Source organism: Mauremys mutica, chromosome 16, assembly GCF_020497125.1.
Source record: "Mauremys mutica isolate MM-2020 ecotype Southern chromosome 16, ASM2049712v1, whole genome shotgun sequence".
Lineage (NCBI taxonomy): Eukaryota > Metazoa > Chordata > Testudines > Geoemydidae > Mauremys > Mauremys mutica.
The window spans coordinates 12,204-83,426 of NC_059087.1; the positions used below are offsets into that span (position 1 = coordinate 12,204).

Consider the following 71,223-nt stretch of genomic DNA (forward strand, 5'->3'; position numbering starts at 1 on the left):
GACCATGGACTCTGACGATGGGACAGTGTCGACGGCCAGTTCCTCGGCGATGTTCGCGGACGGGGAAGATGAGGAAGGGTTTGTGGAGGATGAGGCAGGCGACAGCGCTTACAACGCTGGTTTCCCCGACAGCCAGGATCTCTTCATCACCCTCACGGAGATCCCCTACCAACCCTCCCCGGCCATTAACCCGGACCCTGAATCAGGGGAAGGAGCAGTCGGTAAGTGCTTTAACCATGTAAACTTTTATTCTTAATATAACAGGAATCTGAAGTATGTGAAAAGGAGGTCTCTCTATATATGGGGATAGAACAGAAATCCTCCTGGGAGATCTCCACGAAGCTCTCCTGGAGGTAATCGAAAAGCCTCCGCAGGAGGTTCCTGGGGAGAGCTGCCTTATTGGGTGCTCCATGGTAGCACACTTTTCCACGCCAGGCTTTCATGAGGTACTCAGGGAGCATTGCCTCCCCGAGCACGGCTGCATAGGGCCCTGGTTTGTGCTGGCTTTCACGCAGCATGCGCTCTCTATCTCCTTCAGTGACCGTCCTCAGGGTGATCTCGCTCAGAGACTCCTGCATCTAATTAGGGGAATTACTGTAATGTTACGCCTGGTCCAAAGTATTTAAAAAAAATCTCTGGACAGACGGCATAGCAGAGACTCAGCACGCTGCTGCGTGACAAGCGTAACGGAAAGCCAAAGAATCAAATGGATGCTCATGGAAGGAGGGGGGACTGAGGATGCAAGGTATCCCACAGTTCCTGCTGTCTCCGAAAAGCATTTGCATTCTTGGCTGAGCTCCAAATGCTTCTAGGGTCAAACACAGTGTCCGCGGTGGGTCAGGGCATAGCTCGGCAATTTACGCACCCCCCCCCACCCCCAGAAGTGAAAGGGAAAACAATCCTCTGTTGACTCTTTTACATGTCACCGTATCTTTACTGAATGCTGCAGATAGATGCGATGCTGCAGCACTCAACACCAACATCCTTGCTCCCACCTCCCCCGCTATGGGTGGCTGAGGGTGCAATATGACTGGTATCCGTCCTCATCATCATGAGCTTTTTGGCACGTGGTGCAGTGCAAAAGGACTGGTAACCATGCCAACTAGCATCTGTCAGGTCCCCCAATGTCAGGTGCACCTAATTTTTCATGGTAGATGGTGCAGTATGGTTGATAACCGTCTTCATCATAGCAACAGGGGGGCTGAGCTTCATCAGCCCCCACCCTTCATGTGTAAAGACTAGAAGCAGGATGCTGGGCTCCTCTTCTCCACACTCCTCAATGTCCTATCTGGACTATCATAGCAACTGGAGGCTGCCTTCCACTCATTTCTCACTAACAAGTCACTGTGTCTTATTCCTGCATTCTTTATTACTTCATCACACAAGTGGGGGGACAATGCTATGGTAACCCAGGAAGGCTGGGGGAAGAATGGAATGAACAGGTGGGGTTGCTGCAGGAGCACCCCCTGTGAATAGCATACAGCTCATAATCTATGCAGGATCTGACACAGAGCAGCTGTGCTCTCTGGTTCTCTGATACAGTGGTTCTCTAGTACAGTTGCCCATATTCTAGGCAGGACTGATTCTATTTTTAGATACCAAAAAGGAGGGATTGACTCAGGGAGTCATTCCCAATTTTGGCTTTTGCGCCCCTGGCTAAGAGCAGCCAGGGGCACTTATGACAGCAGCAAATGGTGCAGTGCAAAAGGACTGGTAACCATGACCATCTTATTACCAATTTATGGTATGGTAGATGGTACAGTATGGCTGGTAACCATCTCTGCTGTCATGCAAAAGCAAAAGCATGCTGCTGTGTACCGCTGCTGGACCGCCTCTGTCAGCGGCATCTAGTACACATACGGTGACAGGCACAAAAGGCAAAACAGGCTCCATGGTTTCCATGCTGTGGCGTCTGCCAGGGCAATCCAGGGAAAACGGGCTTGAAATGATTGTCTGCTGTAGCTTTCCCGGAGGAAGGGATGACTGACAACATTTACCCAGAACCACCCGCGAAAATGGTTTTTGCCCCATCAGGCACTGGGATCTCAACCCAGAATTCACAGAGACAGACTAGACTGTGTTCATTGTTCGCAAAAATGTATCTTTGCAAGGAATTCACTCCCTTTTTCCCATCACACAGCTTCGACTGTCTCCAGACCTGCCACAGCATCCCCCTCACAGAGGCTGGCAAAGATTAGGCGCCGAAAGAAAAAGACACGGGACGAGATGTTCGCTGAACTTATGGGGTGCTCCCGAGACGAGGCGGACCAGCAGAGCCAGTGGAGGGAGACCCTCTCTGTGTACCAGCGCTCACACAGCGAACGGGAGGAGAGGTGGCGTGAGGAAGACAAGCAGGCGACTCAAACGCTGCTTGGACTAATGAGGGAGCAAACGGACATGCTCCGGCGCCTTGTGCATGTTCTGCAGGACCTCAGGCAGGAGGACAGAGCCCCCCTGCAGTGTATCTGCAACCGCCCTCCCCCGCCACAAAGTCCCATACCCCCCTCACCCAAAATAACCGGAAGGAGGGGCACCAGAGGCCGTGAAAACTGTCACTGCACCCCAGCAGAGTGCTCAAGTACCCAAAAGCTCTCATACCCTACATTTTGAGAAGTCCTTTCCTTCCCGCCTCACCCAAGCCCCCATCCCAGTTTCATCCCCTAACTGTCTAGTTGATAATAAAAAATACTTTTCTGTTAAATTTTTTTTCCTTTTTATCTCTTTAACCACGATGCATCTTTACCTGGTCCGGACCAATACCATGAGGCGGTATGACAACCCCTCTTGAGGCGGTAAAAACCCCTCAGCACCGGTGCATTCTAATGCATTTACCTATGCATTTACCTTATGCATTACCTTATGCATTTCCTTGGCCAACTCAGCAGTTCCCAGTACTGATATAAACTAACCTTATTGGGGCCTCTCCCCAATACCACTTGCATCTGATCCTGCTGCACAGTCAATAAGTTCAGATGGCGTGAGCCCAACAGAGACAGACGTCCTCACGGAAAGTCCTCCTCCGATACCCCAATAGAGATTTCAAAAGGTCTCATACCTCTCATGTGGCGCCATGGGGTTCGAAGGGGAATGATCCGTAGTAGCCGTCTGTGGGTCCGTGGGCGTTGCCATCCCGGACGAGCCCCCAAATTGTCGAAGAAAAACTCAGTTCTCGCTTTTTGTTTGGGTGCAGCAAAACCAAATACTTTATTATTTCTCCAGTAATTACCATGGAGGGAGAGAGTGCCATAGGACACAGGGTCCTGGACAGGTCTCTCAACTGGTAAACAATCACAGCAAGCCTTTATACCTTTTACAGACAATTTCTAACAATAATACAGACAGTAAAAAGCAACAAATACATTTTGTTTATACATAAGCTTCTCTGCTATCTCACTAGAAAAACAAGACTGCAAGACTGCATATTGCAAGGTCGTAATAACTTTCACACAATTCCCTCTGTCTTACATTATCTTGCTTCCTCACGTCACCAGGGTCACAGTTAACCTAACTCATGTTAACTAACATTCATTAAGATCTCTTTAAAACCTTGTTAATTATTTACTGGCTTCCACAACTGTTTCCGTCATGTTCTTTTAGAGGAGACTGTGTTTGAATGGGGGGAAGGGGGTTGGTAATTGGACAGGACAATCACCTTTACCAGGGTACAGACAAGGGGGCAGGATCAGCAGCAGGTCACACACACACTGCAGTCAGTAGGCACCCTGGTCGGTATGGGAGGTGGTTTGCAGGTTCTGTGTGGGTGGGGGGGTACGTGACTTTGTAGCGGGGGAGGGGGGTTACAGATCTCATGCAACGGTCCCTGTCCTGCACCACAGAGCCACGCAGCAGAGGAATCTGTATCCGTCCTCCCCCGCCAAAAGGCCACATAGCCCCCGCACACAGAGTCCCAAAAAGGAGGGATGGCAGGCTCCGTTGAAACAACCAGTACGGCACTGCAGACCGCTCTGGGAGCAGGAGCCTGTCATTCCTCGAGTTTACAGGTGGTCTTTACATCATTGCACACCCTACCCAGCACAGTCCGTGTCCCAGTTTCAACCCTGTAACGCAAAGTCATCAATAAAGAAATCTTTGTAAAGTTACAGTGGAACATGTATTTTATTTTTAAACGTGTGTTGGAAGTTGGGGAAGCGGTGTGGGCGGGGTATGTAACTGCAGATGCTAGTCAACAGTAACTTGGTAAAGAAACAGGGGCAGGTTCAGCTTCTCTGTAAAGAAACTGAACAGTCACAGGTCACGCTGCTCGCTGCTCGCTGGTACTTGAAGAGTTCCTTGTCGCTGTGCAAGGTGCCTGCACAGAGCTTCACGAAGCCAGGGCATTAGCGGGTAGGCTGGGTCCCCGACGATCACTATAGGCATCTGCACATCCCCAAGAGTTATTTTGTGGTCCGGGAAGAAACTACCTTTCTGCAGGCATCTAAACAGACCAGAGTTCCTGAAAACACGCACGTCATGAACTTTGCCTGGCCACCCGACGTTGATGTTGGTAAAACGTCCCCCATGGTCCACCAGTGCTCGCAGCACCATTGAAAAGTAGCCCTATTCCTCAGCAGCTGACTGTGGAAGAGGTGGACGATAAGGTGCGAGGAGTTGACAACGGCCATAACTGCAGCGGGATCCGTGCTCAAAGTGCTGTGGCGCCCGCGCTGTCACTGAGCAGAAAAGTGCACGAACAGATTGCCCGCAGGCGCTTTCAGGGAGGGAGGGAGGGAGGGAGGGAGGGCGTGATTGATGGTTCAATGATGACAGTTACCCAAAACCACCCTCGACACATTTTTCCCCCCAGCATGCATTGGGGGGAAATCCCAGAATTCCAATGGGCAGCGGGGAGTGCGGGAACTGTGGGATAGCTTCCCACAGTGCACCGCTTCCAAAGTCAACGCTGGCCCCGTTACTGTGGACTCACACAGTCGAACTAGTGTATTTAGTGTGGATACACAACTTCGACTTCATAAGGTCGATTCCACAAATTCGAATTAAGTTGATTCGAAATAGTCTTGTAGTGTAGACATACCCTTTTAGACTTTAAGGTCAGAAGGGACCATCTTGATCATCTAGTCTGACCTGCACATTACAGGTCACAGAATCTCACCCACCCATTCCTGTAATAGACCCATAACCTCTGGCTGAGTTACTGGAGTTCTCAAATCATGATTTAAAGACTTCAAGTTACAGAGAATCCACCATTTATACTACAGACGCCCCCTGGGTTATGCAAACCTGACTTATGCAAATCTGCACTTACGGGAAAAGTTCTGTAAGCTAGAAATAGTTCTGTTTGTTTGTTTGTTTTGTTTTTTGCGTAACAGTTGGGTATACATTTCCGACTTATGCAAAATTTGAGTTACACAAGGCGTTCTGGAATGGAACGCTTGCGTAAGTGGGGAGCATCTGTAGTTTAAACCAGCAATTGACCCATGACTCATGCTACAGAGGAAGGGGGGGAAAAACGGTCTCTGCCAGTCTGTCCCAGGAAAATATTTCCCTATCCCAAATATGGTGACAAGTTAGCCCCTGAGCATGTGGGCAAGACCCACCAGCCAGACACCTGGGAAAGAATTCTCTATAGAACTCAGAGCCCTCCCCACCTAGTGTCCCATCACCAGCCATTGGAGATATTTGCTGCTAGCAGTCGCCGATGGGCTACATGCCATTCTAGACAGTCTCATCATAGCATCCCCTCCATAAACTTATCAAGCTCAGTCTTGAAGCCAGTTAGGTTTTTTGCTCCCACTGCTTCCCTTGGGAGGCTGCTCCAAAACTTCACTCCTCTGATGGTTAGAGATCTTTGTCTAATTTCAAGGCTAATCTTGTTGATGCCCAGTTTTTATCCATTTGTTCTGGCATCCACATTGGTATTTAACTTAAATAACGTTCCCTCTCCCTGGTATTTATCCCTCTGATGTATTTATAGAGAGAGAGCAATCATATCTCCCCTCAGCCATTGTTTGGTTAGGCTAAACAGGCCAAGCTCTTTGAGTCTCCTCTCATAAGGTCGGTTTCTCCATTCCTCAGATCATCCTAGTAGCTAAGGGTAGCATAAAATCCCTCCTTTACCTGTAAAGGGTTAAGAAGCTCAAATAACTGGTTGACACCTGACCAAAAGGACCAATAAGGGGAGAAGATACTTTCAAATCTGTGATGGAAGGTTTTTGCTTTAAAGAAAAGAAAGGTAAAAGAAAAAAAACTTCTGGGAAAGCCTACCGGGAAACTGCCGCTGAAGACCTGGAGCGAGTGAAGGACCCGCCGCCGAAGACTCGGCTCACCACCCAGTGAGTACAAGCCCCATGTGTTTTTTTACATTTTTTTTTTTAGTCATCCCTGCCGGGGCCCCGTCAAAACTTCGAATTGGGCCCCGCACTTCCTAAAGCCGGCCCTGTTTGTGATGCTTGCTCATCCAGCTTGGTCTGCAACCCTTCCCTATGCATTTATTCCCCTTGCTTGGGATGCAGGCTTCAGATAATTTCTGCAACTTTGACTTAAAGTAATTCCCAGTCTCCTCCACATTAAGATCCTTGAGTTCTTCAGTCCAGTCCATGTCCCTCACCAATTCCCTTCTTTTTTTCAAGTTTTCCCTTTTGAAATCAAGGACCCTAATTGCAGATCAATTTTTGTTTGTCCTTCCATTTAGTTTAAACTGAATTAACTCATGATCACTCGAACCAAGGTCGCCCCCTACAACCAGTGATGAGCGTCTAAAATCTTAACAACCGGTTCCCTATAAAAAGTTCTGATTTAAGGGATGTGCCACAGCATGTATTTTTTGTACCTATAAGGTTACCATACATCCGTATTTTCCTGGGAGGAATTTTTAAGAACTGAAAAGCGATTTAAGAACTGAAAAGCCTGACATGTCCAGGAAAATACAGATGTATGTTAACCCTACCTAAAGTTCTTTTTTAAAAAGATGGGGCTGAACTAGAAATGAGCTCCGTTTCACATGTGTGGGTCCCCACCACTCCCTTGGGGTGTGCTAGGGTGACCAGATGTCCTAATTTTATAGGGACAGTCTCAATTTTTGGGTCTTTTTCTTATATAGGCTCCTATTACCCCTCACCCCCATCCCGATTTTTCACACTTGCTGTCTGGTCACCCTAGGGTGTGCACATGTGTGGGTCCCAGCTGCTCCCTGCCCCCCCTCATTGAAACAGGTGTGCAGGGTTACTTTCCTGGGAACTGCAGGGCACCAGTAGACATGGGGCTGGCTGCAGACAGGGGCGTGGGGCAGGGCTAGCTGGAGGCAGGGAGTGTGACACGGGCTGGCTGCAACAGGGGCTGGCTGTGGGCAGGTGATGCAGATGGGCTGGCTGCGGGTGACTGCGGGCAGGGGGTGGCTACGGGCGGCTGTGGGCAGGGGGTGACTGTGGCAGGAGGCGGCTGTGGGTAGGGGGTGGCTGCGGGCAGGGGGTGTGGCAGGGGCTGGCTGCTGTGGGCAGGGGGTGGGTGCGGGCGGCTGTGGGCAGGGGGTGGCTGCGGGTGGCTGCAGACGGGGTGGCTGTGGGCAGGGGCTGTGGGCAGGAGGTGGCTGTGGGCAGGGGGTGGCTGCGGGTAGGGGATGTGGGCAGGGGGTGGCTGTGGGCAGGGGGTGGCTGCGGGCAGGGGATGTGGGCAGGGGGTGGCTGCGGGCAGGGGCTGCGGGCAGGGGCTGTGGGCAGGGGGTGGCTGCGGGCAGGGGCTGAGGGCAGGGGGTGGCTGCGGGCAGGGGCTGCGGGCAGGGGCTGTGGGCAGAGGGTGGCTGCGGGCAGGGGCTGCGGGCAGGGGCTGTGGGCAGAGGGTGGCTGCGGGCAGGGGCTGTGGGCAGGGGGTGGCTGTGGGCAGGGGATGCGGGAAGGGGCTGTGGGCAGGGGGTGGCTGCGGGCAGGGGCTATGGGCAGGGGGTGGCTGCGGGTGGCTGCAGACGGGGTGGCTGCGGGCAGGGGCTGTGGGCAGGGGGTGGCTGTGGGCAGGGGCTGGCTGCGGGTGGCTGCAGACGGGGTGGCTGTGGGCAGGGGCTGTGGGCAGGGGGTGGCTGCGGGCAGGGGCTGTGGGAAGGGGGTGGCTGTGGATAGGGGCTGTGGGCAGGGGGTGGCTGCGGGCAGGGGCTGTGGGCAGGGGCTGTCTGTCTGTTTCCCCTTCTGCCTGCTGAGCTTGCCCCTGGCTCCTGCCTCAGTCTTGGGACCAACCCTGCCCCTAACCCCGCTGTGCTCTCACCGCCAGCCCCTGCCTTGCTTCGGGGACTGATCCGGGCAGCCCCCGGCTAGCCCAGTCCTGCCAGTGCCCCTCATTCCTGACCTGCAGCGCCCTGCCAGCCCAGCCATGTGTCCCTCCTCCCCCCTCCCAGAAATTAAGGACTAGTGATAGATGAAGGCAACCCCCCCACACAAAAAAACCCACCCAAACAAAAAAGCCCCACCCTCCTCAGCGCAGTGAGAAGAGCATTAGACATTACTTTTCTATTGTAACTGGAAGTTTGTGATTTTATCCTCTGTGCACATATTGAAATTTCAAGGATTTTAATTCTAATCCTATTCTGGTAGATATATATAATATAGAGTTTTGTTGTATAATGTTACTATTATGTAGAACTTGTTACCATGACCAGAAATCTTTGATTTTTGGATGTCAAAGAAATTAAACACTAGTCTTATTTATCAGATTAAGACATTATTTAATAATAAATGTACTTAAGGTCTGGCTTTAGAAAGAGCCATGCACTGAGTGATCAAAAATTGTATAGGGTTATGAAAGACCAAACTACACTCATTTATGGGGAAAGTTTCATGTAAGTTTCTGCTTGTATTTCTTGGGAGTGGATTGCTGGTCCACAGGATTAAGTTTTCTTGTTTGTCAGAAAGGAAGTACATGGACATACAAAGGCAAAGCACACGGTGACTTCATTCATTTTGCTTAAATCCCTGGCTGGGGGGAAGGTGGAAAGATAAAGCGGATCAAGTGATGGGGAAGGGGGACCAGGGAGAGCAGCAAGCGGCGGGATGGGGGGTGTTTCCAGCACTCCTGCTGTAGTGTCTCATGGGGCCCACAAATAAATTTGGCACCGGGTGCACAAAAGGTTAATCTGGCCCTGATTAGGTACAGTCATTCTACTGCCAGTATTGCCTACCTGACTTCTAGCTTCATTGGTATCAGCACTATCTTTCCTCTTACTGTCCATTCTCCTATCCACTGCTGTTCCTTTCTCCATTGCTGTGTCCTTTCTTACTTGATTTTCTTCCCAGTCAATGTTAGAATCAGGTGTGGAGATTACATGAGCATCTCCCAATCGTCCCCCCAAATTCCTAGTTCAAAGCTCTTTTAACCAGTTGTGCCAACCCTCATGGCAGAAGTCTATTTCCCTCCCTCCTGCGGTGGAGTCCATCCCATGAGAACAGTTCTCTGTCCATCAATGCCTCCCAGTGGTCAAACATCCCAAAGCTGCCCTCATAGCACCACTGCTTGGGCCATCTGTTGATCATCATAATCATACTTCATCTTTGTTCTCCTCCTCTAGGGATCTCCCACTGAAGATCACCTGAGCTGCCATTTTTTTAAGCATCTTCCCTGGCCTGTCATAGTCTCCCTTGACACATTCCAGTGAGAATCTAGCTGTATCATTTCTTCCCACATCAGAGGCGCCAACTTCTACAGGCGCCAGTGGATGCTCGACCCCCCTCTGCCCTGGCCCTGCCCTGACTCCACCCCTGCCCCACCCTCTCCCATCCCCATTCCAACCCCTTCCCCAAAGTCCCCGCCCCCTCCCTGCCCCTATTCGACTCCTTCCCCAAATCCCTGCCCCGGCCCCACCTCTTCCCCGCCTTCTCCCCTGAGCGTGCCACGTTCCCACTCCTCCCGCCTCCCTCCCAGAGCTTGCTACAGCTGTTTGGCGGCAGCAAGTGCTGGGAGGAAGGGAGGAGCAGAAACGCGGCGCACTCGGGAGGAGGCAGAGGAGGAAGTGAAGTGAGGCGGGGGGGGGCAGGGTGGGAAGCTTGGCTGCCGATGGGTGCAGAGCACCCACTAATTTTTCCTCATGGGAACTCCAGCCCCAGAGCATCCACAGAGTCAGTGCCTGTGTCCCAAATGAAGGACAATTAGTGGATTCTTTCCTGCTCCCATTAAGCTCCTCTTCAGCCTCAGGTCCACAGACAAGGTCAAGATTCTCCTTCTTCCCTTTATTAAAGATGGGCACTACATTAGCCTTTTTCCAATCATCCAGGACCTCCCCTGATCACCACGAGTTTTCAAAGATAATGGCTCTGCAATCACATCAGCCAACTCCCTCAGATGCCCAGTGCAGCACAGTATGGGGAGGAGGTGAGCAGCCCTCAGTGGTGAAAGAACAGGTAAAGGACTATTTAGAAAAGCTGGACATTGGTCCAGATCTAATGCATCTGAGGGAGTTGGCTGATGTGATTGCAGAGCCATTATCTTTGAAAACTCGTGGTGATCAGGGGAGGTCCTGGATGATTGGAAAAAGGCTAATGTAGTGCCCATCTTTAAAAAAGGGAAGAAGGAGAATCTGGAGAGCTACAGACCTTACCTCAGTCCCCAGAAAAATCAAGGAGCAGGTCCTCAAGGAATCCATTTTGAAGCACTTGAAGGAGAGGAAGTTGATCAGGAACAGTCAACATGGATTCATCAAGGGCAAGTCATGCCTGACCAACCTGATTGCCAGGGGCGGCGCTAGGTATTTTGCCGCCCCAAGCACGGCAGGCAGGCTGCTTTCGGCGGCTTGCCTGCGGGAGGTCCCCGGTCCCGCGGATTCAGCAGCATGCCTGCGGGAGGTCTGCCGAAGCCACAGGACCAGCGGACCCTCCACAGGCACGCTGCCAAAGGCAGCCTGCCTGCTGCCCTTGTGGCGACCGGCAGAGCGCCCCCCGTGGCTTGCCGCCCCAGGCACACACTTGGCGTGCTGGTGCCTGGAGCTGCCCTGCTGATTGCCTTCTATGGCTCTGTGGATATGGGGAAAGTGGTGGACGTGATATACCATGACTTTAGCTTCGATACGGTCTCCCACAGTATTCTTTTGATACGGTCTCCCACAGTATTCTTGCCAGCAAGTTAAAGAAGTATGGATTGGATGAATGGATTATAAGGTGGATACAAAGCTGGCTAGATCGTCAAGCGTAATGGGTAGTGATCAACAGCTCGATGTCTAGTTGGCAGCTGGTATCAAGCAGAATACCCCAGCGGTCAGCCCTGGGTCTGGTTTTGTTCAATGTCTTCATTAATGATCTGGATGATGGGATGAATTGCACCCTCAGCAAGTTCACGGATGACACTAAGCTGGGGGGAGAGGTAGATAAGCTGGACAGTAGGGATAGGGTCCGGAGTAACCTACACAAATTGGAGGATTGGGCCAAAAGAAATCTGATGAGGTTCAACAAGGACAAGTGCAGAGTCCTGCACTTAGGACGGAATAATCCCATTCACTGCTACAGTCTGGGGATCGACTGGCTAAGCAGCAGTTCCACAGAAAAGGACCTGGGGATTCCAGTGGATGAAAAGCTGGATATGAGTCAGCAGTGTGCCCTTGTTGCCAAGGGTAAAGGCATATTGGGCTGCATTAGTAGGAGCATTGCCAGCAGATCGAGGGAAGTGATTATTCCTCTATTCGGCACTGGTGAGGCCACATCTGGAGTATTGCATCCAGTTTTGGGCCCCCCATTACGGAAAGGATGTGAACAAATTGGAGAGAGTCCAGCGGAGAGCAACAAAAATGATTAGGGGGCTGGAGCACATGACTTACGAGGAGAAGCTGAGGGAACTGGGCTTATTTAGTCTGCAGAAGAGAAGAGTGAGGGGGGATTTGATAACAGCCTTCAAAAACCTGAAAGGGGGCGGGGGGTTCCAAAGAGGATGGAGCTCGGCTGTTCTCAGTGGTGGCAGATGACAGAACAAGGAGCAATGGTCTCAAGTTGCAACGGGGGAGGTCTAGGTTGGATATTAGGAAAACCTAAAAGGATTGGTGAAGCACTGGAATGGGTTCCCTAGGGAGGTGGTGGAATCTCCATCCTTAGAGGTTTTTAAGGTCAGGCTTGACAAAGCCCTGGCTGGGATGATTTAGTTGGGGATTGGTCCTGCTTTGAGCAGGGGGATTGGACTAGATGACCTCCTGAGGTCCCTTCTGTCATGGTCTCACCCTCACTTGAAACTGGGGGGTTTCAAGTTGAGGACCAGCATGTATCCCCCCACCCTAAAATCTTAGGGTAGGTCTCCTTTTTGCTGCCACCACCCGGTCAATTTACGTGGGCCGGGACACCCCTGTTTTCCCCCTCCTCTTTCCAAAGACGTTCCCTGGGGAAACACAGATCAACTCACAGAGGGAGAAACCTCCCCGTCTCCTCCCTCCCCTCTCTGCCCGGAGATAAGCTTGTCTCACCACCGAGAGAGAGTTTCTTAGCCCCCTCCCCCTGTATCCACAGTAGACGGCTAAGAACAACACACACAAGAACAGAGAGAAAAAGTTCCCTCCTAGGAATTTTAAATTCTCTTCCCTGATTGGTCCTCAGGTCAGGTGTTCACCAGGTACTATGTGTTAACCCTTTACAGGTGGAAACTTAACCCTTAACTAACTATTTATGACACCTTCCAACCCTGATATTCTATGATTCTATGATCCCATATCTTCACTCCTGGCAGACAACACACCCTTCTGGTCTCCAGATCAGCTGTCGCCCACTTGCCCTTGACTCCCTTCCCTTTACTTTCTCTCCCCATTCCCCATTGTGCTCTCTGTGCTTCTCCTCTGCCAACCCTCCATTACCCCCAGTGCTGCTCTTGTGGAACTCACTGCTGCAGGAATGGGCAAGACAGGTTCGGAAAGCATTAGGTGTTTGTACAACTAAGACTAGCATCAGCACTCGCTGGGAAGAAATACAAGGGCTTTCAGGTCTTGCGCGATACAGCGTGAACAAATTGCTGATCAGGGACAGGGAGAAATCACTCACACACACCCACACCCCACACACAAGTAGCAGTAGACCAGATGTATTTTGGGGATTTTTCACATTTTTCTTAAATATCCAATATGTGCCCCTGTGGGAGGCTGGTATTGGAGTAGATAGAACATTGATTTGTCCCAGTGAAAGAGGCGGAGGGAATAGCAGGATAACCAAACCACTGAGCAGGAAGTGGTCACAGCAGACTAGCTGAGCCATCGGTTCTTTCCAATAGGACAATTTCTATTATTAGAGCTGCTGTGTTCACAGGGATTCGTATAGAGTCTGAGTGCAGAATTTCAGCAGCCAGCAGGTGGCAGCAAGGTTTAACGCGGCATGAGACATTGTTTAGGAAGAGATGTTGTTAATAATGAGGTTGTTTTTCTTAGCCATGAAGAGCTTCAAGGAAAGCGATTTGTTGATTAGATGGAGGACTTGCTAATCTGACCTTTTGCTGAGAGGATCATGTTAAAATAGGGTTAGGAATCGCCTTAGCTAAAGTCCTTAATTGGAACCAGCACTGATTTCCTTCTCTGTGGGGCAAGGCACAAACAGGGGCAAGATGGCAGCATGGTGTATGGGCTGGGGCCTGGCTTGGAAAATCAAATTGCCCAGGGTGAGTAGGAGTCTTTCCCAGGTGGGAACCAGCAACTTCTGCTTAATATGATCTCTAATTAAAACCAAGATTTTGCCCCTTGTGATCGCAAGGAAAAACATCTACATGTGAATTGACTGTATCCAATTCCCACCATCCCCTGAGTCCTCGGAGCATTCCCTACAGTGTCCAGACCCTTATCCACTGAACACTCCCAGAATTACCAGACCTGGCTGTTCCCAAGGGAGCAGCTTGTGAGATTCAGCTCAGGCCCAGCACTTTGCTTAACACCACAGTACTGAGACATATTTGTAGTCAAAACAAGGATATGCTAATTACCAAAGAGTAGAGCTATAAGTGAGCGAATGAGAATATTGGAAACAAATGGTTACATACAAAACAAAATCATTACATGCGTTCTAGAGACTAAACTTAACTAACAGGCTGATTTTCTGTCTAGAGAAGTTTATCTCACCCGGAATTCTGTTCAGAACTTTCAAACAAGCCCGACTGAGAGCCCCTTTGTCATGAAGCATAGCCTCAGTGATCTTCTCTGCTCCCCCCTTCAAATATAGTCAGGCAAACTAGGATCTTCCATCTCAGTTCTCGCAGATCGTCTTCCCCCCACTGTTTTGCTCTCTCTGTTAGTTCCTCTCCGAAGTTCTTATCATCCTTCATTTGCATTCCGTTCACACTGGTGATGAGAAACCTATTGTGAATTAGACAATACTCAATTTACATGTCAACAGATAGATGAAGAAACATCTCCTGTCTGACAGAAAACCTAGTTTTCACCTCTACTGGTGCCCAATCCCTACAGACTTTAAGAACATATGTTCAGTATGTAGACAGAACTCCTGACACAGGATCGTTACATACCTCTCACAATGATTTTGATGACCAGAGGGACACAGGTTTTATTCAAGACTTCACATGATACTCTTTAGTGAACTAGAAGCGACACACCAAACTCATGCGATGTCTGTGTCCCCGCTGCACTCTTTTGCCAGCTGGCATTAAGAGGTTCTTGGGTCTCACGTCCCTTCACTGTGCCTCAGTGTCCCCATCTGTGAAATGGGGCTGATGCTACTGACTCCCTTTGTAACACACTTTGAGAGCTCCTGGTGAAAAGAGCTGTGTAAGATCTGGGTGTTTTTATTATTATGAAATCAATTCTGCTTCTGTTCAGTGGGAGCAACTAGACCACCCTCAAGAGAGCCCCCTACATCCCATTACGTTCACAAGCCCTTTGAACTAGACACCTTGCCTCACTAAGGAGAGAAGGGAAACCTGGAAGTATGGGAACTGCGTCTCTGAGCCATGAGGCAAGGCCAAGTGAATGAGGCACAGCCGGTATCACTGAACCCTAAGCACCCAACAAAAACATAAATCACACAAAAAAACTAAAAGTGATGTCTTCAGAGTGGGAGGGTTCAGCCATGCCGGCTGTCTTCATTCTGGGTCTAATATTGCAGCATCCTGGATCCTCGTTTGTTCCTGACTCACAAACCCCAATTCTGTTGTAACGTCCAGTGGCCACATTCCCCTGAGGCACTCCAGAACACAGGGCTGTAACAGGGGAGAAGAAAATGGTGTGGCTGGGCTGGGAAAGCAGATTCAGGAAAGCTGCAGAGAAGTGGCTGGGCTCTTCTAGCTCAGTTCTCCCAGATCTTTGAGGCTTGCCAGCCTTACAAGAGACAGAGGGGAATTTCCTTGAACATGCTTAGATCACATGTAGAATCCCAGACACAGATTGCAAACTCCCTGGCAACTGAGCTGTGAGGGTCTCTAGTGGGAAAGCAGGACAGTGCCCAAGGCAGCCCCACATTGTGAAGGTCAGGTGAGATGAGTCCAAGCACCAAGAGCAAATAGTATTTAGATTCCCTTTCCTTTCCCCATTCTCACAGTCATAGCAATGGGGGACTGGGCAGGACCTCGAGAGAGATCATCTAGTCCAGTCCCCTGCACTGAGGCAGGACTAAGTATTATCTAGACCATCCCAGACAGGTGTTTGTCTAACCTGCTCTTAAAAAGCTCCAGTGACAGAGATTCTACAACCTCCCTAGGTATTTATTCCATTGCCCAACTACCCATATAGTTTAACCTAAATCTCCCTTGCTGCAAGTTAAGACCATGACTTTTTGTCTTGACCTCTGTGGATTAGGAAAACAATTTATCCCCTCCTCTTTATACCAACCTGTTACATGGTGACTGGTATCATGTGCCCCTCAATCTTCCCTTCTCCAGTCTAAACTAATCCAATTTTTCAATCTTTTCTTGTAGGTCATGTTTTCTAGACCTCTACTCATTTTTGTTGCTCTCCTCTGGACTGTCTCCAATTTGTCCATGTCTTTCCTGAAGTGTAGTGCCCAGAACTGGACCCAATACTCCACTTGAGGCCTTTTCAGTCCTGAGTAGCGTAGAAGAATTACGTCTCGTGTCTTGCTTACAACACTTCTGCTAATACAATCCAGAATGCTGTTCGCTTTTTTTGCAAGAGTGTTACATTGTCAACTCTCATTTAGTTTGTGATCCACTATAACCCCTGGAGCCTTTTCTGAAGTACTCCCTCCTAGGCAGTCATTGCCCATTTTGTATTTGTGCAATTGATTGTTCCTTCCTAAGTGTAGTATATTGCATTTCTCCTTATTGAATTTCATCCTATTTATTTCTGACCATTTCGCCAGTTTGTCAAGATCATTTTGAATTCTAATCCTGTCGTCCAAAGCTAGGAAACTTGCAACCCCTCCCAGCTTGCTAGTATTTGCAAAATTTATGGTTGTACCTGCTCTGCCATTATCCCATTCTATATGCCATTCCAGCTTAACTGTGAAACATTGATAACTAGTCTCTGAGTAACATTTTCCAGACATTTGTGCACCCAGCTTCTAGTAGGTTCATCTAGGTTGTATTTCCCTAGTTTGTTTATGAGACGGTGATGTAAGACAGTATCAAAAGCCGTACTAAAGTTGAGCTAACGCACATCTACTGCTTCCCTCCATCCGCAAGGCTTGTTACCCTGTCAAAAAAGGCTACTGGATTGGTTTGACATGATTTATTTCTGACAACTCCATGCTGACTGTTACTTAGCACCTTATTATCTTCTAGGTGCTTACAAATTGATTGTTTGATAATTTGCTCCATTAGCTTTCTGGGTACCAAAGAGAAGTCAACTGTCTATAATTCCCTGAGTTGTCCTTTTTATAGCTAGGTACGCTATTTGCCCTTTTCCAGTCCTCCCAGCCACCATGAGTTCTGAAAGATAAGTGCTGACAGCTCAGAGAGCTCTTCAGCCAGTTCCTTAAGTATTTTAGGATGTTATTTCATCAGGCCCTGCCAATGTGAAGACATCTAACTTGTCTAAGTAACTTTTTACTTGTTCTTTCCCTATTTTAGCCTCAGCTCTTACCCCATTTACACTGACGTTCACTATGTTAGTCATTTGATCACAGCTCTCCTTTTTGGTGAAAACTGAAACAAAAAAGGCATTAAACACTGCAGCCATTGTTGGGTTTTCTGTTATTGTCTTTCCCTCTGTTAGGAAAGGCCTATACTTTAAGAATGTAGGTGTATTCTTATCACTTAGCTAGTTATAGAGGTATAAAAGAAAGAATCAAATCACTGTCTGTCTGTGTAATGGCCTTCTCTTACTGTGACAGTCTGAGGCCCTGTTCTTAGGCTGAGGCCTTCAGCTAAGCAGCAGGGGCAGCCATAAGCTGGGAAGTGTATGGTGACATCCTCACATCCCAAACCAGTCACACTGAAATAAGGTGCTACTGGGCTGTTAGGAATACAACCCTGTCCTGATATTCCTGTCACCTCCAGAGAAAGGGAAGAGCCTAGACGATGTAAAAGGAAACTTAGTTTGATAGCATCCTGTCTGTCAAGAACTCACTTATCAATAGCTGGGATGTGAAATCCTGTGATTGTTTCTGTCTGCTGTATAATTAATTTTGTTGGGTGTAAACCAATTAAGGTGGTGGGATATAATTGGTTAAATAACCATGTTACAATATGTTAGGATTGGTTAGTTAAATTTCAGTAAAATGATTGGTTAAGGTATAGCTACGCAAAACTCAAGTTTTACTATATAATCTGCAGTCAATCAGGAAGTAAGGGGGGGGGCGGAATGGGAACAGGGACTGGGGTGGGGGAATTGGGATCATGTTTTGCTAAGGGGGGAATGGGAACAAGGACAGGGACACAGGCGAGGCTCTGTGGTGTCAGAGCTGGGAAGGGGGACACTGAGGAAGGAAACTGGAATCATGCTTGCTGGAAGTTCACCCCAATAAACATCTAATTGTTTGCACCTTTGGACTTTGGGTATTGTTGCTCTCTGTTCATGTGAGAAGGGCCAGGGAAGTGAGAGGGTGAAGGAATAAGCCCCCTAACACCCTCCTTGTTGAGTAATGGGCCTGCCCTGTCCTGGGCCTTCCTCTGGCTTCGAATGTATTTGTAAAATGTTTTCCTGTTACCCTGTATGTCCCTACCTAGTTTAATCTCATTTTTGTGGCTTAGCCTTTCTACTTTTGTCCCTACATGTGTATGGTGTTGTTTTTTAACATTCTTATATATAATTCCACTTTTTGTATGACTCTTTTTTTTTAGATTCAGGTGACTGAAGATCTCCTGGTTAAACCAGGGTGGTCTCTTACCATGCTTCCTTTCTTATGCATTGGGATCGTTTGCTCTTGTGCCCTTAGTGCTGTCTCTCTAAAATATTGCCAATAACCAACCAAACAAACAAACAAAAAAGAAACCTGCCAATGGCCAATAACATTGCACCATTTCCAGAGAAGTAAAATGAAAACCAAATCACACTTGCTCTCCCTTATTTCCCCTCTTATCTGCCAGCCAGGCCTCTTCCACTGAGCTGAAAGAATGTAACATTGGCCTGCAAGGTCAAACTGTCCTGGGAAGCGGGGCACTGAGAGCTGGGCTAGTTCCAGGCCAGGGGCGTGTGCTCAGCATAGCTGGTGAGTGACAGGCTGAGTTCTTTCTTACAGCCTGAAAGGCTGTGACTGAGGATGCGGGCCAGTGAGAGGCAGGCCCTTGGATTACAGAAATAGGCAAAGATCAGAGCGATGTATGATTGTGCTATGGAAACAATGTGCCCTGAGTCACAAGGGCTGGCATGAAAGCTATAAACACAGCTCCAGTGCTGCCAACCCCAAGCATTCAAAGAGTGGTGTGTCAGGCCCCCAAAAACATAGCTAGGACTAGAAAGCACAAGGGTTTTTTTAAAATAATAAATGTGTGGGTCTTTTAATGACTGCTGGGTTCTGAGCTCCCATGCTCCATTCAGGTCATGTTTTCAGGCTTTTTTCCAGCACCACGAGGGCTAGAAACTTACCATTTAAAAAAAAAAAAGAGCTGAGATTCTCACCTAATCCCGTGACTCCAAGAGCTGGGGCTTTAATATAAACGCACAAGAACTGGCAATGCTGCAACTGTTAGGAAAGCTCCTGAGAAGTGGGTTTTGCGGTGTGGAGCAACATGGTAATGTCTCCCACTGCCTGGTTGCCTGTTTGCTGCTAGCTGGCGCCTGTGTTTCCGTCAGATGGTGACTGGTCACCCCATTCTATCAACACATCCAGCACGAAAGAGCGCTTGATGGCATGAGATGAGGGAGGGGGATGTACAACATTCTGGGGCCCTGCAGCCTTGTTTAACGTGCCAATGCCTGAATGGTGGGACTCCTGGCTGATGAAAACTGTGTGAGCTGCAGATCTTTTTCAGAAGCTTCCGCAAGGCTGTTGGCCTGTCCCGACAGCAGAGGGGATTCAGCATTAACATGCTCACAGGTAATTAGCATTCAGGCCTGTAGGGGATCCAGAAATGTAACTGTCCAAGGCTGTCAAATGCCTAGTGTGGGGCATGGCGCTGTGCTGCTGTTCTCTCAGTCTGCACCTTTAAATGTGAGCTGTGTGCCTGCCTGCAGGCCAGGGCTGGGAGGATTTTTTACAGTGCAAGAGATGCACTGTGCATCTGTCTCAGGGGGAGTTTATATTTGTTCTTCCTCACTCTCACCTTGGGTGGCAGGTGTTTGGCTGGCTGTAGCTGACAGACACAGCACCTACCACAATGAGGCCCTAGCTTCAGAGGTGGATTTACCATGAAACAAATGACAGGGAGGCCCCCCAAAATGCAGGACAAATCTCATCTGACAACAGCAGGGCTCAGGCAGGCAGGCTGCCTGCATGCTGTGGCCAGTGGCCGCATGCCACTCCAGGAAGTGGCTGGCTGCTGGCACGCCTTCGGAAGAGAGAGAGTGTGTGTGTCGCCCCCCCGTCCGTCCACGTGTTGCTTCCGCCCCGAGCGCCAACTCCGCAGCTCCCATTGGCTGGCAACTGCAGCCAATGGGAGCTGTGGTGGCAGCACCTGTGGGTAGCAGTGCGCAGAGATCCCCTGCCCGTGCCCCTGCCTAGGAGCTGCTGCCAGAGGGGTGTGCTGGTCATTTTGGGAGCCGCACTGCCCAAGTTAAGCGCCAACCCTGACTCCCTTCCACACTCCAACCCCATGGCCCAGCCCAGAGCCCAAACCCTGCACCCAAACTCCCACCCAGAGCCTGCACCCCTCACCCCCTCCCACACCCCAACCTCCTGCCCCAGCCCGGAGCCTGCACTCAAAACTCCCTCCCAGAGCCTGCACTCCTCATCCCCTCCTGCACCTCAACCCCCTAGCCCAGCCCAGAGCTTGCACCCAAACTCCCTCCCAGACCCTGACCCCCCCACCTCCTTCCACACCCCAACCCCCTGCCCCAATCAAGGTACCTCACTTTATTTTCATTTATTTCCTATTACTTATAATATAGGAGGAAGATGAATGAAAAACCGGGTTGAGGGGGGAGAGAAGATAAGAGAATGTTCTTTCTTGGCTGGGTCCCCAGGAGCCCCCCCCCCAAAATGAAGCTGCGCCTAGGGCACCACTAACTCTAAATCCGCCACTGCCCAGCTTGTTAAAAATTAATAAATTGATAGAATGGGGCTAGGAGCCCAGGAGACCAGAGCAGCAGTTGCACCAGGCCCTGTATTTAGCAGCAAAAAAGGAGTGATTGCTCTGTGCCCTCCTCAAGCAGCACTGAGCTGGGAGCTAGGAATGGGCACCGCTACCCTTTGCCAGAAAAGCTCCTCAAGGATGAAGATGGCAGATGTTCCATCACTCCCCAGCAGGGAGAGCCAAGTTATCCCTGTCTGAGCAGTCATTTGTAGGCATCTGTAGGGCCACTCTGGATAATCCACAATCCACAGTGTACGGGTACATCCTTGTTGCTATCACCCAGGATGCCTGCTCTGCCCCCATGCTCCACATCTGCTTTTGCATAATACAACCCCAGCCCAAAGTAGCAAGAGCAGAAGCTTTCGGGGCATAGAGGGGATGGGTCAGAGCATCCTCAGCCCGCAAGAGGGGAGCCCTTGTGGTCCAGCTTCAGCAGAAATACTTCTCTTCCTAACCCTCCCATCACTCCCTCCTCACCCCTGCCAAGCACAGAGTTTAGGACTCTCTCTCAGGCTCCATAGGCGAGGTCTCACCCCTGGGCCAAACACTAACCCACATTATGGGCAGCCTCCTCTTGAATGGAGATGCCTCTCCCAGAGACTACGAGTCCCAGCATGCAATGCAGCATGGTTCAAAATGAGGGCCCTAGTGCCTGGCCCGTAGAGCTGCTCCTTTGATCATTTCCACCCTACAAGCTTCATGTTTTCAAAAATTTTAATTTTTAAAAAAGATGTTTTTCCCTCTCACCCCCTTTGTGCTACAGGAGAATGAGGGAAGTGGGGGCACCAAGCCGTTTGGATTTGAATTTCATAAAACAAAAAAAATCTAAAAAACTTGTAATTTTCCCCAAACGAATGCTCATTTTTGACAAAGAGTCCATTTTGTTCCCCCCTTACCTCCCCCAAAGTGTTTTTAAACTACCTCTAGGAGACACATTGCTGTACTCCTACCAAGCAGCATTGTATTAGCGGTCATCTGAACAAAAGGCCCACTCCTTGCAGGAGGGCGCGGCTACAGCAACCAGAACTATGGGGCAAAAACAGGAGCTAGGAAAATGGTTCATACAAAAAGCAGATTTAGGTCAACCAGAGTATTTTGCAAAGTTTTTTGAGATTTTTTGTGACCAAAAGAGTCTAAATATTTCAATTAATTTTTCAATTCAAATTTTATTTCAATTTCATTTTCCAAAGTCTTGCGTTTGGCCCAAAACAATTTTTTGTTTTTAATTTTTAGTTTGCTGAAAATTTCAAACATTTTTATTGCAGATCAAAAACCAATATAATTTTAGATTCGATTTTTTTGGTTTGGCCACTGAACTAATAAAAATAAAAAGTAAATCCACTTATTTCCACAGCTCTTAACAATGAAAAACGGGGACAGGAGTGTACGTGTTAGGGTCAAAACAAAGGACCCTCAGCAGAGAACTCTGGACAATGCTGAATCACCTGTAGAATCATCCTCTGGTAAGTTGCCCCTGAAGCTGGCAAAGACTGAACATTGCCCCCTACTGGAACAAATCCACACAACACTGCACATCTTGTCCTGTGTACTTTTTTTTTTTTTTTTTTTAATTCTTTTCACACCACACAAGTTTTTCTTCCTTCTCTTGGCAATTTTAATTTTTTTAAAAAATGAGTTAGTCTTTCAGACTTTGCGCTGTACACAGAGATGATTTTTTTCTAAGTTTATTTTCTTTCAAGTGTGGTCATGTAGCCACTTTAAAAACAGACAAATAAATAAAAAAACTATTAAATAGCTGCGTTTGGCTTTGGAAATGTGCCATGAGCCTCTAAAACATGCACTCTAGGGGAGGAGTTTGTTTTGTAAATGACATGTTTTTGTTTGTTTGTTTGTAATATGCTAAGACTAAAATTCAGTGCAACAGATGCAACTACAGTGCAGGTAAGTTAACTATACAAAAGTTCGTTCTATTGAACAAGCCTTTCGGTACAGTTGCTATAGAAACTATAAGTCTGTATCTGTACTTTGTTTACATTGTACAATGTGAATATAGTTCAAGAATATTTACAGTACTTTGCTTGTCAATCAGAAACACTATAACTTAATGTCTACTATTAACACCATTGAACAAATATATATATATATATATATATAAATATCTTCCAGTCTATACACAAAGCAGGAAATGTGTGTCTTCATTCAACTGATTAACTTCTGAGAGTCTTGGGCTTGCAAGGTAGTGACTGGGCTAGTGTTTGTATTGTCTCATCAGCCAGGTTATTTTGCCCCAAACTGGCTTTTGCAGCCTGTAAACATACCACTCCTGCTTCTCAGATATGCCTTCAACACAAGGGTTGCTTGTGGTGGGAGCAAAGCAAGACTGGATTTCAATTCTGGAGAGTTGGTTTGTTTTTAAACAATGAGCCAAGGGGGCAGGTTGCTGCTGACTTTTCAGTAGTGAGGCGTCCCTGCCCACATACACTGCAATTGACCTATAAGGCAAATATTGCCAGACTAAAAAAAAAAAAAACCAACCCACAGTAGTTTTTAACTCTTTCCCCACCCCAAAAAACCCAGCCCCCAAACAAAACCCTCACCCCACCCAAACTACCCATCTGACTCAGAGGAAATGATTCATTCAGGTGAGGGAAGTATATTTGGCTAGGGACAGGTTCTGAAGGACTGAGAAGCTGCCACTGGAGATTCTAAATCCTGGGAGATGTGGCGGTGACCCCAGAAGACAGGTCCCCCTAGGACTGTCCACGTATCACTACAGCACTACAGCCCTTTCAGAGCTTCTCTTGGGGCCCAGTTCAGGTGTAGCTACTGCTCAGAGTTGTAGAAGAACAGAATGAATCCAATAACATTACAATCCTTGCCCACTTCCCCCCTAGTCTCTGTGGGGTAGAATCCTGCTCCCCCAACCCACTGGGGGTTTGAAATTTTAGACAGTTTGAGACATTAAAAATCTGCTTTTTAAAATACGTAATAAAACAACAGGCTTTTTTCGGTGATGAAAACCCTTGAAAGTATTGACCTTTTAAAAACTTCTCGTTAAAAAACCCGTTGCTTCGTTAATAAGGGAGTTCCCTCCAGCTCACAAAACTGGAGTTGGTTGGTTGGTTGAAAACATTAATTGTTGTTTCTGAACCTATCATCTTTGAAATCCTGGACGTGAAACCAGCTACAATTGTTCCTAGCAAATGTGTGTCAGTATATTGCTGGCCAACCAGGTGGGGGACTCAGGAGACGGAACAAATGCACCCGACCGCCCCACCCCTCAAATCCTTCCTGCCTGGTTTCTGTACAAGCATTAAAACACTCTGGAGAGAAGTTCAGTGGTTGGAGCAGAGGGACAAGCTGCTGGCTTGTTAGACCTGGGAGTCTGCTCCCAAGCTGTGGAACTCATCGGGCGTCTTGTCGCTCTGGCTGGCACCGCCCTGGCGGAACCCGGAGGCGATCTCGTCAAAGGTCCGGCCCCTCGTCTCGGGCACCTTGAAGTAGGTGAAGATGAAGAAGAGGATCAGCAGCACTGTGAAGATGATGAAGACGTATGGGCCGCAGAGTTGCTGAAAAAGAACAGCCAGGGAAGCGGTGAGGTGCTGATGGGCATTGGCACAGGGCTTGCCCGGTGTGGGGTGCTCAGAGGCACCACAAAGCTTGCCAGGCACTAAGTTACAAAGTCTTGAGCAGCACCCACTGCCTCCTTATCTAGTAACTATTTCTAACCAGAGAGTGTAGAACACTCCTGAACCCGACCCCGGGCGAACTTTACAACCCGTCCCTCCCAATGCAGGGCAACAAACGGACCTGCCCCAGCTCTGCCTGTATGATGGAGCTAGGCAGCTTTGTACCTAGAGGGCCATGTACAGAGCTGATCCTGGGGTTAGAAAGGCACCAGCAGCAGCCTCAGCTCAGTCTCAGTCACTTCCTCATGAAGAGGAGCTGCAAACCTGCATTTCCTCTGCCCGAGTATCCTCATTCAGACCGAAGCCTCCTGCTCTCACAGGGCCCTGAGCAGCTGGGGAACCTGGTTGAACCCATTCGTGTGGAAAGCAGGAGATTCTCCTGGCTGAGCAATACTGAGCTGTTCGGGTTGGGTGTGCCCTTTCAGCAGGGCGGATCCTTACAAGGTGACCTGGCCTGTGTCTTTGTACCATTCACTGCGAGTGAAACTCAGCTCTGGGCATGGAGCCAGCACCACGGCTGAGGCATCACTGAACCTTTGAGGCACTGGGCTGAGGCAGAGCCGTGCCAGACTCCCGCTGGGGAAAATACACGTGGGTCTTTCTGGTTGGCTGACATAGGAGGAGGCAGCAGGGTGGTGTGATGGGTACTGCTGGGGGCTCTGAAGACCTGGGTGCTAGCTACAAGTCCTTTAGCCTCCCTGGGCCGTACTTTCTCCGCTGTACAACAGGGATAATGATACTGACTTTCCTTTGCACAGGGCTTGCAAGAGATCAATGGATGAGACAATCCTACTTCGCTAGCATCATCCAACACGCTGCTGCTCATTCAGTCTTTACAGAAAGCCAGGGAACCAAACTCAGCCAGGCTGTAATAGCTGGACGCACTCTGGAGCTCCCGGGGGGCAGAACCCACTGACACCAGGCTAAGTCTGAACTCTTGGATGCTAATCAGTCTCGGTCTTACTCGCTTACCCCTGCACTGCCCCAGCAGGTGTCTGCATCCATTAGAGCTTCCTTCTCTAACCATTTGCCAGCCTATCTGGCTGCAGAGCGAGATGGGCCCAAGCCCCAATGCAGATGTGGATGCCCAGTCCCAGCCCCTCTCAGGGCAGGGAAATCCTGCGGGTGGCTCACAGCACTCGCAGAGCTGGAGGAGAGGCAGGGCAGGGGAATTACCTCCACATACTGGAAGCCCATGCCCACAATGAAGTTGGAGGTCCAATTGGACAAGCCGGCGACGGCAAAGGCGGCAGGGCGAGGGCCTTGGCTGAACAGTTCTGCCACGATAAACCAAGGGATGGGGCCTGGGCCAATCTCAAAGAAAGCCACAAACCCAAAGATGGCAATGATGCTGACGTAGGACATCCAGGCCATTTGGTCCTAGCACAGGGAAAGAGAAAAGAGCGTTATTTCCTTCAAACATACGTGGACCCTGCATCTCTGGTACAACCGTATTCCAGGGGCACCGGAACGGGTGTGAGGGGCAGGGGGCCATGGCCCCACCACTTTTAGGAAGCTTCCGCCACTCCTGCTGTGTTCCATTGACAAATGACCTCAAGGCACTTCCAGTGGGCTGGTGATTAACTTTGGTGCTGGGCAAGCCTGGAGGCAGGTGTCTTGTGGGACCAGTGCCTCTGAAGCAATGAGCACTGCCATCCCAGGGACCAGCGTTCTCCAGAACTACGACCCCATGGAGGAAGGGTTTCTCGAAATGACATCAGGGATTCAGGCAGCGCTGATTGGCCAACAATGTGATATCATCCCTGCAAGGTCTCCCTTTCCACCAGCCCTCACAGAGTAACCACCCCTGGGGCTGAGGAGTGCTCAAGTGTCCCACCCCCTCCTTTCCTTGTGTTACTCAGTGGGTGTCTCCAGGTGGCACCCAACCCCAGAACCGATTACTCTGAACTCGGAGCACTCACTCACCAGCAGCACCAGGGCGATGGTCATGAGCACTGCGCAGCCAGCCATCCCAGCCAGGCCAATGAGGTGCAGAGTCCTGCGCCCGGCTCGCTCCACCACAAAGAGCTGTCAGACACAGGAAGCCAAACACTGTTCAGCACATCTACAGCCATGGGACAGACCCACGTCCTGCCCCACCAATACCCCTCCCTGGGGAACATGCTCATGCTTTCTAACCAGACTGCAGCCCCACCTTGTGAGTCCAACAAGGGGCAAAGTCAGTCACCCTATAAAAGGCACCCAAGCAACTTAATATGGTCTAGGTAAAAATTGGCCATGCGATGGCAATGCCAGGGGGCCTAGAATGTGATGGAGCCCAGGGTAGCAGGAAGCAGCTGGTCTGTTGGAGGGGGAGTAGCCGTGCTTCAGCAGGAGTCAGTGGAGATAGGAGGGAGGGCGCCTGCTCTGGGGAGGGAGGAGAGGAGATTGGCTGGATCAGAGTTGAGCACTAAGGACGTTTGCTTTTTATTGCTCTAAGCCACTCTTTAGCCAAGCAATGTCTAAGGCAGCGGTTCCCAAACTGTGGGTCAGGACCCCGTTTGAATGGGTCGCCAGGGCAGCCATTAGACTTGCTGAGGCCCGTGGCAGTGGGGTTTGGGCTTCAGCTTCGCCGCCACTGTGCCCCCCCGCCCCCACCAGCTGGGGCTCAGGCAGGCTCAGGCTTTGGTCGTGTAGTAATTTGTTGTCAGAAGGGAGCCGCAGTGCAATGAAGTCGGAGAACCCCTGATCTAAGACATTAAGCTGAGAGCCAGAGGCCAATGTTCTAATCTCAACGCTGCTGCTGTTTCATTCCATGGCCTTGGGTAAGTCACTTGTGGCCCTGTTTTCAGAGGCACTAATGCCAGTGGGACCTGCAGGGCTCGACACCTCTAACGAGGTTGGCATTAACTACATTGTGCCTCAGTTTCTCCAGCTGTGAAATGGGGGACGTTCCTCAGCACGTTTGGCAAAGTGCTCTGAGATCAATGGAGGAGTGCTAGAGCAGCGTGAAGGATCATCACATTTGGGTATGTGTTTATCTAATGGGGCCTTGCTCACAGCCATATAAACACACTAGCACTGGCCTCAATCCTGCAAGGACTTATGGACAGGCAAAGGGAAGGTAGACTATTCAGCAGACACTCACCGAGACAACCGTGAAAGCTGTGTTCACCACCCCGGCGCCTATGGTGGCGTAGACGGGCTGCTCCACACCCGACTTTTCAAAGATGCTGGTAGAATAGTAGAAGACCTACAACACAAAGCAACATGCCATGAACAAGCTTTGCTGATCCCAGCCTGAGGCATCTCTGAGCATCTACAGGCAGAGCATTACTCCAAACCGCCTGACCAATGCCATTCATGGGGCGGGGGGGGGGGGGTGTATATAGAACACCACAGGGCTTGGTTGTGATGTTCAGCACAGCCCTGCAAAGCTGCACCAACGGGAGGCATTGTGGCCAAGTGGGCCTGCCCTGCCCAAGGGTTCCATTCTGAGTGTGACCCTGGATGTGGCACTGGGGGTGAAGAGCTCACTGCCCTCCCCTCCTGGTACAGCCCTGTGAGAGCCACCCGCGGCCAGTACTCGGCAGCGCTGCACTCACCGCATTGATCCCCGAGAGCTGCTGAGACAGCTGCAGCACAATGGCAATGAGGATCGGCTGTTGATACAAAGGGGAGCGGAAGAGCTCCAGTATCGTGACCTTCTTCTCCCTCATCATCTGCCGGCTCTCTTCCTTCATCTCCTGCAGGTCGCTGCTGACGTCCGTCGTCCCTCTGAGCTTCTTCAGGACTGAGGGGAAGGAGGTGGAGAGGTGAGGAACGCTGAAGGGTGCAGGCCCCGCAGGGCCTTTCCCCAGGCGGGGGCGGCCAACTCACCACTCTTGGCTTTGTTCTCCTCGTTGCGATTGATAAGGAGGAACCGGGGGCTCTCGGGGGCAAAGGGCAGGATGATACATTGCAGCAAGGAAGGGATAAAGGTGAAGCCCAGCAGGAGCGGCCAGAGTGACTCATTCCCCATGATCAAGTCCATCCCAAACACCTGTGGAGAGACAGCGAGTTTAGCCCTTCCTGCAGTTGCAACAGTAACAGTCAGGGCATAAGGCCAGATTCTCTAGTCCAGCGTATCACAGGCCACCCAGCACCTGCACACTAAACCCAACAACCGATGGGCCCTAGTGGGGTCAGCGGCAGGGACTGAACCTGGCATGTCTGGATCTGAAACTGTGCGCCTCTTGCCTGAGCGAAAGGAGCAGGCCTAGGTTGGGAGGCAGCAGCAGATTCAAACCTCATTAGGTAGGCCAGTAGGGAGAGAAAGCCACACTGCGTTAAGAGACAATACGGCCCCAGCAGCTCCTGCTCCTCCCGCCTGAGCGATGCCATGAATGCAGGAACCAGAGACAATCAGACACGGGATAAGGCATGTCACATGTGACTGCAGGGCCAGCATGAGAACCTGGGAACTACAGCACCAGCACCACAGCCCTAGGCCTCGATCTCTCACCCTCCGTGTGTGCAGCCACTAGAGAACATCACAGGCCAAGCCAGCACACTGGGCAGTACCAGACCCCAGTCTCTCTAGAGGAGCCAGACCACACAGGATAATTGAGCATAGTCAGTCCCCATGGATACCACACCACAAGGAGATGACGTTTACCTCATGAGCACCAAACCTAGATCTGCCCATTATACAGGAGCACCTCAAGAATAGGGCCCCATTGTATTAGATGCTGCACAGACACCCCCCAGTGAGCGCACAGTCGAGTCATAGGGACAGTCATTATAACCATTCTACAGGTGAGGAACAAGCAGAGAGAGATTACAAGACTTTCCCAAGTCACAGAGCAACTCACTAGCAGAGCTCAAAACGGAACCCAGAGCTCCTGAATCCCTGGCCCCAGATCACCCTTTGTCGCTCAAAGCACCTCAAACAGCTCCAATCAGTGTTCATAAAAAACTCACCGACTGGTCAATGCAACATTAAAAACAAAGGCAGGAAACCAGATGAATTCTTGAGAAATGGACCATTTGTTAGCATACCAGTGCAGCAGCAGGTGCCTTGGAGAACAACTCACCTGTGCGATGAGGATGCCCACGACTATGCCGAGCTGGTGGAACGTTCCAAGAGCCCCTCTCAGCGCTGTTGGAGACACCTCACCCACATACATGGGCACGAAGCCAGTGGTGAGGCCAGAATACAACCCGACGACGAAGCGGCCCAGGATCAGCATCTCGAAGGAATAAGCCACCTTGGAGAAGCCCATCAGGATGGCTGCCAGGAAAGCAAGACTGTTTGACATCAGCATGGAGTTCCGTCTGGGGAGGCAAAGACAGGGAGGTCAGGGCCAGCGGCAGGGCAGCTGGACCAGTGCTGCATCCAAGGGGCACTGGGATAATCACATCAGCCCAAAGTTTAGTTCTTGGTAGAAAGAAGAGAGGAAGGTTTCCAAAGCCTAATCGTGGAAAGAGAATCAGTGACCCAGGCAACAGGTGCAGAACATATGAACAAGAAACCAAGTGGAATGAAGTCGTCGAAAATGAAACACACAAAGCCGTTTCCAGTGTCCAAGCTGCATGAAATACAAAAAAAAAATTTATAAACAAAGTAAGGATGGGTGAAAAACTCTACTTGGTTTTCAAATACTTTGTTGCAATGATCTGAGGCTAGGGTTGCCAACTTCCTACTCGCACAAAACTGAACACCCTTGCCCTGCCCCGCCCCTCCCCTGAGGCCCTGCCCGTGGCCCACCTCTTCTGAGGGCCCCCCTCCCCGTTGGTGCTTGCACTCCCCACCCTCGCTCACTGGGCTGGCTCAGGGGGCTGGGGTGCAGGGGGTGCGGGAGGGCTCTGGGGTGGGGCCAGAAATGAGTTCAGAGTGCGGGAGGGGGCCCCAAGCTGAGGCAGTGGGTTGGGATATGAGAGGGGGTGAGGGCTCTAGGGTGGGGTCAGGGATGAGAGGTTTGGAGTGCAGGAGGGGGATCAGGGCTGAGGGGTGGAGCCAAGGGATCCAAGTATGGGAGGGGGCTCCATGCTGAGATGGGGAGTTGGGGTGTGGGAGGAGGGTATAGGCTGTGGGCTGGGCCTGTGGGTTATAGGGTGGGGCCAAAAATGAGGGGTTCAGGGTGCAGGAGGGGGCTCTGGGCTGGGACAGGGGTGCGAGGGCTCTGGCTGGGGGTGCAGACTCTGGGGTGGGGATGGGGATGAGGGGTTTGGAGCGCAGGAGGGTACTCTGGGCTGGGACTGAGGGGTTCAGAGGGCAGGAGGGGGGGGATCAGAGCTGGGGCAGGAGTGGGAGCAGGAGGGGGTGCAGGCTCCAGGTGGTGCTTATCTCAAGCAGCTCCCAGAAGCAGCGGCATGTCCCGCCTCTGGCTCGTATGCTGAGGCACGGCCAGGAGGCTCCGCATGCTGCCCCATCCACAGGCGCTGCCCCTGCAGCTCCCATTAGCCGCAATTCCTGGCCAATGGGAGCTGCAGGGGCAGCGCTTGGGTGGAGCACCCTGGCTGCCCCTACGTGTAGGAGATGGAGAGGGGACATGCCGCTGCTTCCAGGAGCCACGTGGAGGCTAGCAGGGAGCCCACCAGGCCCGCTGTTCAGTGCCACCAACTGGACAGTCACTGGCCCAGCCAGCGGTGCTGACCAGAGCCGCCAGGATCGCTTTTCAACTGGGTGTTCAGTGAGAAAACCAGACACCTGGTCACCCTATCTGAGGCCAGAGCCGCACACCAAACAAGGCCTAACACCAGCGTGGGGTAATGATTAAGCTCATGAGCCTTCACAAAAAGTATGAGCAAAATGCTCCAAGTAGCTGTGATGAATGGAGACACTGGGTCTGGTCATGAAGGGAGAGATGAAGTTCTCCTTTGACAGCAAGCGGCAACCTTAGGACCCAAGCACAGTAAGAACATAAGAATGGCCCTACTGGGTCCATCTAGCCCAGTATCTTGTCTTCTGACAGTGGCCAGTGCCAGCTGCTCCAGAGGGAATGAACAGAACAGGGAATGATCCAGTGATCCATCCCGTCGCCCATTCCCAGCTTCTGGCAAACAGAGGCTAGGGACACCATCCCTGCCCAGCCTGGCTAAGAGCCATGAATTTATCTAGTTCTTTTTGGAACCCTGTTATGGTCTTGGCCTTCACAACATCCTCTGGCAAGGAGTTCCACAGGTTGTGTGTTGTGTGAAGAAATACTTCCTTTTATTTGTTTTAAACCTTCTGCCTATTAATTTCATTTGGTGACCCCTAGTTCTTGTGTTATGAGAAGTATCTACTTTCTCAACGCAGCTTTGTTTGACAGGAGTGTGCACGCAGAGCTGGAGAGGCCAACAGAGAAATTCTATGGGACATGGAGATTACACACATTTGGCCTGTGTGGAGGGGATTCTGCACTAAGCAGCCCCGGCTCCAGGTTCCCATCTTCTCAGAAGGCTGAGTGGGGTCGAGCTACCCGAGTGCAGCTTGGTGGTTTTATGGGCAAAGCCATGTCTTAGGACTCGAGAGCTCTGTGCTCTGTTCCTGCCTCTCTGAGGCTGTGGGTAAGTCAATGAACTCTGCTGTCCCTCAGGATCCGCTCTGTAGTGCCCACTGTCTGCCGGGCGTTTTCCAGACATTGAGAAGGACGGCCCTTGCTCTGGAGATAGAGGAAAGGGAACAGCCACAGGCAGCTGATACACAAATCATCTCAGTTCACGGTAGGCAGCACAGCTGAGGAGGGACTGAAACACAGCAGAGCAGGAGCCTTGTGGATGAGCTCATGGAGTTGGTACCATGCATGGTGGGGCATGACGGAAAAGGCAGAGGCGCCTGGGGGGGAGCTGACAGAGGTGAGCAAGCCTGGGAATGCTGGTGGAGTGCGGGGAGGGAGGATGAGGCGGCAGGGGCAGAGTTATGCAGTGACAAGAAGCTTAGATCTGATGAGGAGCCAGTGAAGGGATTTCAAGAGGATTCCGATGTGATGAAATTAACAGACAAGGAAGAGGATTTAAGAGGCTGCCTTTTATGGAGGTGATGGGTGTGCGCGCTTGGGAGGCTAGAGGACAACGGTATGGGAGGCAGGGTCGGGGGGATAATGGTATTGGCCTACCAGTTTGGGGAGCTGATTGAGATGTACCCAGATACTAAGGGCCCCCACCAGCCCCAGGATGGAAAGAGCAGTTCCAGCACGCATAGTACTTACCGGCCAAAGCGATTGACGAACAGCCCAACGGAGAAAGAGCCAACCATTCCTCCAATGGAGAATATGGCAACGGAGAGGGACCACAGGGTGGTGAGGGTGCCAGCAGTGATCGGCTCCTCATAGCGAGTTAGCCACGTCTGGTTGTAGAACTCTTCAATCACCTGCACCGGGAGTAGAGGAAAATCCAATCAGTTAGGGACAGACCCAGGTTCACCCTGCTCACAGGCCCCACACAAAGCCTAGAGTCTCACTCCTCACCCATTATCTGCACAGATCCACCCACACTTGGTGCTGTAACTTTCGAGATTGTTCATATTAAGCTCCTGCCCCAACCAGAGACTCCTTAATATGGGATAGTCCTGCTAGAATTAGCCAGATATTTATCTACCTATGGTTCTTATCCGGCTCTCCTCACTGTAGCAGCTGAGGATCTCACAATCCTTAATGTATTTATCCTCACACACCCCTGAGGCAGGGCAGCGCTATTATCTCCATTGATCAGTGGGGAAACTGAGGCACATAATACAAGCAACTTGCCCAAGGTCACACAGGAAGGCTGTGGCAGAGCAGAGAATTGAACTGGAGTCCCCCGAGTCCCAGGCTAATGTCCATAAGCACTCAACCATCCAGCCTCTCTCAAGCTCAGAGTTCCCAGACTTGGCAGCCAGACAGGGCCGTCCTTAGGCATATACAACTGCGTAGGGCACCCGAAATCAGTTTGGATAACAAAAATGAGGATCTACTTAGCAGACAAATCAGCACAAATAGTATCAACATTCAAGCTCCTGCTATCCAGAAGCTAAATTCACAGAAGGAGCAAATGCCGGGATGGGGTGAAGGAGATACATGAACGTTGTTAAAGGAGATGAGGTGGAGATTGGAGAGGGGGAACTTGATGGAGAGAGTAGAGAGGGAAGGTGAGTGAGCAGCTGTTTTGATGAGTAGGGCTGTTGATCCATGGGTCAGCATTGTTAGAGGTTATGGGGTTGGAAGAAACAGCAGGTTCCCAAAGATGGGGCTTTGTGCTCCAGCAGATCAAAGCAAGTTCAATATAACACGGTTTCACCTATAACGTGGTAAGATTTTTTGGCTCCCAAGGTCAGCATTATATCGGAGTAGAGGTGGATGTAGCAATCTGGAATGATTATTTTATGAAGGCTAAAGAGTACATTTAAAATATAAAATCAGCTTAGAAATACTGATTAAGAAAATGTAAAACAGAAGAGCTGTATCGTGTATTCCATAATATTTAATCTTGTATTCAGCAGGACAGCTGACTTGCCCTTAGTGTAAAGTTATTGCAAATAAATCTCTGACAAACTTCAGGACAGATCAAAAAACCTGTGACGGACATTTTTTATTCCCAAATTTCATGCTTTTAATTAGGTACCCTCTGCATGTTCAATCTTCACCATCTGGCATGCAGTGGAAAACATGTACCATTTTCTTTAGAAAGAAATTGCAGAAAAGTGTTTTTTTCAAATGTCATTTGCTTCATTTGGGTTCAGGGATTTGGCTGGAAGGGGGTGAGCAGGGAGGGGGAGGGAACAGAGGAGGGAGACAGGGGGAGAGGGCGGGGCCTGGGCAGAGTGGGACAGGGCCTGGGCAGAGCAGGGTGGAGTATGGGCAGGGTCACAGGCAGAAGAGGTGGGCTGGGGAGCTAGCCTCCCCAAGCGGCAGCTTCACCCTCTGCCCATGACAGCAGGTAAGAGAGGGTCGGCTACCATATGCCCAGCCCGTGCTGCAGTGTCCTTAGGCAGGGGCCATATTCACAGAGCCGAATGCGCCAGTGCCGTGGTGCAGTGCATTCTGCATGAGGGAGAGGATACAGGGGTCTCTGCCGGGAACTGTGACTCTCTGCCACCGTGAGGTGGCCATGGTATCCTTAGCTGCTTGGTCCCTCTCCTGGGCTGTAAGCCCGGGCTGCCGTCGGGCATAGGGGCACCAGTTTAAGAATACTGTGTAGGGCCCCATAAATCCTAAGGATGGCCCTGCAGCCAGACCCAGGAATATGCCAAAGCCAAGTGCAGTGCTTTCAAAATGGAGCAAATAACTTAGCTCCCTTGTTATCTCCAACACTGAATCGATACCCCAGCCCGTGCTGCATGTCAGATGAGACACATGGCAATTTTCACAAGAGCTGGGGCAGTGAACCTGGCAGCCCCTTTTTGGGTAACTGTCTTCTGCCTCTAAATTCCCCCTCCCATTTCAACTCGAGACAAGATTCTCCTTGCCATGTTGTGTTACTGGGCGCTGTTACCATGCTCCTCCCCACAAATGGCTGCATCTCAGTGGAGAGTGAAGCGACCACTGCATCCATAGTCTGTACAGATACTATGGTAATGTGTGCCAGTGCAGGAACCTCAGAGACACAGACCAGACACAATGTGCTGCGATCCTCTGGGAATACACTATAGCACTGCAAAGTATTATCACGGCCGTTACTTAGATGAACCACTGTGCCTACCCTTGAGCCTACTCCTGCTCAGTGACAGAAGCAAGGAGCTCTCCCGGGCTATTAATTTACTGTCCAGTCACTAGGGCTGTCCCTTTCCTCCCATCCCCATGGACACTCTGTTCCCGTTTGGATTTCATCTGCAGTGACAAATGCCACAAATTCCCAGGCCTCACCTACAGGCTACTTCACTTCCCCCTAGACTTGGGCCATATGCCAGTCACACGGCTTGGCTCCTGTCTTCCTCAGTCACAAGCTGCTGCGTCACAGAGCTCACCCCCTGCCGGTATGAGGCTGGAGTCTCTTTTGACACCAATGACACTTTTCCTCCACTAGATGGGACTCACCAAACCCATCCCCACAGGTCAGGCCGGCAGCAAGTTGATAACATTCCCATAGCTCACTGGGAGGAAACTGTCTGCAACGAAATGTGGCCAGACAAGTTGTGACCTCACCCTAGTGATAGTCGACAAAACCACAGGACCTCTGAAATTGCCTCCTTGCTGTGCCTGTGGAGAAGGAGAGGCTCCCCCCAGGCCAGAGCCACGCAGGAATGTGAATGCAGAGAAAGATGTTTACTAATGGGAAGGTGAATTGTGCAGGGGTCTGCATGGCAGAATGTGAAATCTCAGGGAGTCTCTTGGGTGGGTAGAGCTGGGACCCTCAGGAGGGGAGAGAAGGGCGAGCTGCCCAACACTTGGCAGAACGTTGATCAATTACATCCCTGATCCTGAGGAGAGTTAAGTGGCGCAGATGGTCACTGTGCTGGGAGAGGGTGGCATGGGCTCTCTAGGTTTGGCTAAACACCTTGAGTTGCTTTGCTGGTTCTCTCCATTTTATTTTTTAAATGTATGTTTGCCGTACCGAGGCTGGGGCCTTGCTTGCCTGGTTGATTTGATGGAGGGCAAAAACCATGATTTACAAAAAAAATTACAAGTTGATTTCTAAATCTAAATCCTGACAGCCCGGGTGCCCACTGCCAGTGCCTCTGCGATTACTACTTTTCACAGCTTTCCCCGCCCCACCCCAATCAGTTCCCCTAGGGAGTTTTCCACACTGCAACAGGGAAGAGAAAAAGTTTTAAAAAGAGGAAACTGTTTGTGGAACTACAAAGATTGCCAGCAGGACTCCAAGGCAGGCACAGCCAACGTAACTACTGGTCATTTTTGAAGTAGACTAGATTTCAAGTTGCCTGTGTCCAGGGGTGAGCTGGAGCCGGTTCGCACGGGTTCGCGCGAACCCGTTGTTAAATTTAGAAGCGGTTTTAGAACCACTTGTTAACTAGCTTCCCTGCAAGGGAAGCTTTGATGGGCTCTGCCTGGGAAGCCTGTAATTCCTCCTCCCGGCCACCGGGGAGCGCTGCGCTGTGCTGCGAGAGCCATGTGAGCTGCCTCCTGGCCCTGTTGCTGCTCCTGCTCTTTGGACCTCTGGCCCTGGGGCTCCGGCTGCTGCCCCGTGAGTCCCTGGCTGCGTCCTGCTGCTCCCAGCCCACCCCCCCGTGTGAGTATCTGCGCCCCTCCCCCGCCTTCCCTGCCCCCAGCCCCCCCTGCCCCACCCCCTGCCCCCCCCTCTGCCCACAGCCACCCCCAGCCAGCCCCTGCCCCCAGCCAGCCCCTCCCCCGCCTTCCCTGCCCGCAGCCGCCCCCTGCCCCCAGCCAGCCCCTGCCCCACCCCCTGGCCCGTGCCTGCACCTCCCCCGCCTTCCCTGCCCGCAGCCGCCCCCTGCCCCCAGCCAGCCCCAGCCCACCCCCTGCCCACAGCCGCCCGCAGCCCGCCCATCTGCATCACCTGCCCACAGCCAGCCCGTGTCACTCCCTGCCTCCAGCTAGCCCTGCCCCACACCCCTATCTGCAGCCAGCCCCACATCCACTGGTGCCCTGCAGTTCCCAGGGCAGTAACCCTGCACACCTGCTTTAATGAGGGGGGGGCAGGGAGCTTCTGGGACCCACACATGTGCACACCCTAGAGTGACCAGACAGCAAGTGTGAAAAATCGGGACGGGGGTGAGGGGTAATAGGAGCCTATATAAGAAAAAGACCCAAAAATTGAGACTGTCCCTGATCACCACCCACACATGTGAAACGGAGCTCATTTCTAGTTCAGCCCCATCTTTTTAAAAAAGAACTTTAGGTAGGGTTAAAATACATCTGGGGTGTTTGTCAGGCTTTTCAGTTCTTAATCACCTCCTGGGAAAATATGGACGTATGGTAACCCTATTGGTACAAAAAATACATGCTGTCGCACATCCCTTAAATCAGAACTTTTTATAGGGAACCCGTTGTTAAATCAGAACTTTTTATAGGGAACCCGTTGTTAAGATTTTGGCAGCTCATCACTGCCTGTGTCACTTTAAAAATCAGACTGAAAACATCAGAAACTGGATTTTATTGCTCTTCTCAGACAGAGGGAAAGAAAACACCCCCCAAAGGGACCAAATTTGATTCCAATAAGACAACACTGGATCCATCACTGGATTTCAGCCTACAAAAATATTTCTTCTGACAGTGCCATACCAGCTGAAAAACAGGGTTCTAAGGGAAGTACGGGTGCAGATTTATGTGCAAGAGCCTGTTTCATTATCACATGTTCACAATCTCCCCTTCCATGCATATAATTGTACTTATTCATTATGGACCTGATCCAATGCTCCCGTTGACTTCAATGGACTCTGTGTAATTGCAAATAGATTGCAAAAGGCCAGCTCAGAAATAGTTTCCTTCTCTCCCACCTCTGGCAAGGTCTGAGTTCAGGTTCTGTGCTTCGCCTCCTGCAACTGCCAAGGTAGCTAATCTGCAAACAGCTTAAGGCATGGGAGGAACGCATGTGCTGTTTCTAGTTCAGAGGGGCTGCTCAGATCTGGCAGAAGAGACATTATCAATACTTTGGAGAGAGAATTTAGAGGAAAACTGATGTAATCTGAAATCCCAGTGACCTCTGACCTGACTCAGAGCTTGGGCTATTCCAAACCCTGCTGTCATGTTAGGAGGAAGAGCAGAAGACACCAACTGACTGATCTATTAAAGAGTGCACGGTGATACTTCACACAAGGCATGGGGAAATGTACTGCAGTGGCAATCCGGCACTCGCTGCTGGGAGGTTGGGGGTGGGTTATGAACTGGTTGAAGTTTGGCAGAAAATAGTGCGGGATGTGGGGGTAGGGAGGGGATGGAGTTTGGTGCAGCAGGCAAGAACACAAGGGGTGTCCTTGCTGTGTCAAGGAAGGGAAAGGGGGACATGGAGCTTGCTGGGGGAAACAGGGAGGACTAAGCACAGGTACAGCTGGCTGGGAAGGTCTCCCCAGCCCTCACAAACATTTGTGACGGAAAATTTGTTTCTGAAATTTGGGGTGTTTGTAAAGAACCAGATTTTGTATAAAATCAAACTTTTCAATTGCCAATCTCATCCCCCACAGGATTTCCCCCCCACTGTGATACCCAAAACATTTTCAATAAAAATGGAGTTTCCCCCACAATGAGATTTTCTGTTTTGTTAAAAAGCCATTTTCCAAGCAGAAAAATGATTCAATGAGAAATGTTCTACCCCGGCCCTCACTGGCACGGCTTGTGAGAGCAGATCAGCCGCTTTGATTGTGCAACGGCGAGAGCAGAGACCTTCCCCATCATATTTGTCAAATACCTAGTCCAGCCTGTACTGACACTGCCCCCCCCCCCCCGCCCCAAGGAATTAAGTAGAAGCTGTTTCAGCAATGGGGGGGGGGGCAGGAGAGAGAGGAGGGGGATCTTAAAGTGACAGCACAGCAGCTATTCATCCCCTACTGTTTGCCCTGAAGATCTTCTGCAAGGATGGGTTTTTTTTGGCTCTCCTCCGGCACAACATAGGTTTTTGGAAGTCTGAGGGCCAGATCCTCTGCTGGGATAAGTCAACATCGCTCCATTTGTACCACTGAAGCTACCCCATGAAATCCAGCCAATTACAGCTGGTGGAGCAACACTGGCTTACACTAGCTGAATATCCCACTTAACTGTTCCGGGTATGAAGGGTGTCTGCTGCTGGAGCTCCATCACCACCTGACTTGTTCTCTAGATGTAGATCAGCAGCTCTCTGCTCCACCAGCTATTTTACTCCCTCATCCTCATTTTACTCGGACTATTAGCTACAATACCTGTCATCCCAGGCTGGGTTCCCTGGAGAGCAGAGACAATGCTTAGGTTTGCCAACCCTGCCAGCCCAAGTTCCCAGGCTGTCCTGAAATCGAGAGGGTCATTTTAAAAAGTAGCAGTTCGTTTAGCCTTCCTATTTCTAGTGCTCACCCTACCCTTGCAGGCTGCCTGGTGAGTCAGGTTCTGTAACCAGCTAAGCTTTGCTGCTGCAAGGCTGAAGCATGGGGGTGTCTTTATGGGCACAGCAGTGCCAGGAACCCAAATTGCTGCAGCCATTGTCATCTTGACCATTGTTCTATGGTCAAAACAAGCTCATCAGGAGCTTGGACAACACTGTGTGCAGGGCGTGACACAGGCCAGCAGCTCTCAAGGGTAGCCCAGAGGCTGAAATCTTTGAACACGGCTTGGTGAATAAGGAGCTGGTGGAAGGGGGCGGCCCAAGGGCCCTGCAGCCTAGAGGCCTGTTCACAGGGCCCATTAGTAGGGTTTGAAACCCAAGACCTTCAGCACTGATCTCCACCTCTTGAGCCAACAAAGCAACTCCATTGGTTGGCAGCTGTCATCAGCTATTGCCCTCTAGCAGCCCAGCCCCTGGGGCAGAAGGGTGGGCACGACCCACACTTTGCCAGTGAGTTACATAAGCTTGTGCCATGCTCTGTCCAGGGGGTTCAGCCCGTCTCCACAGCCCATTAAACTCTTGGCCAGCAATGATGCTGGGTGTGTCCTGGGGGGATCTGTCCAGGAGGGATTTGCTCATTCACTCCCCAGCCGTCACCAATAACAACGATCATACGCTAGCAGCTCCGGCAACATTCACACCGACTGGCTCCAGATCCCAACCCCAAACTGTCCAACAGCCTGACTGGGTCACTGATGGGGACTTGGGCTGGCCAGTTTACTGGTACTTTGCACACCCCCCTCCCCCCCCGGCTCACAGTAAACAGCATCAAGGCCGGCCGCGAGGAAGAAAAGTGACAAAGTTCCTGCCCCACCACCTCATCCCTGGAGGTGCCAAGTGCAATGGAACGGCCTGGCACAAAACACCCCCTTCCGTGCCCACCGAAGGGGGAGGGCAGTAGAGACCCTGTCCCATGCCTAGGGAAGAGGAGCGAGCCCAGCTGCACCTGGACCCCGTAGGCCAGAGCCAGGCTGCTCACAGGGAAACAGCTACTGAGAGCCCAAGCAGCTGGGAGGCCCCTCAGCAAACTGCTGCTGCTCCACATCCCCCCTCTCCCTGACACAGCCCCGACCTCTCCTCTCCCCATCCCCAGTGGTGCCCTAGCAACAGGAGATCACTCCCAGCTCCTTCTCCCCCAGCTCCACTTGCCAATCCCCCTCAGCGCTATCTCCCCGCCCCCTCCCACCCCCGGACCCCAGCATAATCCCTCCCAGCTAGCCTGCCTCCCCACACCCCAGCAGGCCTGTGAAGTCTCCTGCTCCAAGATGCACCCTCATGACTGAGCTGAGCCCAGCTAGCGGGGCTGGTCAAGGCTGGCTATACAGGGGAGTGGCTGGGACACTGGCTCTGCAGATAATTTTATAGGGTCAGGACACAAAGAAACCCAGGAGGGTAATTAATGTTCATGGGTTTGGTTAAATCCTGCTTCCCTCCTTCCCCGCAGGACAGCATTTAACCCCCAAATGCATCATTTAAATCAAAACCAGCCAAATTCTCTTCATAAGGAATGTATTACTCAGACTTCCACTGGCCCTTTGTGCACGCCTCCATGGGATTATGCATGGCCTGGTGGGGACACCCTCCCCGCCCTCCGCAAAGTAGCATGGACGGGCTATGGGGTATGCTCCCAATATAACCTCCCTGTACGCCCTGCCAAGGCCCTGGGTAACCTACTGGGGATTCACTTCTCAAACGCATCCCTTTTTGTGTAAGGGCTTTTACTTTATCGTCACAGCATCAAACAACCACCCCATCAGCTGCCAGGCTCACCAATGGCCTGGAAGAAAAAACCGCCACCAATAGTTTGCAGATGATAAATGGACAAGTGATAAATAATGAAGAGGACAGGTCACTTACCAAGCAATCTAGAATCAGCTGGGTGCAAGCCAAATATGTATTTTAATCTGGCTAAATGCAAACGTCTGCATCCAGGAACAAAGAATGCAGGCCCTACTTACAGGATGGGGAATTCTATCCCGAGAAGCAATAACTCAGATTTGGAGGTTATGGGGAATAAGCCACTGTGGGGCAGGGGGATTTCTGCCGAGAGCCCAGGTTTCTATAGTCCAGCCTAGGCTTCCTCACACCCTCCTCCTGTGCAGAGGACCAGATATGATTATTTCTAACAGTTGGTCTGCAGGTGCCCTTGGGCTGGAAGGAGCAAAGGCCTCCTGGGGGCAGGGCAGGATAGGATAGTGGCCAAACTTTATTGCTTAGGGTCTCTTCACTGCAGCTGTAAGCCCGAGCTCTTACCCATCACGGCCATACACAACAGCAGCAGTGGATTTAGTGACAGCCCCCCCCCCCCCCCAAATGCAGGACAAATCTCATCTGTCAACCTGCCCCTGAGTCGCGGCTGGTGGCTCCCTGCATGTCATGACCGGTGGCCCCACGCCACTCCCAGAAGCAGCTGGCTGCTGGCATGTCCTTGCATGCTCTGTGCGCTCCCCCCTCCCCAGGGCACACACAGACATGCCAGCAGCAGTGCAGCAGGACTAAGGTGGGGCCTGCACTGCCTTCCTCTCTCCATGCTTCACCAGTCCAGGAAGCAGTCCCTGCGGGGTGTGTGTCCATGTGTTGCTTCCCCCCCCCAGCACCAACTCCGCAGTGCCCATTGGCTGGGAACTGTGGGGGTGGCCCCTGTGGGCAGCTGCACACAGAGATCCCCTGTCCCCCCCACCTAGGAGCCGCTGCCAGAGGGGTGCGCTGGTTGGTTTGGGAGTCGCACTGCCCAAGGTAAGCCACCCCCTGACCCCTCCTGCACCCCAACCCCGAGCCGGCACCAAACTTCCACCTAGAGCCCACACCTCTCACCCCCTCCCACACCCCAACCCCAGCCCAAAGCCTGCACCCAAGCTTGCTCCCAGAGCCTGACCCCTGCACCCACTCTTGCATCCCCTCCCCCTATCAAGGTACTTCACTTTATTTTCATTTACTTCTTACTACTTATAAGATAGGAGGAGGAGGAGGAAGAAAAAAATGAAAAACAGGGGGAGATGAGAGAATGTTCTTTTTCTTGGTTAGATCCTGGAGGGCCCCCAAAAATGAAGCTGTGCACAGGGTCCCACTAACTCTAAATATGCCACAACAGCCTTTCAGCGCAGGCATGTTGGCTGGGCTGCAGGGCTGGGTTAGAGCCCAGGTTCCATGTCCACTCTGGCTGGTAATCTGCCCTCTTTGCAATAAGCCCTCCAGAGCTTTCCCACAATTCCTCTCATGTGCCCAGCAGGACAAACAAGTTCTCCAAGAATCAGAGCAGCTCAGCTTGCTGCAGCATGGAGAACCATGGGGTGCACCCCCAAGTCCTAGCGACACACACGAGGGATTGCAGCACCAGTGAGGACTCAGTAACTCACGTAGGGCTTTGCAGCAGGGCTACTCTGGATATCTCCTTCGCAGCCATGCCCTCCCTCTACTGTGGCTCTGCAGGACAGGGGAGGCTGCTCCTCTGCTCTCAGTGGGGATGGATCTGCAGCCAACACCACCACAGACTCTCAGTGCTCTTGGTGAACACTGAGCATCCTGGGCTGCCACTGACTTCACTGGCTCTTCAGCATCTCACTGGATTAAACCCCTCATGCAGAATCACTCTGTTTAGCTGCATCACTGAATAGCAATTCTAGCATTCAGCCAGCGCTTTTGCCTCTTCAGAGAATTGTGCAAACACTAGCTCTGCTCTTGCAAGACTGTAGCCTACCCCTTGGTGTCAAAGGGGTTAACCCCCCAAAACTAGTTTCCTGGCTCACAACTGTACTTTGCATGTTGCAATGAAAAACATTCTTGCAGTCTCCTAATTAGCTAGATAATCCATTTTCACCTCAAATGAATATGGATCAAGTCATTACAAATTTCAATACTGTTTTAAAAACTTTCTAATCTTTGTAAAGGAGCTTTTTTTTTTTAACCTCTTGGAGCTGTTTCAGAGTAACAGGGCCTTGTTTGTAATTCAAATGGTGCCACTGCACAGCTGGCCTGCTGATCCCTCCTGCAATAGGTTTAATATTCCTGCAGCACAAATTCTACCTCTGCATTGTTAATTATTTGGGATTGTACACAGATGCTTTGATGTTTTAATTCTCTCCATGGCCCTGGAATGCCTGGTCCTTTTCAAGCTGACCGGCAGTCACTTCAAGGCTTGTCTTTGGTCTGCCTTAGGGCAGTGGGTGTGATCATCAGGGTGGGGGTGGATTGTCCTTCATGTTGGGGCCCTGAAAACAGTCTGGCATCTGGGAGAAACATGTTGGAGCTTTTTCTAAAAGTTTCTTGAATCTCCAGCGTGCACATTAGATACCAGAATGAAACAGTGATAGGTAGGATTTTCAAAGTCACCTAAGCGAATTAGTTCCCAGCTCCTGTTGACTGTCAATAGGGCTTTGTCACTGGGCACCAAACACACAAAGGTGTCAGAACCCCACCCCACTCTTGGGTGATGATCCACTCAAGGCAGAACCCCATCCTGGTTTCTTTGGCATTACTCCCCCCCGCCGCCCCTCACTTCAGGGCACTCTCCCCCTAGTCTCCCCATCTGTCTCCTAGGCATCTTCTCCCAGGCTCCAGTCCCCAACACTTGTAGCGTCCTGCACTGGGGAATACAAGTAACCCTGCTGAAACTATTAGGAGTTAGCTGTATTCTGCTAGGAGATCATTAGGTACCTTAGTGCTGCACTTCCCAACTGATTCCACCCTCACTCACCCCAGTAAGAATCAGCAGTGACTCCAGTGAATTCATGGAACTCCATTAGAAGTGTGAGTGAAAGCCCAATATTTCCGACACTGGTATCGGCTACCCTGCCCCTGCAAGCTAGCTAGGAAGGGAGGTTGGGCAGCCCTCAAGGACAGCAGGTTAAATGGAATCAGGCTTTAGAGCTGGGGTAGTCTGGTTTTTGTTAAGGTCCAGACTCCAGAGAAACATTTTTCACACCTCAATAACCGTAAGTTATCAATTAAGATTTTGGGGTCCATTCAAAAGCATCTGGTGGTCCGGATTTGGCTCGGGCTCTGCCTATTGACTACGATCCCTTTTCACAGGGAGTCTCTTCCCACCCTGGTTGCAATAGTCTCAGCATGAGGATGCAGATCTGGGGTATGACTCAGCTGGCCAAACACTCAGACAGCTGATCTAAAAGGGCAGCGCAGGAAGGCAGCAGACAAGAAGGAACACTGAGGAGGGTAAGAGCTGCCAATAAAGTGTATGTAATCCCCATTATCAGCACCTGTGCAGCTGGAGAGATCAGGTTCCCTGTGGGCGGAACCAAAGGCTGTCAAAACTCCCCCTGCTTCAGAGCAGGGAAGCTTGTCTTTATCCCAGCCCAAAGGCACCACACCAGCAGGACCTATAATCTAGGCAATGCTCAGTGGCGTCCAGACCTGCTCTGAGCCGGCACTAAAACTCCTGAATCCCATCTACATTACAGGCTCCTCCATCACTGTCCCCAGCGGAGGTGGGAGGGTCCCAGAATCCAAATGTCAAATTGAACAGCCCCTTAGCCTGAGCACCATGAGCAGAGGCGACGTGGGTGTGTGTGTGTGTGGGGAGGAGAGATGTGTAGAGTCACTTGCTCCTGCAGATTTGCTGCCTGGTTTGTACTGAGCATGCTCAGTAATGCTGCTGAAGCCAGCTGCCCTCCCCCGGCTCCCCCTAGCCACAGGCATGGGTCCTCTCTGCCCACAAGCCAGAGTCAGCTGGCATGGACTGGCCACGGGTGTCTAACTGCAATGTAAACATACCCTTAGAAAAGGGTCCCAAATCCAAGTGCTGAGTCTGAACTAATTTGGGAATGCTCAGATCTGCATTGCTGGGGCCTCTCTCATTAGTCATGAGGAAAGGTCAGTTTATGTAATAACTTCCCCAGAATTCTTTAACAAAACAGTAAACAAAGAGGAAACTTTAATGCTCCTGGGAACAGCCAAATAACTGCTTAATAAATCTCATTACAGTCGGTAAGCTGCTTAACAGGATGTGCTATTTTAGCTGAGCTTGGAGTGGGGAGGTTGGTGGGTAGTGTTTTCATGTGCGGAGCTGTTTTGGAGTGTGCAAGTATTCACATATTGTGTTGCAGCATGCGAGTGTTGTGTTACAATGATGGATGTGTTACTCTGCGTGTACGCACCTGCGTGGCAGTTTGTTTCCACGTGTGGTCGTGTGGTGGTGTGGTGCAGTTTGAGAGGTGTCATGTTGTGGAGTGTGCAATGGATGCATGCTGTGTGGGTGTGTGCTTTGTGTAGGTCTGCCGGTGTGAGGATGCACTGCAAAGCACAAACAGGGGGCAGTATGAGTACAGCAGAGGAGGTTTGTACTTAGACCAAACCTTTCACCCTTACCTTCTGCGGGGCGTTGATGACTCCAGTATTATAGCCAAACTGCAGGGAGCCCAGCACTGCTCCTCCCACCGCCAGCATCAAGCGAGCTGTCATCTGCTTCAAGAGAAACAACATGCAATCAAGTTGGGAAATGCTCTTCTCTCCAATGCAGGACTGTGAGGGCAGCCCTCCATCCAGGGCACCCACCTGGCTCCTGACCTGAACCATTTTAGGATCCAGTACTCTAGATCTCAACCAAACAGCAGCTGTGCACGTACAAGACTTGTACACCCGTCCCTGTCCCCTTTCCATCCACAATGAGCCAGGAGAATTAGGGCTCATCTTTTCCTGGCTCCCAGCATATCCACTACTGAGCAAGAGGCTGAGCAGAGCAGTCCTTCCCCAGCTTTCTCCCTACACAGAAAAGTAGCTCCTCGCGGAGAGGCTTGCAGATCAGGGCATGGTGTAGCTCTTTGTGAATTAAAAATCCAAAATCCACCCATGCAAGCTCAGAAGTTGCACTGATTTACATGAAAAGCCAGGTTTGGCCCACTGAGTTAATATCCCATAAGGTTATCCCTTGTTAGCATTTCATTACTTGTTCCATCAATGCATTTATCGATTAAATCCACCCATTTTAATCTGGGCGTGCAGGGCAAGGTCTCTGTGCAGCTAACCAGTATCGCCAGGAGTTCCGTGACAGCCCTTTGTGCAGCTGCGGCACAAGAGATGATGATGCACATTGTCGATGAAGGCCTGACGACTAGGTTCAGCGGTGGCCTACAAGAACTGCATCACACCACTGAAAATGTCATTGCTTGGCTACACTATGCACATGCTAAATAAATAATAGTGATACTGTATTGACCTCCATGGAGTTACTCTGGCTTTAAGCAAGTGTAGGTAAGATAAGAATCAGGTATTGGCGTTCACTAGTTTAAATCTCCGCAGAGCTGAGCACCACAAATCTACTTTGACATTGCACCCCATCATGCTTTACAGAAATATGCTTATTAGTGTAAATATGACATAACTGGAATGTTTTATGCTAGACATGTCATGTAACATATCTTTGCAAAGGTTATGATCTACTGAGTGTGTTTATCCTATTTGTATGAACGTATCATTCTTGTATCTGAAACTAGGAATATAAAATGCAACTCTGAGGCCCTATTGTAGTTATGCAAAGTATGGGCCATTAATGGTTGTTTGGAATCTTGATGGCTCCCATTAACCAAGACAATTGGTTGTAAATGGCTGTTTACTTGTAAGTCTTCCTGTATGTGCTGGCAAGTGGGTAATGAAGACTTACAGTGACATGTGACCATGTCACCTGAACTGGAATTCATCCTTAACCTGGTGCTTTTCCATTTAGAAGGAGGGGTGGGAACCCAGAGAGGGACAAAGGATTCCCGCCTTGTGCCAAAGCTATATAAGGGGGTGGAACCAAACAAAGGAGGCGGCAGTCAGAAGAAATCCCCTAGCTACCACCTGAGCTGGAACAAGGGCTGTACCGGGGGAAGGATTGGGCCCAGACCAGAAGGAGGCTAGTCTGTTAAAGAAGCTTATTGGAACATCTGAGGGTGAGATTTACCTGCATTTAGTTTCCTACTATATTAGGTGTTGACTTGCGTGTTTTATTTTATTTGGTAATTTACTTTGTTCTGTCTGTTATGACTTGGAACCACATATATCCTACTTTTTGTATTTAATAAAATCACTTTTTACTTATTAACCCAGAGTCTGTATTAACACCTGGAGGGGGCAAACAGCTGTTCAAGCTTTATACAGGGTAAAATGGATTTATTTGGGGTTGGATACCCAGCTCCCAATGGGGTTCAGAGTGCTGGAGACAGGAGCACTTCTTAAGCAGTTTTCAGTTAAGCCTGCAGCTTGTGGGGGATGTGGTTCAGACCTGGGTCTGTGTTTGCAGCAGGCAAGCGTGTCTGGCTCAAACAAGGCAAGGGACTGAAGTCCCAAGCTGCTAGGGGTAGGGAGTGTCAGCACAGGCTGGTAACTGGACACCTCCATGAATGGCCCATTTATCCAGGCGGGAAAGTCACCAGCAGCTCAGCCTGGTGGCTGTACCCAGAAAACTGGATCCACTTTTCACAGGCTGGGCTGATCAGCTTTGGAATAGCCATGTGAAATTAAAGCCCCTTTGATTGTTTCACACCAGCTCTCGGAAGCAATGTTGGTTTTGGTGGAGGCAAAGTTTGCTGAAACAGCAGTGCAGATTTGCCAAATCTCAGTGTGCCTTTGTTAGAGATCCCAAACCTTTAACCTGGGCCATGTGCACCTGACTGGGGGTAGTGGGCGATGATCCAGCTCCACCCCAACCCCTTTGTTGTACAGAGCCAGGACCCAGAGCCTGGTCACATGGGAAGATTCATTCTGAGAGTCACAATTAACTGCAATTACTTCTCTGCTCAGGAAGGACTTGCAGGGGTCAGACCACGACTGAGCCCTGTGCACAAGCCATCGCTCTTCCTCTGTCTTAACCACAGCAACTCTGCTCTACAGCATCTACCAATCTTGGCTCCCCAGACACTAGCACATGCCCCCTGCCTGCTTACATCACCCCTGCTGTCCTGGAATGATCCCTCTGGGCCCTTACTCATGTCAAAATCCTCCTTTAAACTGCCTCCTTCATTAACCCCTCCACAGAGGGGTTCAGCAAGCCACACAGCTCAGGTCCCTCATCCTTTCCCCTCGGCAGCCCGGCTTCAGGAGCCCTTTCCTGTGCAGCTCTTGGCTTAGCCACCTGCCTGGTCTCTGTCCTGGACTCTGCATCTCTCCTCACAGCTCAGTTGGAAGCAAAGCCTCCTTCCCTGGCCAGGTCCCCTTCGTTTCCCCACCCTCTGTTCGGAAAGGGATGTGCTGAACCCACTTTTTAAATTACCTGACTTATTACCAGTGGCTGATTTCACTAGGTAGCAAGTATGAGCCTGGATAGCCAATGAGGTTACCCAGCAACAGCTAAGTGAGGCCTCAATTAAGTAATGAGATCTGCATCCACCAGCAAACAGGCAGGATGGAGCATGAGAGGCAGCTTATGTGACATTTTTGAATGGTAGCTCAGCATTTCGAGCTTTCCCAGAACCGCCCCCACAACAGGTAAAAATGCAAGTCTCCAGTCCTCCCTTGTCTAATCAAATGGGCACTCCTGTCAATTCTGGAGTAGGGGGCTGTGCTGGTTTTATGAAATCCAAACACAACAGCAATGCTCCCACTGGCATAGCCCTCTGCTGCTGTGTTTGCAGCCCAATGCTAATACATGGGAACATCCTGGGTGCAAAAATGAATGGCAACAGACCTGCTCTAGTTCAGTCACAAGTGGTCATCCAATCGCTGTGTGAAGTCCTCTGGCCTGTATTACACAGGAGGCCCAACTAGGTTATCCTAACAGTCCCTTCTAGCTGTATGATCTGTGAGCCTATGTAAAGGGAAACTGACAAGGCAGAGTGAAATGCAAAAGGTAAACAAAAGGTGTGAATGGCGAAAAGTATGTTCCAGGCCACTCACCAGTAGCTTTGCACTGCTCAGGTGACAGAGCAGCGCAGAGAGGCTGGAGTATACCAGCACATCTGGCCCTGCATCTGGAGGGTGCTCTCAGTTGTGATGCAACAGATGGGGAGAGGGGGATTTGTTCTGTTTTAAGACTCAGGCCCTCCTCCGTCAGACAGCTTCCCCTGGATTTCAAAGGGGCTTAGGGCTAAGGAAGGAAACAATGCATGATTGTTGCAGAGCTCCAAGCACAATTTTTTGGCACAGGGCCAGTTTCTCCAACTGCATAAAGGAGCCAGGCTTTGGGTGCGAGTGGCCAGCCGAGAATTCCCCTGACAGCAGGGGTATCAGCTAGTGTAAAGATATCAGAGCTGGGTTCTGTGCCAATTACTCTTCCCCCAGCCTGGCACAAGGAGCACATCAAAGAGTAATTCAGTGGGGAGGGACAGGACTGAGTTCCACCCTGCTACTCCAGTCTACAGCTGATATAAGGTCCATATGCTGCTGGCATAATTAGCATAGGCCTAGGCTGCTCTAACTCATACAGGAGCCAATGCAGGCTGGCTTTCAAAAATCAAGGAGCAGAAGCTGGCATCAAGGGGACCAGTACAAGTTCTAAGGCACACAAGTCCACAAGACTGTGCCCCACTGGGGATGTCTGTTTGCACAGGGGTGAATTTCACCCTGTGGAAGTATTGGTAATGGTTACTGTATCCCTTCCAGTTAAGGGATGCCAGGCTCTACAGCCTGACACCATAAGGACCAGAGATACTGGGCATTGTGAGAAGTGAATAGCTCTGGGTACAGCTAGCCCTCAAGCCCAGCTGATCAGAGCTCCCCAGGAGCCATCGCCTGCAGGCCAAGCCCATCTCCCCAAACATACTGAGGGACAAGGACATACACCCAAAGGGCTGGGGGGGCGGGGGCAAGAAATGAAGAGGACACTGAGCCGACATAGGAAGTCAACCTTTGGGGGCTCTGGACAAAAGGTCTCACTTGAGTTGGGTCACCAGCTGCCTGCAGCCCTGCACCAGAGACTAACGAGGAAGGGGTGGCACATGTGAGTACACGCACACACCATTTGTGATGCATGGGGCAAGTGTAGAGTGGGATTCAGGCGGAAACAGAGGTTTTCAGAAAGGTTTACAATGATTCCTTTGGCTGCTCACTTTGTTCCTGTTTCTCACAGGTGCTTTGCTGAGCTTATGTAGAAAGGGGCCACATCCTGTCTGCACAGGTTCAGAGGGGAAAGAAATCCTCTTCCCCAGCAATACATGCTCCCCCTTCCCACCTCGCTCTCCCAAGTGCCAGGCATGGCATCCAGCCACCACGCCTGCTGACACTCCATGCTCCTGCAGCACGTACAGCCAGCGCTAGTGCTACTCCCTGAAGCGGTGTCCCCCTTTAAGGGCACGATACCAACGTAACCCGAGAATCCCAGCAGGCAGAGGCTGAGCAGCCACGGTGTTACCCGCTGCCTCTCTGCTAACAAGAGACCATTGAACAGGAGGCTGTGTGCGCGTGACTGCGTTTACTGTCTACTATGTAAAACTCCCCTTTAAAGAAGGCACAAGGTGGGGCCCATTGTGGTCAATACAGCTGCACCCTCAAGTTCCAGTAAGGATCTGGCCCCATTATGCTGGGTAATGCACAAACCACCACGTGCTCCCACCTACACTGAACTATCATGTGGTAGGATGGCTCTGGGCCTGGCCTTGCCCCCTGGCTAGCTTTGTACTGCCTTGCTCATTGCCAGTCAAAAAATGACATGTGCCAGGTTTTTTGGGTGATACCCACAGTGATCATGAAACTACTTGCCATGCACATCATATGGCTGGGAGCTTGGCTGGCACCCTGGTCCCTCTGTGGGCCTGGCACCAATGGGAGTTTTGACATTGACTTAAATGCAAGTAGGACCAGGCCCTACAGTGGATGGGGCCAAATTGGGCTAATCAAAAGAAATAAGCCATCCCCACTGGCCAGCCCCACAGCATTTCAGCCTTTTTGGCCATAACTTGGTTTTAACACAGCTCTTAGACACACTTGTTTATCCCGTGTGCATGAAGCCTCTGACTCCAGTCCTGAAAGCTGCTCCCTGTGGATTGATCGTAGTGGTCCCTGCCAGCCTTAGCAGTATGGCAAGATCAGGGCCTGTCTTTTTACAACCTGTTGCAGGTTTGGAAGAAGCAGAAAACCTGGGTTGCGCTGTATGCCTCAGACAGGCCTGGAGGTGGCTGGACAGCTGTGGAGCAGCCCCCTCTGTGCCAGCTCCTTCTCCTCAGTGATTCAATCCAACTCCCAGTTAATCCAATGGGAATCTTTCCCAGCAAACAGGCACTTAATGGAGCTGGACCAGACTGGTGCTGCAGAGCCTGACACTTTTCAGCAGATCTCAAGGCAGCACTGAATGAAGCCCAATCCCTGGAGCGTGGGTCAGTATCAGCACAGCACACAGTGGATCTGCAGCACAGCAAGGCTAACTCGCCCAAGGTCACAGGAAGCAAGTGGCAGGATGGATGTCAATGAGTGGCCTCCTCCCACATGTCCCACTGGCCTCAGGGCAGGCTTGACAGGGCTGTTCGCCCTCTTGAAGCCCTCAGTGACCAAAGGGCTTTGTGACCAAAAATACCCCTCCTTGGGTCAGGTTTAACATCAAATCATCTGAACAAAAGAGCTCCATGTCCCAAATTCAAGTCTACAAAAGTTTCTCTTCCAACTCCAGCCTTCCTGCCCGGGGCCATTCCCGCTTTGGCAGGCCACGGCCAGGCCAGATTCTTTTCTTTCTTACAGCTGCGGCATCTGCCTTCCCTGGCTTCCAGGCTCAAATCTATCCCTGGTCAAGGGTCTCCTGCAGGAGCTGCTGACTGCCTTCCACAGCCTCCTCTAGTTCTCGCTCTTAAGATTGCATCATCCCCTTTCCTTTTCTGCAGTTTCCTGCTGCTCCTTATAGGGTAATCACCTGACCCCTGGCACAGGTGTGCCTTCTTCCTAACTAGGATTGGCTAGGCAGGGTCAAGCCATCCTGTTACACAAACCAGGAACAGATCCCTGAAGTTAGGACTCCCTTTCCCATACTCTGTCCAACAGGCAGCACTCCTTTCTGCACAGCTGATTTCCCTGCCTTCCCAAGGCTATTTTGCATAAATCGCTGACACACCATGACCACACAGGACAGCTTCCCCCTACGAAAGCTACAGTACGTCATCACTGTGGACATGAAAAGCAGCTTGTGTTTGAACATCACCTAACACCACTGTTATAAAATGATTGTTGTTTAAAAGGCCAGTAGTCACAGCCTTATGTAAAGCACACAAATCATCCCCTGTCCCCTTAAAGAAAGGTCCAAGAGGCAGACTCCTCTCCCCTGCTATCATGGAATCAGCTCCTACCAAACAAAGATTTTCCTTCTGCTCAGTGCTGGAGCAGAGCAGTTCACACCAGCCTGAAAGTCTAAGAATATTTCTAATTAGTCATCATGCTTTTGCACACCTTGAATGACCAGGCAACAATAAATGGATCTGCAGAATATTGTACCATGAAGCATTACGTCAATAAGATTGCACCACACTGTTTGCATAAAACTAATTATTTGTACAGTGAGCTTTTATGGAAGGAGACTGTAGCATAGGTCCTTGAGGGGTTTGGATGTCTGGTACAGTCAGGTACTGTACCTGTTCTCACAAAAACTTTACCTCTCATTTAAAAGGAATTTGATCCATACACACTACTATAAATTCACCATTCAATGTGCTTTCTCCGATTACATTTGGAATCGCACTGATCTGTGTTCTCCTCAGCCAGATGTGCCTTTCCTCTTGTTTAAATTATCAGTGGCTGAACATCTAACAGTCATCTTACACCATGGCCAAGATTTTCAAAAGTGATTAGCTATTTTAGAGCACCATAAAGGGGCATAGTTTATAGAATGTGTGCTCAGCACTTTGAAAATCAGGTCCCCTTTAAGGTATTTCAAGATGGGCATCCAAAAAATCACTAGCCACTTTTTTAATTGGGCCATAGCCTAAATAAATAATTTTTACATACCGTATGTATTAACATCTTCAATTGTTAAACCTGAAAATTTTAAAGATCAATGTACTCTTCACTATGTATGTTATGATTTTACTTTTTGGATTTCTATCTTCTTGGATAGTGAAAATTATCCAGTGTCACTTTTGATTAGAGACAGTTTCCATTTAATTCTGTTCTCGGGTTTTCATGCAGGATTTTGCAACAGTTTAGGTTGCAGTCAAGGCAGAAGAATATTTGCACTTTTTAAAACTTTTCATTAGAATTAAAAAACCCTACAAGATACTAAACCATTTCTATTGGTTGCCTCTTATGGAAGTCTTGTAGAAGTGAATAGAAAAATTAACTTTTCTACAGGGTTTTTCGAAAAACCATTATATAGATCAAATAAAATGATATCTTTCTTATAGAATTTTAAAGGATGGTTCTAAACTCATATGAAGAGGATTTTGTGCTTTATTAAATTCTGCAGGTATTGAAACTAATTGTTATAGAACCAAATTAAGTTTCTACCTACAATTCTATTGTTTTTGTCCCCAGGAAATTCTTATAGCATTTTCTATAACAGAAACTCCAATACATTTTACAAAACCTAAACTTGGGGTTAAATTTGATCTGTATCTCTTTAAAAGGTTTAATGCTCAGATCAGGCACCCTAAAGGTTATAAGTTTAGCCAAATCTTACCCAGACATCTGGAGTCTGCAAGATTGGGAATGAAATTCCATAAGCACAGCCTCTCCCATGGTATTTTGCCACTTCCTTGAAGGGGAAAGGATAGCTCAGTAGCTTGAGCATTGGCCTGCTAAACTCAGGGTTGAGAGTTCAATCCTTGAGGGGGCCACTTAAGGATCTGGAGCAAAAATCAGTACTTGGTCCTGCTAGTGAAGGCAGGGGGCTGGACTCAATGACCTTTCAAGGTCCGTTCCAGTTCTAGGAGACAGGATATCTCCATTATTTCTTCCTGCTTCATGGACTAGGCTGAACCAGGAAGTGTAGACACTCCCAAAGAATGTACTTTTAAAGGTGTTATTTGTAGCCACTGACTCTCAAAAGGTTCAGTTAGGGCTAAAATTAGTTGAGAGTCTGAATGGACTTGTTTTATCCCAACTGGATCATCCATTATCTCAAACTTAGAGCCACCCAACAAAATCATCTACCACTGAGTTAAGACTTAAGTTTGTCTAGTTGATAAACAGGAGTATCCACAGCTGATTGCCTTTCTCTACTGTGGTTTTTATTTGCTTCACTTGTCTTTCCCCTCCATCCTTTTACCTATTTATTCCTCACAACTTCATTTCAAAGGGCTCAGCCTACAATTAAGACAATTAAGTAAGGAATTCCTTAGTCCTGGAAGGGAATTACAGGAGTTTCCACCTTTGAAATAATGGAGGATAAAAAGTGTAATGCAATCTGCTACATAACATGACCCAGTCAGTTGCAGCATATCCTGTAACATGATAGAAAAGTATCAGGGCTCTGTCTGAAGGCTACTGGTAGCAGGGCTGGAGGGAAGAGGAAGGTTACAGCACTTTGCAAGCAAAGCTGTGGGCCCTGCCTGGCATCAGAAGGTGCTGCACAATCCCAGCTGTACAAGGGAGGGTGCATCAGTCAGATATTCACTGGTTTAGTATTCTCATGCCTGGTGCTTTGTAAAGAGAGAATAAGCCTTGGTCTTGTGACATACATTAGAAATACAGTCTGAGCTGCAACCCCCTACTTGGGTACATAATCCTTCCTCCCAAGTGGTCCCTCAAGTTCCTGCAAGTCAGGGTTGCATGGTCCTGTCCAGATCATGCTAGCTGAGGAAGGTTTCATTGTCAAAGTTTCCATGTTCAGGATGTGACCCAGGGACCTCCGTCCCCTATCTCTGCCCAGACAGCATGGGACATGAACAGAGCAATGACTGGATCTTAACGGCCTTGACTGATGAGAGAGAGCTGGGCGGGCCGGAATGCGGTGACTGGCCGCAAGCCAAGGTAAACGACAGAGGCGGAAGAAAGGCAGCCTGGGGGCGCCCCCAGCTGTGCCCCCCTAGAGCAGGCAGCTGCGGACGCAGGCTCGCGGCCCGGCCCCGCGCTGGGTGCCCCTTAGCCCGCTCCGAGGGGCTCGTCCCCGGCCGCCAATGGGGAGCGAGCTCCGTCAGGCCCCGCCCCAGCGGGCGGGGCTCGCGCTCCCCTTTGCCCTGCACGGCAGGAGCTGGCGCGACACCTCCGCCCCCTCCCCCGCACGCCGGGGACATGCCGGCAGCTCCCCGCCTAATGGAGGCGGGCGGGCGGGACGCGCCGCGGGCAGCCCCGGCATTGTGCGAGCCCAGCGCGGGGAAATCCCACCCGTACCCGGGAGACAGAGCCACCCCCGGCCCGGGCAGCACGGGGCGCCCCCAAGTCAGCCAACCGGGCCCGGCTGGAGGGGGGCAGCGGGTAACGGGCTTCCCTGCCTGCCTCCCCGGGGGGGGGGGGGGCGCTTAGCGGGTGCTTGGCCAGAGCTCTGGGCTCTGTGATTAAACTGTCTCGACTCGAAACAGCTTGACCCCCCCCCCCCCAAAGAGGCTAGGAAACAGCCTCTCAACACGGAGCGGGTTGGGACCAGCCTCCGTGTTTATCGTAGGTGAACCAGGCCCTTGTGCCCCTTTGGGGCTTCTATAGGGAAACGCAACCTACTGCGGATTTACACCACCGAGACCCAGATCAGAATCTGGCGCGGGGTGTTGGATTTCTATGGTTCCTCAGTCCCAGCCCTTCGCCTCCTCCAGGCTCTGCCTGTGAGGTGCTCCTGGCTGTCACGTCCCAGAGCTCCGGTTCCAAACCCACAGCTCGGGAGCCCAGGGACGCTCCCCTCCCCGCCAGCAGCACTCCTGGAAATGCGCAGCGAACTAAATACAGTAACGCGCTGATCCCGAAACACATTCCGCAGCTAGGGAGAAAGCAGGGAATCTGGAGACAGTGTTGCACAAAAGCTTTACAAGCATCTTGACCCAGAAAAACACCAGACAGCCGGAACAGCACTGCTGCTCCTGGGCCCCCACTGCATTGTCACAAGACCGGCTATTTTAAAAGAGATCGTAGGAGAGAGTAGGAGCCTGCTGGACTGAACCCCACGCCCGGGAATCTGGAATCCCCTTTCATTGCGCATTGTGGCCGACCGCCTGGTATGCAACTTGAATTCATTGATTGCCAGTTGACTCGTTACCTAATGTGATTGTAAGCGCTCGTCTACACATTTATCTTCACAGAGGAGCTGCCAGTGTAACTAACATTATTTTAAATCAATTTGGTTAAACTGGTTCAACCCCCTTTGTGGACACTCTTAATTCAATTTAACCTAGTCATACATTGATTTGGTTTAAATGAGCAAGAAATCAATTTAAACTAAATCATGTAAGCCAGGTTTATACCAAAAGAGAGGCTACAGAGGGGTTCGCATGGATACTCAATATTTAACTATACACCGTTATAAACTCGCCTGGTCCAGCTCCCAGCCCCAGACATAGTACAAATGTTCGCTCCACGGCCATGGTTTAGCAGCTGTAATCTGGGGTAGCACCACCCAAATCAGTTATACCAGGGCAACGCAACAGGATGAGCCTGTGAAATGGAAGGTCACCAGGGAAGATGTGAGCAACTGGGGAACGAGTTACTCATTCAGAGGATTCGAGACCCACAGGAAGTCAGATCAGGAAAGCCCAATTTCGAGTCTCAGTCTGAATCTTGTTGCTGGAGTTGGGCAGGGATGGGATTTTTCTGTTTTTTGCTTTGGATCCCTCACCCTTTTCTTTATTATAAAACCTACTCCTTTTACCACTAGCACCAATGTAATCACAACACACCAACACTCTTGATAATTACATCCCCCACGTGATCAAAAAAGTCAAACAAGCTGACTGCTGTGGATTGGAGCGGGGGAGGAGGGGGAAAGAAAAACAAAAACTACAGGGTTAATAAATCCGTTTAGTGTTTAAGATCAGCACTGGATGGTACTAGGTATGGTCCGAGCACAGAACAAAGAGGTAGTTGTCCCTGCCCTGAAGAGTTTACCCAGGGGGCTCTTCCATCAAGCAAATAAAAACCAAGGGGAAAAAAATCCTTTTAACACAGTCCTGCAAATGCACCAAAGAGAGGGAAAGTCAAGTTTGTGTGGGGATTAGATTATAGGAGATTTGAACCCTGATGCCAGGGAAGAATTATTAGAAATACGCACATACTGTTTTTCCCCGTCAGGCCTTACTGTGATTGTATAATCTGTAAGAGGGTATCCTCGGTAGAGACCACATTTCACTTTAGAGACCAACAGTAACTTTTTTTATCTGAATCAGTTTTAATCTGAAAAGCCCTGAAGCCTTTTAATTCGGAGTCTTTAAACATGGAATGAAATCCTAGCCCTAGTGAAAAATCGATGGGATATCTGCCATGGACCTCAATGTCTCTGGGATTAGATCCCTGCTCTAGTTCAAACACAAATTCCACCAGGTGAAATTCTCCGGCCAGACTAGATGATCATAATGGTCGGACCCGTGAAGTAATGAAACCAACTAATGACCTATCGATCAGGATTGTCAACCCCACATGTTCAAAAGTACTGAGTCAGGCCCTACGTAGCTTAAAAATCATGAGGTTCTCCCAATAATAGGTTTTGGGGGGGGGGGGTTTATTTGCCTTCTAGTTTCTAAACCTTTAGAGGGCACCTGGGCTCATTCCCAGACTTTTCTCCCTTACAAACAGTGCTCGGAAAAACATGTAAAAGGGAAGTGCAGATTCTCATTGAAACCCTCGATTCCCGGAGGTAGGGCTTGAAAAAAAACCGACAAGTATCAAGAAAACAAATCACCGGGAGTTGGCAACACCGCAAACCTGCCAGCATCCTCTCGGCCCCGACTACCTGGAAAAGCGGGGGGAGTTTTCTGCGAACGCGGGACATCGAGCCCCGTCCTGACCCGTAAGGCTACAGCCATTTGCCGCTGTGCCAATCTGAGTTTTGGGGTCCCCAGTGCCCGGTGTCTGCCAGGCCAGGCTGGCAGCGGGCACACAGAAGGACCGGGGTATTTTAAGCAGCTGACCACAGACTAGCTACCACCAAGCTTCAACACAAGAAGTTTGAACGACCCCCCCCAGTCCATCCTCAAAGGCTCCGGAGCGGAACCCCGTCCTAAGCTGCAAACTGGCCCTTTTAACCCACACCTCGGACATGGCTTCATTCACTTGCGCCTGGGACCCCGGCAGGGAATCACTACTGGGCCCCTCAGTCACTGGTATGGGGGTTAATTTGTTTGTTTAGTTATTTTAAACACACGATCGCCGATTCAGGCTGAAAATTTTCCACGCCGCACGCTGCTCAGAGCGGGGTGGGCTACGTAGTACGGGCAGTACTGCCCCCCGCGTACCAGCTCCCTTGCCCGGCAATGAAGGAGGGCGAGTCCCAGGAGGGAGCCGCGGGTCCCATCGCTGCCAGCGGGGCACTGGCTAAGGGAGCCAAAAGCAGCTGGCGGCTCAAGCCCACAAGGCGGGGGAAGGTCATTTTTATTTCCCTGTTTTAAAACAGCCGCCCAGGCCTCGCCCCCCGGGAGCCCCGGCCACTGGGGGTGCTCCATGGTGGGGAGGGGGGGAGAGAATTCTAGTGGTGTCCGGCCCGAATGACATCGAGGCCTCTCCCAGGCCGGGGGCCAAGCTGATGGCCGCCGGGAATGTGATGTGCCCGGCAGCCCTGGGCGAGCGCAGCCCAGCCACCCTGCCCCACGCACTGCCGTGCAATGGGGCTCGGCCGGGGAGCCCGCCCAGGGCTGCAGGCAGGGGGATGCTTGGAGCAGAAAGAGCCTGGAAAGCAGAGACCTCTCCCAGCCCGCTCGCCCCTCCCCCAAGTCCCGCTTCCCTCCAAAACGGCCATGCACACGCTCCCCCCACCCCCGCCGGAAGGTCCCGGAGCCGGGGCAGCCTCCCCGGCCCCGCCGGCCGCACGTTCACCTTGCTGCCCGACTCCATGGTGCTGCGCCCGCGCGCTCCCGCCGAAGGCAGCTACGCCGCGCCGAGCCCAGCCGGCCACGCTACCGCCGGAGCCCCGGGCGCCGAGCCCGCGCGTCCTGTGCGCCCCGCGAGCCGACGCGAGTCCCCGGGCGCGCTGCTGCCGCTGCCTCTGCCGCGCGCCACGTTCTGAACGCGCCGAACAAAACCTAGCCCTGCCGCAGCTCATTGACCCGGCTTAAGTGTGTGTCGCGAGCGCCCTCCTGATTGGCTGGGCCGTGAGGGGCACGGGGGTGTGTCGAGGGTGTGTAGTTGGCTGGCCGGAGAGGGCGGGGAGCGGGGTCGTGAGTGGCTGGCCCGGCCGTCCGTCATGGCACCCCCCACGCTGGCTCCGCACGGCAGGGGGCGGGGGAGGGGAAGCGGATTTTGTTCTCATTTCTACTGACTGAGCCGAGGGCAGGCTCCTGCGGGCCGCTTCCCGGCTCTCTGCCCCCCGCACTGAGGCCTCAGGAGTTCGCTGCAGAGGCGAGCTGGAAACAGGAGCGCAGCGTTGCAGTCCCTGAAGCTGTCTCCTTGGCGTGCAGAATCCTCCTGGCTGGGTCGTTCACTGGTGCTTCCGAGGGACTCCTGCTTGGCATTTCTCTGATAGACCAGCAGCCTTAGAGAATCTTGGTGCTACGCTCCTCCCATGGACACTCTCTCACACATACACACGCCACAACCACCTCATTTATAAAAGGGTCCGGGGGAAAGGAACAGGGCCTGCAATTCATTCCTTGCTCGGTACCAAACTCCTCCCTTTGCCATTCACTCAGCCTGTGGCGATGTTGTGCTGGGGCAGAGAGGGGGAGGATAGCATTGCCAGCTTTAAACGGTGTTTTCACACTAGAGTTTCTCCTGTTGTGTTTTCATCCCTCGGTGGCTTCGCTGTTGTGAATTTTCGGGCGCTCACTGCACCTGCTGAGCTTAAAGATGGAGCTGGCCCCTCTGCTGAAAGGAGGTTTTTGCTCCGTCTGCTGGAGGCTCTCACACAGGACACTGACTCTATTCCACACTTCACGCAATGAAAACAAAACATATTTTCCCCACCCCCTTGCTCCGGGTCCCTTCCCCAGCAGAGGGAAAAGAACGGAGTAAAATCACCCCTTACTGAATAACAATCAGTCTTGGTTAAATACTAATATAAGGAAGAGAGAGACAGCCAAGGAGCTCTTGGGCATGTAGTTTTGATTGGCATTTAGAAATCTGCTACAGTCAGCCCTGTGCGTGACTAGGATCACTGAGTAAACATGAGGAATGAATTTTAATTTCCTGTGGAAATGTTTTAGCTCTGTAAAAAGTTAATACTAGCAAATCGATAAACACCAGGACAAAATGAAGTGATGGCATCAATGCGCTTTCTTATCACTGTAAAGCATAAAAAAAAAAAAACCAATAAGAAACAACAGGAACCTGCATCTACTATAGTTGTGACCACGGATAAAGGTGGCAGTGAATTGCCAGATCTCATCAGATCCTGTCTCTGACAGCAGCCAGCACCAGATGAAGGGGCAATAAACACCATAGTGGGCAATTTCTGCCTAATCCTAACCCCTGTCATACAAACAATTGTAGGCCTGTAGCACAAGGCTTTATCCTTTTTAAACACCGTGTGAGTTTTTAAACCTCCCTAATATAATCTGGAGACATTCTACTACCCCGTCATCCCTTTCAGTGGAGAGAGATCATCTCCCCCATCTGTTCCCCGCTGGATTGCTTACTACATGCTGAACCTGTACATCCGGGCAGAGAAGACTAAAATCCAGAATTTCCAGTTCCCAGGAATTTTTGTCATTTTGAAATTTTGTTTCAGGTGGATTCATGCAGAAAACAGATTTTTCTAAACTTCTCAGAACTGAGGATTCCAAAAATTTCATTTAGGAAACATGGAAACGTTGTTTCCAAAACACTTTTAATCTCAGAACCCCAGTAACTAAGTGATCTTGACATGATTGATGTCAGTATAGAAGACATAAAACTGACAAGAATCATGTCAATTTCTCTCCAAGAGATTCCAGGATCGGGGCAGCCCTGTCATGCAGACTGCCCCAGCATTGTGGACCCCAGAGCTTCCAAATTCCCTGGCCAGCTGGCTCCCCACTCTGCCCAGCTCCCGCATCCTGGGGGAGAAAGACCACATGGTGGAGCTGCCCCAGAGCAGACGACCATGGGGTCCCCAGCCCTGGGGCTGACTGCATGGTGGTAGTCTGGGAGCCATGGAGCCTTGAAAGCCCTGAGGTCTCCAGCAGACCACTAGGTGCCCTGGCTCAGAATAGGGTGACCAGATATCCCGATTTTATAGGGAGAGTCCCGATTTTTGGGTCCTTTTCTTATATAGGATCCTATTACCTCCCACACCCGTCCCGATTTTTCACACTTGCTGTCTGGTCACCCTAGCTCAGAACCCGGCAGATTTCCATCCAAACTCTGCCTGTGGGTTGACTAAATATTTTTGTAAAATAATTCAGGTTTGACAAATCAGCATTTTCTAATGAAAATTTCTGACCGCTTCTGTGCAGGAGCCTGTTACTCTCCATGCTAATCAACCAGATCTTTGCCATTGTCTGCAATGGGTGTAGGCTCAGCCCCTTGGACTGCCTTCTATCTGATCCAGTCACATGAGACGCAGACTCTGCAATATCTGCCTTTTGCATCTGGGCATCTTGATCCAGATTACTTTAAAATCTTGGGCCAGCAAATCTTTGTGAAACACAAGGAAGAGAGGGAGGGAGAGGAGACCTTTTCACAGTGTATATGTGACAGGATGCATGTTCACTGACTCCTCCCTGTCTTCAACAATCCATGGACCTGCCTGTCTCTTGCATAGACATAGAAGTTGAGGGTGTGGAGTATTGATCTGGGGATTACCCTTATGGCACAAAGAGATGACAATCTTTGTTTGTTTCCTTGGGAAACCCTGCATTTCTTCCCTTTAAAGGAAGGTGGTAGGAGATAATCTTAGTAGGGAAAATCATGGAGAAGTGCGGATGGAGGGAAACTTATTGGGGCTTTGTAAATACAGAGGCAATAATCCCCCTTTGTGCTGAGTAAGGCTGGTCCATCAGTGTTTACAGGGGGATTTAAGGGATATTTGCTAGTCCAATCCTTTGAGTGGGTGGGTAGACAAGCTATTAATAATTATGTAGAATGGATACGTTTCTAACTGTTAGTCCAAGTGTGCAGAGACACCATCCAATTTTTTCAGTGTCAGTTGGTATATGTGCAATATGGGAGGGATTCGATATTCCATTCGACAAAACAAAATCTGGCCTTTTCCCTCTCCTTTTGGATTCAGTGCTGCTGAAAGGTGTTAGCCTGGCAGTGCTGGAAACTGGACTCCTCTGTCCACACAACAGGGACAGGAGCACTGCAAACTTGTCTCACAATGCCATCCCTGCCCACCCTTGTTCTGAGCTGGAAGGGTCGCTATTGTAGGTGAGAGGAGGTTTCCATGATTCACTCGTTTTGACCTTTCTGCTGAGATCGGTAACAAGAGGGCCAATTCTGATAGTTTCTATGACACAGATCCTCGAGACGAGCTACCTTTCTAAGGAGCTATGCTTAAAGAAGTCAAGTCAGCAAAACACTTAAGCATGTGCTTAAGTGCCTTGCTGAATACAGATGGAGCAGTGTGGGCTAATGGCTCGAGTAATGGACTAGGATATAGGGGAGCCAGGTGCTATTCTGGCCTCTGCTACTAGCCTGCTGGGGGACCTAGGCAAGTCATCTCACCGCTCCGTGCCTCAGTTTCCCCACAATGATATCGACTTCCTTTGTATAGCACTTTGAGCTCTGCTGATGAAAAGAGGCATTATTATTATTAAGTTCATGCTCAGAGTTAAACACATGCATATGTGGTTTGATAAACTGGGGCCATAAAAACTTCAGATTTCAGCCTCTAAAGTTGAACTATGAATCTGGGTCATTTTTCAGTCACTGACCTACAAGTGGAAGTCTCAGTTTGCCAGTAGCTGTCCTGTGATCCACCCAGTTGCCCTGAGCCTGACCATCTCTAATGAATTACCAGCTAATGTTTATATAGTACACTGCTTATAAAGATATTCGCCGGACAGGACCCAGCAGAGAAGGGGGCTTTGGTCACCAGGTATATATTCCTCTTGCAGACAGACTGGTTATTCATGCTCCCATGTAGTGACTCAGCGGATGCAAACATATGTAAATAAGAAAGAATGAACCACTAACTCTTATCAGAATGTGCCTGGATTCATCATCTAGTGAGCAATATGTAAACTCAAAGGGATATATATGGAAATCTGACATTGGCACGTCTTGCCCAAAAGAGGACTGGTCACATGACTGACAGTCAGGCTTTCTATAGATTGATCTCTACCAGCATTCCAGGAAGTTGACTTCATTCTATTTCCATAGAAGCAACACTTTGGCATTGCAAAACAAAGTAAGTCTCTGGCTGTATATTCCAGACACACCTGACACTTTCCACTTCCCTCTGCCATAACAGTATTCCCACTCACAGTCCTTCCTGCCTGTTAACAAATATTTTGAAACGCAATGAGAGAACAAATATCTTGTGAAAGTTTTTATGACATTATATTCTTAGTAATGCTGGTGAGCACTCAGCCAGCTTTCACCTGGCCAGAGCTCCAGGAAGACATTCACTAAACAATTCTCCCTTGAAAGGTAGACAAGGCAATTTAGTACTGGTGAAAGATCAGATTGACAACCTGGTAACTGACACTGTTCATGCACAGAGGGTTTGTAGGCCTGAAGTGATTGCCAACAAACTTGAGGGAATGAACATGCTTGCAGCTGCTAGTCTGGACACTGACTTTGATTCACTCGCATTAGAACAGGATCACAAACTCTAGTCTGAACATACCCAGAAAAAGAAAAAACAAATGTGGCAGTAAAGCTTCCCCTGCCTGAATCCTCATCTGGACCCAACTCCTCTATGAAGATGGGCACTTCCACCTCTGCAGTACAGCCAATCCACCAGGGCTGGAACAAAACCCACCTACTTATTTATATAGCCCCATGAATAGCCATTACTAGTATAGACTGAATTAGAACCATTGACTCTCAGGTGAATCCCATTACCAACCCCTCAATTCACACCCCTTCTAATAAATAGTTTGTTTAAAACAAATATGTTTTCTTTTAATGAATAGATCTGACCGCTATTAAGTGCTTGTCTCTTTGGATAAACTTGTTTAAAGCTATAGTCAGATGCTTAGTTCCATTTGAGCTGATATTTGTCCAGTACTGTGTCCAGTCTTGGGCCCCACACTGCAAGAAGGATGTGGAAAAATTGGAAAGAGTCCAGCGGAGGGCAACAAAAATGATTAGGGGGCTGGAGCACATGACTTATGAGGAGAGACTGAGGGAACTGGGCTTGTTTATGTAAGGGGACTGTTGTCCCCTTACTAACATTCAGTGGGGGGTTTGGTTGCTAGCTCCCAGCACTAAAAAGGGAGGGGTCGATGGGAAATCAGGAGCCTGAGACTGACAGTCTCCAGGAACAATGTGGAGAGGCCAATGCTCTAGGATAGCCTGATTGACAGGGTGGGCAGGCTAATCAGGGAGACAGGAGGCCAGGGGGGTCCCGTCCTCCATGTGAGCTGGAATTATCTGAGTGAGATGGAGTGGGGCCGAGCTAAGAAGAGAGCAGGGGCCCAAGCTAAGCTGATGGGAGCAGAGCTGCAGCCCCAAAGCCAGAGCACAGCCCAGAGAGAGCAGACCTGCCCTGGGAGCAGAGCTGCAGCAACCAGAGCTAGAGGGGCCAGACAAGCAGCCCAGGAAGCAGGTGAGAGCTGAGAGCAGAAGCAGCCTGCAGAGCAGACCTGCCCTGGGAGCAGGGCTGTAACAACTGGAGCCAGAGAGGCCATAGAAGCAGCCCAGGGAGATGAAGGCAGAGCAGCAGCAGCAGCTGTGCTGAGGCAGTGTGGAGCGGGGGCTGGAGCAGTCCGGAGCTGGGTGCGGTGAGCAGCTGGGGAGAGCGAGGGGGACCCTGGGCAGTGGGCCCAGTGCAGGGAGACGCCTCAGCCAAGAGGCTCTGCAGGCCAGACTTGGAGGGGGATCATAACCCTGACAGGGCGGGGGTGACACTGAGGAGAAGGGTCCTGCCACCCAGAGCCTGAGAGTGTGTGGCCACTGCCAGAGCAAGTGTCCAACCCGCAGCGTCCCTGCTGCACAGCCAGGGCCTGAGACGGAGGCCTGGGACCTACAAGGAGCAGGCTGTGAACTGCCCTGACATCCCAGAGACACTGTTTGTGATGGTCCCTGCCACAGAGCGGGGTGATGTGTTTTCCTTTAACCTTTCCCATCTTTCCTTATTCTTTTTTTAAAATTAATCCTTAATTAAATAACTTGTATTTGCTTTAAATTGTATGATGTGATCAGTGGATCAAAGAGGTGCGGAGTGCAAAGAGAGTACCCCGGAGTGGGGACACCCTAGCCCCTGTCCTAGGTGACCACAGCAGGGTTGGGGGTCGAGCCCCCCAGGAATCCTGGGCCCAGCCTTGTTGGGGTTACAAAGACTCTGCCAGACAGGAGAGTGGAAGGGGAGTCCTCAAGGGCAGGGAGGCCTCTGGGTAAAGGAAGTGGGAGCAAGGACTCAGATCCTTTCGCTAGCCCACTTCACCGGGGTAGTGCAGAAGCCAGGAAAGTTCCCCACAATAACGAGACCATTCCCCCGCTTACATTTAGTCTGCAGAAGAGAAGAATGAGGGGGGATTTGATAGCTGCTTTCAACTACCTGAAAGGGGGTTCCAAAGAGGATGGATCTAGACTGTTCTTAGTGGAGGCAGCTGACAGAACAAGGAGCAATGTTGCAGTGGGGGAGGTTTAGGTTGGATATTAGGAAAAACTTTTTCACTAGGAGGGTGGTGAAGCACTGGAATGGGTTACCTAGGGAGGTGGTGGAATCTCCTTCCTTAGAGGTTTTTAAGGTCAGGCTTGACAAAGCCCTGGCTGGGATGATTTAGTTGGGAATTGGTCCTGCTTTGAGCAGGGGGTTGGACTAGATGACCTCCTGAAGTCCCTTCCAACCCTGAGATTCTATTATTCTATTCTATGATTCTATGATACAAAGCCTAGCAGAGACTTGTGGTGGCAGTCTTCACAGACCAAGTCAGCTTCCAGACTGCTGCACTGGATAGCACAGTATGGGGAGCAGGTGAGCAGCCCTCAATGGTGAAAGAACAGGTTAAGGACTATTTAGAAAAGCTGGCCATGCACAGGTCCATGGGGCTGGATGCAATGCATCCGAGGGTGCTGAGGGAGTTGGCTGATGTGATTGTAGAGCCTTTGGCCATTGTCTTTTAAAACTCGTGGCAATTGGGGGAGGTCCCAGATGATTGGAAAAAGGCAAATATAGTTCCCATCTTTAAAAAAGGGAAGAAGGAGAATCCAGGGAACTACAGCCTCACCTCAGTCCCCAGAAAAATCATAGAGTAGGACCTCAAGGAAACCATTCTGAAGCACTTAGAGGAGAGGAAGGTGATCAGGAACAGTCAACATGGATTTACCAAGGACAAGTCATGCCTGACCAACCTGATTACCTTCTATGATAAGATAACCGGCTCCGTGGATATGGGGAAAGCAGTGGATGTGATATAATTTGACTTGAGCAAAGCTTTTGATATGGTCTCCCACAGTATTCTTGCCAGCAAGTTAAAGAAGCATGGATTGGATGAATGGACTATAAGGTGTATAGAAAGCTGGCTAGATTGTCAGGCTCAACGAGTGGTGATCAACAGCTTGATGTCTAGTTGGCAGCCGGTATCAAGTGGAGTGCCCCAGGAGTTGGTTCTGTTTGTTCAACATCTTCATTAACGATCTGGAGGATGGGATGAATTGCACCCTCAGCAAGTTCGCAGATGACACTAAACTGGGGGGAGAGGTAGATATGCTGGAGGATAGGACTAGGGTCCAGAGTGACCTAGACAAATTGGAGGATTGGGTCAAAAGAAATCTGATGAGATTCAACAAGGACAAGTGCAGAGTCCTGCACTTAGGAAGGAAGAATCCCATACACTGCCACAGGCTGGGGACTGACTGGTTAAGTGGCAGTTCTGCAGAAAAGGACCTAGGGGTTACAGTGGACGAGATGCTGGATATGAGGCAACAATGTGCCCTTGTTGCCAAGAAGGCTAATAGCATATTGGGCTGCATTAGTAGGAGCATTGCTGGCATATCGAGGGAAGTGATTATTCCCCTCTTTCTGGCACTGGTGAGGCCACACCTGGAGTATTACGTCCAGTTTGGTCCCCCCACTACAGAAAGGATGTGGACGAATTTGGAGAGAGGCCAGAAGACGGCAACAAAAATGATCAGGGGGCTGGGGCACATGATTTATGAGGAGTGGCTGAGGGAACTGGGCTTGTTTAGTCTGCAGAAGAGAAGAGTGAGGGGGGATTTGATAGCAGCCTTCAACTACCTGAAGGGGGGTTCCAAAGAGAAGTGAGCCATCAGAAGCAGGAAGCCTGCTAAATAACCAGTGGGGCCCCTGGACGATTGAGATACAAAAGGAGCACTTAAAGATGATAAAATCATTGCAGAGAAACGAAATGAATTCTTTGCTTCAGTATTCACATCTGAGGATGTTAGAGATTCCCAAACCTGAGCCGTCCTTTGTAAGTGAGAAATCTGAGGAATTGTCACAGATTGAAGTGTCACTAGAGGAGGTTTTGGAATTAATTGATAAACTTAACAGTAACAAGTCACTGGGACCAGATGGCCCAAGAGTTCTGAAACAACTCAAATGTGAAATTGCGGAACTATTAACTGTTAACTATTACGGTTTGTAATCTGTCCTTTAAATCAGCTTCGGTATCCAATGACTGGAAGTTAGCTAATGTAACACCAATATTTAAAAAGGGCTCTCTAGAGATGATCCCGGTCTGTAATTGCCGGGTAAGTCTAACGTCAGTACTGGGCAAATTAGTTGAAACCATAGTAAAGAATAATATTGTCAGACACATAGAAGAACATAACTTGTTGGGCAAAAGTCAACATGATTTCTGTAAAGGGAAATCGTGACTTACTAAGCTATTAGAGTTCTTTGAAGGGGTCAACAAACATGGGGACAAGGGGGATCCAGTGGACATAGTGTACTTAGATTTCCAGAAAGCCTTTGACAAGGTCCCTCACCAAAGGCTCTTACGTAAATTAAGCTGTCATGGGATAAGGAGGAAGATCCTTTCATGGATTTAGAATTGGTTAAAAGACAGGGAACAAAGGGTAGGAATTAATGGTAAATTCTCAGAATGGAGATGGGTAACTAGTGGTGTTCCCCAAGGGTCAGTCCTAGGACCAATCCTATTCAACTTATTCATAAATGATCTGGAGAAAGGAGTAAACAGTGAGATGGCAAAGTTTGCAGATGATACTAAACTGCTCAAGATAGTTAAGACCAAAGCAGATTGTGAAGAACTTCAAAAAGATCTCACAAAACTAAGTGATTGGGCAACAAAATAGCAAATTATAGCTATAAGGTGCCACAGGATTCTTTGCTGCTTCTACAGAACCAGACTAACACGGCTACCCCTCTGATAAAATAGCAAATAAAATTTAATGTGGATAAATGTAAAGCAGGGGTAGGCAACCTATGGCACGTGTGCCAAAGGCGGCACGCAAGCTGATTTTCAGTGACACTCAAACTGCCGAGGTCCTGGCCACTGGTCCCTGGGGTCCTGGCCGCCAGCCCTGGGCTCTGCATCCGCCCCCAGCTGTGGCCCCTGGCCCCAGCCTAGGGCAGGGAGGGGTGCAGACAGGGCAAGAGGGGGCGCAGCTCAGCACCCCTACCTTAAAAATTGTTCCAGCGCCACTGCTGGGATATTTTTAAGTCCTGATTTGCTGCTTACATCACTATCACGCCACGTGGAACAGCGCACCGTGTTTGACGTTGAGATTAGAATCTACATGCAAGAACAGGAATCAGAATTTTCTGACAGATTTAAAGATTTCCAGCTATTTGGCCCAATGCTTTATTTTCTAATTAAACCTGAAAAGTTCAACAAAAGCGACTTGAATTTGTCTGTATTCAGTGGATGGGTGTTGAAGATTTCGAAATGCAGCTCATTCAGTTAAAAAGCTCAGAATTGTGGGCATCAAAGTTTGGAGATCTGTGGAGCACACTTGAAGCTACTGAGAGAGATCATGGGGCCTCTATTCTGACCTGCTGGATGTCCCTGCCAGTGAAATGTAATTGTTTGAAGAAAATTGCGTTGGCAATGCTTTCAGCATTTGGATCCACATACCTGTGTGAACAGGTATTTTCACACATGAAATCTGTCCTCTGTCCCTCTCAGAGCCGGTTAACAAGTGATCACTCAGAAGCCTGTGTGCAGCTTAAAGTATCCAAATCCGTGCCAGACATTGGAAAACTCAGCAAGGAAAAGCAAGGGCAAGGATCACACTAAACTGATGAGATCTGCATTTTAATTTAATTTTAAGTGAAGCTTCTTAAACATTTTAAAAACCTTATTTACTTTACATACCACAATAGTTTAGTTATATATTGTAGACTTATAGAAAGAGACCTTCTAAAAACGTTAAAATGTATTACTGGCACGCGAAACCTTAAATCAGAGTGAATAAATGAAGACTCGGCACACCACTTCTGAAAGGTTGCTGACCCCTGATGTAAAGTAATGCACATTGGAAAAAATAACCGCAACTATACATACAATATGATGTGGACTAGTTTAGCTACAATTAATCAGGAAAGAGATTTTAGAGTAATTGTGGATAGTTCTCTGAAGACGTTCACACAGTGTGCAGTGGCAGTCAAAAAAGCAAAGAGGATGTTAGGAATCATTCAAAAAGGGATAGAGAATAAGATGGAGAATATCTTATTGCCCTTAATTATATCCATGGTACGCCCACATCTTGAATCAGGGCCGCCCAGAGGATTCAGGGGGCCTGGGGCACAGCAATTTCGGGGGCCCCTTCCATAAAAAAAGTTGCAATACTATAGAATACTATATTCTTTTGGGGGCCCCTATGGGGCCCAGGGCAAATTGCCCCACTTGTGCCTCCCGCCCCCACCCCCCCAGGCGGCCCTGGGAAAAATAAACTTATAAAAACCTTCTGCATCTCGGCACAAACCCAGTTTTGAGAGAGCTTCTTTTCAGGTCACCTTTACAAGGTATCACTGGTTCTCAACATCAGCTAGTGCTAAAAGGCACTAAAGCTCATTAAAAGGGTTGGACAAATATTTTCCATCAAAAAATTTTTTGGATCAAAAACTAGGGGTTTTTAAAAAGCAGAAAAAATCACAGACAATGTCTGCTTTCCTTCAAAATTTGTTGTGTTTTTTTTTATTGAAAAGCTGAAATTAGTTTGCCAAAACCTGAACATGGTTTGGGGTTTCAGAAGTGCATGGCCAAATATTTGCTGCTTGCTGTGTTTGATTGTTTAAAAAACAATAAAAAAAATTCTGCTTAAAAAAAAATCCAAAATTTTTGAACCACCTCAGCTTGTGACCAAACACCTGAGCCCATCCAGTCAGAGATTTTTCCAGGTTTCTGATACTCTGCTGGCTTCCTTGACTCATATCTGTCTCCATAACTTTGGGTTCATTTAGGTTAGAACATAAGAACATAAGAATGGCCATACTGAGTCAGACCAAAGGTCCATCCAGCCCAGTATCCTGTCTACCGACAATGGCCAATTCCAAGTGCCCCAGAGGGAGTGAACCTAACAGGTAATGAGCAAGTGATCTCTCTCGTGCCATCCATCTCCACCCTCTGACAAACAGAGGCTAGGGACACCATTCCTTACCTATCCTGGCTAATAGCCATTAATGGACTTAACCTCCATGAATTTATCTGTTTCCTAGAGACTGGCTCCATGGGGTCCCTCACAAAATGGAGATGGTTACTGTGAGTTTGTCTTTAGTATAACTTATGTACATACTCCATGAACTGAGCATTTGAGCTTGTTCCAGAATCTGGGATAAGCCTATGTTGTGAAAACTGAAATGCTCAAAATAGCACATGCATGTGAATGGACACAGGGTGCTAAAATTAAATTACCCCAGGGGTTCTCAAACTGGGGGTTGGGACCCCTCATGGGGTCACAAAGTTATTACTGGGGGTTGCAAGCTGTCAGCCTCCACCTCAAACCCCACTTTCCCTCCAGCACTTAGAATAGTGTTAAATATATTAAAAAGTGTTTTTAATTTATAAGGGGGGGTCACACTCAGAGGTTTGCTATGTGAAAGGGGTCACCAGGACAAAAGTTTGAGAACCACTGAATTAACCCCTCTGGAGCCTTGGGGAATGCAGGGGAGGGGTGGGGGTCGTCTCCCTTGGTAGGGTTGGGAAGGAGGTAGGTGGTGTAGGATATTGCTCTTCTCATGTGATCCCTC

General features: G+C 50.0%; 1 protein-coding gene across 2 annotated transcripts; it reads right to left on the reverse strand.

The window, feature by feature from the left end:
* Window positions 1-22,195: 22,195 nt before the first annotated feature.
* On the reverse strand, window positions 22,196-59,016 carry LOC123351195 (solute carrier family 2, facilitated glucose transporter member 1). 2 transcript variants are annotated; one of them, XM_044990444.1, is made up of 10 exons: window positions 58,836-59,016; window positions 45,366-45,458; window positions 32,291-32,451; window positions 29,192-29,432; window positions 27,996-28,158; window positions 27,722-27,909; window positions 27,265-27,369; window positions 26,103-26,204; window positions 25,353-25,556; window positions 22,196-24,056 (listed from the first exon to the last, which is right to left on the reverse strand). In XM_044990444.1, the coding sequence occupies exons 1-10, from the start codon at window positions 58,851-58,853 to the stop codon at window positions 23,859-23,861; spliced, it is 1,473 nt and encodes a 490-aa protein (XP_044846379.1). In that variant the 5' UTR covers window positions 58,854-59,016; the 3' UTR covers window positions 22,196-23,858. The 2 variants fall into 2 exon arrangements, with proteins under 2 accessions (XP_044846379.1, XP_044846377.1); XM_044990442.1 differs by lacking the exon at window positions 58,836-59,016 and having other exon boundaries at window positions 45,366-46,383.
* Between the last annotated feature and the right edge of the window lie 12,207 nt (window positions 59,017-71,223).

Coding starts and splice junctions, on each gene's coding strand:
- LOC123351195 (XM_044990442.1), bottom strand. CDS start 45,686: ATGAGCCCTAATTCTCCTGGCTCATTGTGGATGGAAAGGGGACAGGGA. Junction 28,159..29,191: donor TGGGCATCCTCATCGCACAG/GTGAGTTGTTCT, acceptor GTCTCTCCACAG/GTGTTTGGGATGGACTTGAT. Junction 27,910..27,995: donor GGAGAACAAAGCCAAGAGTG/GTGAGTTGGCCG, acceptor CCTTCCCCTCAG/TCCTGAAGAAGCTCAGAGGG.